The sequence below is a fragment of the Lagopus muta genome, chromosome 3, assembly GCF_023343835.1.
Source record: "Lagopus muta isolate bLagMut1 chromosome 3, bLagMut1 primary, whole genome shotgun sequence".
Taxonomy (NCBI): Eukaryota; Metazoa; Chordata; class Aves; order Galliformes; family Phasianidae; genus Lagopus; species Lagopus muta.
Window position 1 is genome coordinate 35,262,133 of NC_064435.1, and position 72,089 is coordinate 35,334,221.

General features: G+C 38.9%; 1 long non-coding RNA gene across 2 annotated transcripts; it reads right to left on the bottom strand.

Moving 5' to 3' along the window:
* Nucleotides 1–4,944: 4,944 nt before the first annotated feature.
* Nucleotides 4,945–54,625, bottom strand: LOC125690448 (uncharacterized). Of its 2 annotated transcripts, XR_007375680.1 has the most exons (4): nucleotides 54,223–54,625; nucleotides 54,034–54,112; nucleotides 51,808–51,904; nucleotides 50,530–50,584 (listed from the first exon to the last, which is right to left on the bottom strand). It is a non-coding gene; the product is annotated as an uncharacterized LOC125690448 (long non-coding RNA). The 2 variants fall into 2 exon arrangements; XR_007375681.1 differs by lacking the exons at nucleotides 50,530–50,584; nucleotides 51,808–51,904 and adding an exon at nucleotides 4,945–5,027.
* Nucleotides 54,626–72,089: the final 17,464 nt, after the last annotated feature.

Consider the following 72,089-nt stretch of genomic DNA (forward strand, 5'->3'; position numbering starts at 1 on the left):
TAACAGCATTTTTGTGTTAAATAGTGTTTTGTTCACTAAAGACAAGAAAAAGACAACCTATCAGAGACACTAATGATTTTTTTCTATTACCTTTGATGACTCGACTATGAACAACACTCTTCTTTGCTATATTTCTGTAAGCCTGCCCTTTATTCGTATTTCCAGCTCTCTCCCTCATAAAAGACCTCACATTCCAGCTTTCTTACGAGGAATGCATACTGTCTAACTGCTTTAGCTGTTTGTACAGCTCCCATTAGCAAGGTTTGACCAAAAGATACTGAATTCCTTTGCCAATTCCCAAAACTATCCAGTGCCAGTTACTTTCTGTATTTTGTACTTTCTGTATTTTGTACTTTCTGATTCTGTAAAGTCTTTAGTCAAGTTTATGGCAAATAAATTGGATTCTTTTTCTTAAGAAAGCAGTGGGATAAATTAAGGCTATCAGTATGAGACTACTTATGTCACGTTTCTAGAACATCAGTTTGTCACTTGAAACGTGATACTGGCCTTTCTTTATTTTATGCTACCAAGGAGACTTAAGTAAAGTCTGCAGTGCTTAATCTTCCAGCTTTCTGTTTGGGAAAATACCAGCAAAAAGACAAATAGGGTTCAGTCAGGCTGCAGATACAAGAGGCTCAAGCACCCAGGTGAGCCATGCCATTCCATCTGCACTCTGCTCTGCGTGCCAGGCTGTTTGGCAGGAAGAGGGAATGGACAGGACCCTGCTGTCCAAGCATTGCAGAAGACATGAATCTTGTCAATTCTGAATTGGGTTCTCTGCCAGTAATCAAGCAAGCAGCCAGCAGACTGCTGCACAGCACACAGCAATGTGCATAACAGTATTTCTGTGCCCCACTGCCCTCCCCTGGATGGCACTTGTTAAGGTATTTCTTTGGGTTCCTTTGCTCTAGGTACTGCAGGGACCATAACCAACTAACAAGGTTGGCTGCGTTTGCAGTGGATGAAAGACAAAACATTGTTTTCTTACAGCATAGTTTAGAACAGCTTTAGTGCGTGACTCCAGAGGAATCTCCCTTCTTCTTTCTTTTTATAGGAACTCTAGGATGATTTCACATGAGTTCAAGTTCTTCGTATTTCTGTTTATTTAATGGCACCAAACTCTAGCATCAATTTTTTTCTCAAAGGTTTAACCAGTTATAAGAAATTTTATCACTTTATTACTGAGTGTACTTTACTCAGGACTGCAGTCGTAATCACAGCATAATCTTTTTGTCAACAGGAAAAACTCATCAAAGAAAGCATTTGCTACTACTAACTCAGTTAAAAACAACATATATATAGATATATTTTTCTGGACTAAGTTCATATTTTGCCACTAGTAAAGACACATCATAAGCTTTATTCTCAGAATAATTCCTTTAAGCATCCTGATTCCCTTTAGTGTTTTCTTCTCTCCTGATTTTCTTCTATTCCTTCTGCTCTATTACCAGTTTTGTTCCATTCTTTACCCCATCCGTAGCAATTTCTTCAAGACAAGATATGAATCAATAATTAGAGCCTTTCAGAATGATAGGAAAATACATTTAAAGGAAAAAAGAAAGATAAAATACTTTACTGATGTCATTTACAGATTATATTCAGCCAGTTTCATCAACTTGTAATCAATGATCCACAGGCATGAGACTTTTCACATAAATTTATCTAAATCGAGAGAAAAATCAAAAAACCTGAACGGTAACACATTTACAGTCTCCATAGAAGCCTGACTGGAGAAACTACAAACAAGGATCTATCCTCTGGGGGTCTCCATGAAGGACCATAAAAAGCTTAGTTTGCTTATACAGTTCTCCTCTCAGATGAATTTAGCTGGTTCCTGGTGATTTTCAGGGCTGCTGTTGAGATGATTGGTGAGCAGGCAACTCAGGCCTTGGTAACTCCGGAGCCGTTTCAGAAAGCTGTTCCCTGGAAGCTCAGTAACAGCAGCTGCTTCTGATGCTTTCACCTCATGCCTTGTCCTTGCTGCCTCCACATTGGATTCTGTGTCTGCTTTGTACATGAAGCATCTTCATCAAAGTCATTTATGAGAGTCACCAGACTGATGCAGAGGAGTTTACCAGGTTACTGTTTGTTAGCTGAGCAACTGTAATCAACGTGGGCATACTGATAGCTCATTCCAGGTGTAAAAGTGATGTGGCTTTCAATTTAAAGTTAATTGAAAGAGATTAATGCTAAGTCATATTTTCTCGCAATTGGAGCAGGCCTAGAATGGAAAATTACCATAGCTGAGTTGATAGTCAGCAATTTAGTAAACCCTAGTAATTTCATTTTGTTCTCCACTCTACCTGGCCCAGTGACTTCACCCAGCAGCTACTTTCTGCTGGACCAAATTGCAGATTCTCCCTGCAATGAGAAAATGTTTATTGAGAAAAGCTGGTCTGCACAACTGGTTTACACAACTGCAGTTTGCTCCTACTCAGCTCCAGAATGGCACAACCTTTCAAAAACAAGACAGAATTCCAGTTTCTGACACCAACGTCTTCCCACATACCTACATAGCTCGAAGAAGACAGTTTAAACAGTGTCAGAAAGTGTTAAACAAAGCAGAGTTCGGATACCACTCCCAGACATGTCAAAAATGTATTTTGAGATTTTGAGCACTTTTTCTTTCTTTCCAGCAGAATTGGTGACATGATTCAGAGCATGAACATTTCTGGAATAGATTCATTTGCTATCTTTTGGTTGGACTCTGAGGCTATGCTATTATGATGCTGCAATGTGAGCAATCATTTAATTCTCAGGCTTTTGTCCTGTACTTACATGGAACATCAAAGCAAACTTAATGTCATTTTAAAGATCATAATCTAAACTAGAAGATTTAAAATGATGCCCAAGTCAACCTCATATTCCAAGAAGATAGAGAGAAAGTGTGATTTAATCAGCTGGCAGATTTTTAAAATATTTGTTGAGCACTTTTATTTTTACTAATCAAATTTACCAGTAGCAGGGGAATTAAAGTAAAAGCTGTCTGCAGAGATATATATCTTGTTTATCCACATTTTCATGAAAAAGGACACTGACAGCAGACTTCAAATATTTTGTAAATTCAAAAGAATATGAAAGAAGTCAAAATAAAAAAGTCCCTACTGTCGTTACACTCTTACTTAGGTAGCACCCTCATTGTAAGGGCCAAATGGGCTCATTGGCACATGGCCATCGCTGAACTCCTCCCAAAGGAGAGGGCATCCTGACTCAGGAAGCAATTCAGAGAGGAAGTCAGGCTTGTTTATGCCTCTCTTGTCTTCCTCTGAGAGAAGCTGTGGTGCACCATTAGGGCCATCAGCAGGGGATGGATTGCATGCTTTCTTTTCACCAACAGCAGACAGATGTGGCTCTTTTGTTCAGCCACTTTCTGCAGGCTGTCATTTTTCCTGGGGAGCGTGACCATTTGCAGTAGCCTGACACAAAGGTCACACAAGGAAATAGAACCATGCATTTGAATTTTGTATTTAATTGGGTCTCATTAGGAACTGCAGAGATTTTTTTTTTTTTTTTCGCCTTTTAAGTTTGGACCAGTGAAATCATCCCAAGTGAAGTTAGATACACAAAACCTGGATCTGATGGTCAAGAACAGGCAGCGGGGAAGCCTTCAGCTCAACTGCAGTTAGAAAAATCATGCTTGAGACTGATTGGAAAGACTGCTGCTTCGCAGCTCCTGGCTGCCCTTCTAGTCCTGGGATGAACACTCGAGGAAACACAGACTTTTTAACGCATCTTTAAAATCCATAAGCTCACATTCAGATAAAGCAGCAGGCAGTCGAGATTGACAAGCATGTTTTTAAATAGGAAGTAAATGCAGGCCTCAAAGAGCCTGCAATATTTTTTAATTAATAAGGAATCACTAGGAGCCAATTAAATCATGGTCATTCCAAATAGAAAAGATAGCACTGCTCTTTTTCTTTTGCTGCTACACAGGAGGTTCTTAAATTTGGCAATTTCTTGAAATAGAAGTGCTCTGCACCTTCTCAAATTACTTTTATTTGCAGTCATAATTAAGTGACAGTTAAGAAGCAAAGAAAACTTTTTTAACATTTAAGTTTTAGTTATTAAAAAAAAAATTTTTTTTTGGTGGTTTTAAAGAGCTGGAGGTTCATATTAAAATAACTAGGAGCAGACAAATCTGTCCTGGCTGTCCATAAGAAACTAAGATACATTTCTGCTTGCTTTTAATAGCAGTTAAATATGTCCAGGTCCAATTCTTTGTGTTTTCACATGGAGTCAAATAGGGGAAAAAAGCTTCAAACTTTGTAACTTTGTAGGAAATAGAAAACTTTAATTAAAAAATCAAATCTGTGTCTCACTGCTGCTCAGTGAATGAAAGAATTGGACTTAATGCAATGGCTCACCTACTCCACAGAGTCCAAAATACAGTGATTGATTTGGGTCTACCCCACTGAAGTGAAAACACTAACCAAAAGGAACCAAAAGATAAGAAATCTGACTTTTTTTTTTTTTTCCCCAAAAAAAGTCTATAAAAATTCTTTCCCCAAGGTGGCTTGTAGCTAAATCACAGCCCTACCAGGGGCATCTTCAGACTACTGATGTCAAGTAAACTTCTATACCTGCTATGATTTCTAAATTCAGGTATTCAAAGTACCCAGATATCCTGAACTGCTAACCCACCTCAAAATGTCATCAGTGGGACAGAAAGTTGTTACATTTTACTTAAATATGCGTAGTAAATGTCATAACTACCTTGCTCCTTGATTGCACAGAAAGACAGGGAATAACAGCTTTGGAGAACTTGTAGTCTAAGCTGATCCTAACCCCTTATACCTTAAGAAAGGTCGCTTTTGCATCTCCCTAAGGACCTATGTCTTTATTGCAAATGTTACTCAGTTCAATAATTCAAGCCTATTAAGACAATTAACTCCAAATCCTAATTACCTTTATTTTTTGAAGAGAGTGCTATGATTTTGACCTACGTTTGGATATATTCATTTCTCCCTCTTGCTCTCTATTGTCTCTAAATGTGCATAACCACAACAGTGCTGCCCAGCTTCTGATGTCTACAAAATAGAGGCATTTCATTATTTCACCATTGCAGGTCTTTTGTCAAAACCCAAAGACTCACATACTAATGTAGCCAAGTAATGTCTCCTAATCCAAATACGACATTTAATGAGTTGACTCAAACATCACTACTCGCCCTGTAACTTCTAGTTTGTCTACCCAATCACATTGTTACCCCAAGAGTTTCTATCTCCCCCACAGCTGCAGATCTTTACTCTGCTTCTGGAGTTAAGCTGGCAGCTGAGACATTGTTATTCTGTATTTGTCACAATCTGTCATAAAAGAATTGTTAAGTATAGTAAATACTACAAGAATTGGGCTCTGTAAGGGCTCAGGGAGTTAACAGTGCAAAATATGTTTTGCTCACTAGACATAAATATGTAGTCTGGTTTATTGACATAAAATAACTTGATACCTTTCTCATATCATGTTCAGAAGACAGGCAGTTTAGGAAAAAAAATCTGTGTAACTCCTGGTTGCATAGCTCTGTTCCAGTATATCAGTATGCTTGAAACAGCAAGCTATTATACATTCTATCAGTCAAATCAGTTCCCCACCCTCCCTAGACAGAAGCAAGCCTTACCTGAATCCCTAAATAGGAGAGCTATCACTCATACTACCTTCAAATAAACAAATTCAACCAATTCATTTTAATTACCTTACAGTCATCAGCTGTGCATATCAATACTGAAGTTAGGCTTTTCTTTGACTCAGGAGTTGTGCTTTAGGCCCGCTCCCATTATTCAAGGGAACGATTACAACAGACACTGCCTCCATCCTCATCTTTCAACCTTAGAAATTTGGAGCTACTGTTCTTTCCTCTACAATTTTCTCATTATATTCTTCCATGTTCTGTGTTGTGAAAAGCAATGTCTTTTAAAATTCAATTAAAATTTTACAAAAATGGCAGGAATATCACAGAATCACAGAATGGCCAGGGTTGGAAAGGACCTCAAGGACCATGAATCTCCAAATCCCCTGCCACAGGCAGGGCCACCAACCTCCACGTTTAATGCTTTTGTTTTTAATGTTTAACCAGGCTGCTCAGGGCCCCATCCAACCTGGCCTTGAACACCTCTAGGGACAGGGCATCCACAACCTCTCTGGGCAGCCTGTTCCAGTACCTCACCACTCTCTGGGTAAAGAATTTCCCCCTGATGTCCGACCTAAATCTTCCCTCCCTCAACTTAAAACCACTTCCCCTCGTCCTGCTGTTACCAACCCTTTCAAAGAGTTGATTCCCCTCCTGTTTGTAGTCTCCCTTTAGGTACTGAAAGACTGCAGTGAGGTCACCCCACAGCCTTCTTTTCTCCAGGCTGAACAAGCCCAGCTCCCTCAGCCTGTCTTCATAAGGGAGACTGATCATCCCTTATGATCATTCATAAGGGAGACCCTGATCATCTTTGTGCCTCTCCTCTGGACCCTCTCCAACAGCTCCCTGTCTTTTTTGTACTGGGGGCTCCAGACCTGGACACAGTACTCCAGATGGGGCCTCACAAGAGCAGAGTAGAGATATCAGACTACTTTCCCAGGCTCTTGTTAACATACTGCTGGATTCACCACTCCTCCTGGCAGCCAAAACCTGTGTTGCCAGGTTTGTGTCTTTCCCTGTAAGTCAAGGAGCTTTCTTTTTAAAATGTGTCACAAGGGAGTTCTGCCTATCTTTCAGCATTTTTAAAAGTCATGAACTACACTGCACTAGCAGAAAGTGACTAGAGAGACTAAAACAGAAGTCTAATCTACAACCTTGTGCATTAGAAAGAGATCTACAAAAAATGAGGAGTTGAATCTTCCACACTAATGTTGCTTACTAAGAAAGCCACTAGAGATGGCTGATGACTATTAGAGGTCTGCTAATTTCAGAAGTACTCAGTGAGGCTGCTCATGGCTTTAATTGCCTTCTTTATTTATTTATTTTTGTTACTTTATCCTCTTCATGTACATTACTAAACAGCTTTGGCCTACACTTTTTTATTTCGCTAGTCTTCTTATGAAGTGGATGTACTACATGATTATAACTTTCTTTTCTTGTGCCTTAATCTCCTGGGACATAATGATCATCATGCATGTAGGCATGGTGGAAAGCTGACTCAAATGCTGTTTCCTTTCTATTTCTCATTTCTTTTCCCTCAGGAAGCTCTAGTAACTTCCCACTATTTCTTTTCTTCACTTAGATTTCTTCTTGCGAGGAAAAACAACAGTATCAAGGAGCAAATACATTGTGAACCAGCTATTTACTGCAAATGTCCCATTTCTTTGCTCCGTGAGTATGAGAAGCAGTAGAGCGAAAAGGGAACTATGCCAACTTGAGTAATTAATATTCACAATAATTGCCTTTAAAATAAAAAGTAGCAAAGGATGCTGACTGCAGAATTTGTTAGAAGATGGCTGCCAACCTGGCAATGGAGAAAGTGACTCTCATTCTCCTGGCTTCACATTTTCAGCCCCAAAAGTGAGGTAGTTAATCTGTATGTCCTTCTCCCTTGTAGACTTTCACTTTGGGATCTGGCCTTTACTTCAGTCATTTAAAGATGGACAATTAGTCATTTTACTGCCCCAAAAATATAGAATCATAGAATCACCAAAGTTGAAAAAGACCTCCAAGACCATCCAGTCCAACTGTCCAGCTACCATCAATATTTCCCACTAAACTATGTCCCTCTATACAACATCTCAACATTTCCAGGACACTCCCAGGGATGGTGACTTCACCACCTCCCTGGGTCAGCAAGCACGTTCCAGTGCGTGACCACTCTTTTAGAGAGGAAGTATTTCCTAATGTCCAATCTGAATCTCCGCTGGTGCAACTTGAGGCCATTCTCTCTAGTCTTATCTCTAGTTACATGGGAGAAGACACAGACGCCCACCTCACTACAACCTCCCTTCAAGGAGCTGTGGTGAGCAATAAGGTCTCCCCTGAGTCTCCTCTTCTGCAGACTTAACAACCCTAGCTCCTTCAGTTGCTCCTCGTAAGACTTGTGCTCCAGACCCCTCACCAGCTTTGTTGCCCTCCTCTGAACACACTCCAGGACCTCAACATCTTTCTTGTAGTTAGACACCCAAAACTGAAAAAGTACTCAAGGTACTAGCCTCACCAGTGCTGAGTACAGAGGGATGATTACTTCCTTGCTCCTGCTGACAACTATTTCTGATACAAGCCAGGATGCCATTGACACACTGCTGGCTCATGTTCAGCTGAGTATTGACCAATACCTCCAAGTCCATTTCCTCTATGGTCCTCTAGTCACTATGCCCCAAGCCTGTAGCATTTCCTGGGGGTTGCTGTGGCCAAACTGCAAAACCCGACACTTGGTCTTATTCAACCTCATCACACTGGCTTCAGCCTAGCAATTCCGCCTGTTCAGATCCCTCTGTAGGGCCTTCCTACTCCCTAGGCAGATTGACACTTCCTTCCAGCTTGGTGTCATCTGCAAACTTACTGAGGGTACACTCAATGCCCTCATCCAGGTCATCAATAAAGATATTGAACAGAACAGGCCCCGATATGGACCCCTGGAGAACACCATTCATGACTGGTCACCAGCTGGATTTAACTTCATTCACCACTACTCTCCAGGCCCTCCAGTCAGTTCTTTACCCAGCAAAAAATTTATCTGTCCAAGACAGAGGCTGCCAGCTTCTGCAAGAGAGTACTGTGGGAGACAGTGTCAAAGCCTTTGCTGAAGTCTAGGTAGACTGTGTCAACAGCCTTCCCCTCCAGGTAGGTCACTTGATCATAGAAGGAGATCAGGATGGCCAAGCAGGACCTGCCTTTCATGAACCCATGCAGCCTGAGCCTGATCCCCAAGTGTGAGGTGTGGAGTCAACCACCTTACTCCAGACAACCTTGCAGGGGGATGTCCCACCACATTCTCACTCACCTCTCCCTTAAGTTACAGAGCCTCAAACCTCTTATGTAGGGACACCTGGAGAACCAAGGTAGGTCAGGATGGGGGTTGCCTGTGACGCCAAGCTGGGACCTGTTTCCACTCCTTTCAAATCGTCTCCCTCTAGCTGGTATCACCTTTGTGTCTTTCCTGCAAATTTAGTGGGGAATTGCTCCATCAATCTATCTCCTGCTCATACTGTCTGATACTCCTTAATCTCTCCAGCTCCTCCTTGAGCTTCACCACCATATTGAGCAGATCATCCACCTGCTCATGCCTCACAAAAGTGGAATCCCTGCCACCCTTCGCCAGTGGCAACATGCTCAGGCACTTGCTGCAGCCAGAGACTTGAACAGCCGTATGTGGGCACTCTGTCTGAGTCACCACATCCTTCCTTGCCAGTGCTTTCTCCCTGGTGGAGACCATGGTCCCATGACAACAGAATGCCATTGCCACACAGAGAACAATGGCATCTGGCAGCTGCTCCCTGATAGGGCTATCCTTCAACCAGCCGAGGCCATCCCTGCTTCAGTGTGGAATGCATCTCCAGAGCTGAGTACCTTGCCAAAAAGTAAGGTATCAATGAGATTTGAAAAATTTGGGTAAAAAGACCTTGGGCATTCTTAATTGTTAGCTTTGTTTTGTTTTGCTTAAGCTCCACTAACATTAGAATTTTGCATCTAAGAATTCCACGTCTTTCCACTGGCAAAAGCAAATATTCTTTCCGACTCAATTTTTATTCCTAGCCTGTAATAGGCTTGGCTATATGAATTCTACAACAGTCTGCCTGCAGTTCTGCACTGCTTCAGTGCTAATGAAGGAAGGAAGCTTCATTGCATTTCACAACCAATAGTTTCAATAATTTTAATGCACAGTAAAATAAGGCAACAATTTCCCACTCTTATTTTTCTATTATTTTTCTATTATTTTAATCTAATTCTTAGGAAAATAAAAGCCATGTGTGATAGGGAATATCTCCATTGTAAGGCTTAGCAGTGAAGAAGTTAACAATGTTGATCTGTATGCTGCTATATTTAAGTTTCAATGTTAACATCCCTCTGAAACAAATAGGTCTGATTACTCTTTTTTGAACTAATTTTTCATGTTCTGCAGACTGAGGTGTTGTCTACATTAAGAACCTTTGCACCATTATAACTACCCTAACTTTAGTTACATCAATCCCACTCCCTGATGTAGATGAATTGTACCTAACCACATTGTTTTATGGCTGTGCAGGCTGCTCATGGTAAGCATTGTCAACAAAGAACAATGGAGTTTCTTGATGCAAAGTTTCCCAAATGGGGAAAAATATTATATGGCTTTTCATTCTCTTTGCATTTTAAAGATTGCATTTTGAACAACAAAGAGTTAAAATGTTTTTGAAAGAAAGAAAAATAAATCAAAAACTAAAACTCTCTGCTCGACTGAGGCAGCCCCAGCCCAAACCTTTGAGGAGTGTTTCTGCTTCAAGGACCCTCTGTTTAATAGGTGTGGGCGTATGGTCAAAGGCTGAATATACCAACTTTCAAAATAGCCTGCTGATATCTCCACAGGTACAAATGACTGCCCTTCACACCACCAGCATAGTGCAAAAGGGGGTTATATTCCCCTGAGTAGGAGCAGATATTTTCTGTTGGCACACTACCCAACACAGGAGGGTCAGATACCACAATATAAATATTTAATCTTAATAACTAGGGAGGAAATATCAAGGGGATATGTTAACATGATGCTCTCTAAAGCTTATTGCATATAAGCAATATCTTTGCCTTTATTTTTTTCAGTAGATAGAAGAATAGAAGCCAGAATTTCTAAATGTAGAATCAAAAGTTGACAAAGTCTGAATTTCTGTGCCCATTGGGATTGCAACTGAGAAGTCCAGATTTTCAGCTTAAGACATAACACGTGGAGATTTTGCCTGTGTGAGGAGTCGGACAATAAGAAAGGGGCTGGTGGTGGGAGAAGTGGGGTTTTGCATCCCTTCCTCTCCCTCCCCTCTCTGGAACACATGTTTCTACTATGAGTAAAAATAAATAAATCCCCAGTTGTCTTGCTGTGCCCAATTAGTATTCCATCCACAAGCTGTCCCATCAGGGAAGAATGCCGCCCTCACACACGTGTTCAGGATAGTACTGATGGATCTGAGGGCCTCTCCAAACACAGTGACCATCTGCTGGGCAAAACATAGGGGTCTGACAAGCAGGAGCCATTCAGCCCTGTTGTTGGGCCACATTATTACATATTTGACAAGGGTAATGAGAGGCTGTCATTAACCTTACATGACAGTCTCCACAATGACACGCACTAAAGCAAGAACAAAGAGCAGAACTCAGTAAAAAGGCACCTACTTCTCATTTAACCCCGGAATTGTCAGACACCATTATTGCTAATGGAGGCTGGCGGTCCTGGGGTTAATTTCCATCTCTGTGTTCTGCTTGTTCTCTTTTTGAAATGTACTCTTCGTATGGTTAAGGAAGCAGTTTTATCAATGCTATTGGGAAGGCAATGCATTATTTATCATAACACACTGAGATGTAAGAACAGAGAGGGTCTCCTGGAGGAATGAACAAACAGACATATTTCATGAACCCTTCTGATGGTCTGAAAAAAAAACATTTCTGAGCTCAGTCTCTGATATTTAAGGTTATCATTGTCTAAGTGTGACATTTCTCTCATCTGCACTTCCTGCCAGATTTCTGTCAAGCTTAAAATCACAAGACTGTTTTCCTAGTGACCTTGTCACAGTCACCTGGCTTTATACCCACAGGGAAATCCCATTGAGAAACTTAATCGGTCTCATGACTTTTACTTGAACAGCAGATGTAGGGTGAGACAGTATTTATAATTTCCGGAAATAAAAGGTCATCTGAATATAAAATCTCTGTCTCAGTTGTAATGATATGGGTTACAGTCCTCTGCAAGTAGTGGAGATCTTGTAACAGAGCTGTGTGCCACATCAACGAGCTGAGGAGCGCATTTATTTCCACGGTGACCTCCAGACTGAACCTTGGATGGGGGGCTCAGGGAATGAATGCAAGCACTTGTTCAGATGCTTTGGCATATTTGGAACAAATGATAGAAGTTGAAGTGAAGATTACGTCTCACTGCAGGAGACTCGGAGCTGGTACAGCTGGGCGTGAGCACGCAGGAGTCACAAGGTTTGGGAACAGCTCGAGCCAATGAGAAAATAGGACATCAGGTGGTGGGTAGCCGCAGAATGAGGATGCTGGGAGCTGTTGGGGGGAGGGGACGCCATCTCTGTGGAGAAGCTCTCTATAAATAGCATACAAAAAGCAAAGCACTTTCTTTCCACACAAAGAAGTGAGTGCAGCAGCACGAATGCATCCTTCCAGAGATGCGAGCTGAGAGGCTGGGAATGAGGCTGGGCAAAAGATTAATGCTTCTATGGAGAAGGTGGAAGGTGAAAGTCACAGTAACAAGACAAACTATTCCAGAAGTTATTGCAAGCAAGACTGCCTTTTTCTTTTTCTCCTGGCAATATATTAGCAGTCATCAGATGTTCACAGTCATGTTTGTTACTTTTAAAGGTAAAATATATCACACAAGCAAGTTTCAGGGTATGGATTGCTAGTGCAAATTTATCATGATGGCCTTTGCAGAGTCAGTTGCCAATGCCACATGCTGTCTTCTTTGTTCTCTTACTAGAGAGTGCCCTCTTCTCGAGCTACCCACATGTAAATCATACTTGTTGCCACTGAATCAAGCATCATTCTTGTCTAGCTATCCAGAATTGGGTTTGCATCAACAGCTGCATTATCAAATCATTGTTTACAAATACTCTTGAGGAGCTACTGAATGGAAGGCAGACCACATGTGAAACTGAGTTCTTCTCTTAAATGACAAAATTGTTAGTTAAGCAGTTTTTCTGCTTTACCCAGCTTGGTTTCACACATGCTTCCTGCTACAGCTATGAGGATTTAATAAGTATTTTTCTTACTAGTAAGGATGGGCTTGTTAGGGAAATGAAGGTCAGGGGCAGCTTGAGATGTAGCTATCAGAGATGATGGAGTTCAAGATCTTGATTGAAAGAAGCAAACTAGAAAGTAGGATTGCTTCCCTGAACATCAGGAGAACCAACTTTGATCTCTTCCAGGACCTACTTGGAACTATCCCATGGGCTGGGGTGTTAGAAGGTAAAGGGGCCTGTGGGAGCTGGTCAGCACTTAAACAGCGCTTCTTCCAAGCTCAGGATCTGTGTGTCCCTTTGAGTAAGAAATCAGGAAAGGGTGTCAGGAGCATAAACTCAAAGGGAATAAGAAGGTCCATGAAATGTGGAAAAAATGTCTGACCACTTGGGAATAATACAGGAATGTTGTCAGAGCCTGCAGGGATATGACAAGGAAGGCTAAAGCCCGCCTGGGATTGAATCTGGCAAAGGAGATAAAGAATAAAAATAAGAAGGGCTTTTTTAAGTAGGTCAGCAGTAAAAGAAAGAATAGGGAAAATATGGGCCCCCTAAATGAGGAGGCTTTCCTGGTAATGGGGGATGCTGAGAAGACGTCGGAGTCGGTGACCCAAGGAGAAGACCCCAGGTGTTGGTGCTGGGTCCTGTCTTGTTCAACATCTTCACCAATGAACTTGATGAGGCAATAGAGTCCACCTTCAGCAAGTTTGCTAATGATATGAAGCTGGAAGGAATGGCTGACATGCCAGAAAGTGTGCTGCTATTCAGCGAGGCCTGGACAGGCTGGAGAGTTGGGCAGAGAGGAAATAGATGAGGTTTAATACAAGCAAGTGTAGAGTCTTGCACCCAGGGAGGAATAATTGCATGCACCAGTACAGGTTGGAGGACAACTGGCTGGAGTGGAGCTTTGCAGAGAGGAACCTGGGTGTCCTGGTGGATGGCAGGTTGGCCATGAGCCAGCAGTGTGTCCTCGTGGCCAAAAAGGCCAATGGCATCCTTGGGTACATTAAAAAGATCATGGCCAGCAGATCAAGGGAGGTGATCCTCCCCTTCTACTCTGCCCTGGTGAGGCCTCACCTGGAGTATCATGCCTAGTTCTGGGCTCCCTGGTACAAAGAAGACAGGGGTGTCCTGGAGAGAGTCCTGTGGTGGGCCACAAAGATGACAAAGGGCCTGGAGCACTTCTCATATGAGGAAATGCTGAGAGACTTGGGTCTATCCAGCCTCGAGAAAAGAATACTGAGGGAGGATCTTATTAATATCTATAAATATCTAAGGTGCAGGAGGCAAAGGGATGAGGCCAGACTCTTTTCAGTGATGCATGGCAATAGGACAAGGGGAAATGGCTACAAACTGAAGCATGGGAAGTTCCACACAAGTGTGTGTTAAGAACTTCTTCATGATAAGGGTGACAGAGCACTGAAACAGGCTGCCCAAAGAGATTGTGGAGTCTCCTTCTCTGGAGACATTCAAGACCTGCCTAGATGACTACCTGTGCTACCTGGCATAGAAGCTGGACTAGATGATTTCTAGAGGTCCCTTCTTCCAGCCCCCACAATTCTGTGATTCTGTGATTCTGTGAAAAGTAGTGGAAATATGAGGCTAACTCACAAGCTCTCCTCCTACAAAAGAACTTTTCTCTCAGTGCAGGATGCCATTCATTAATTTCCCCAGGAAGTGTTCTTTTCAAACTACTAAGGATAACTGAAGCATTTGTGCTGCAGTACTGTCAATATATGGATTCTGTACAGCTCTCTGTCTTCCCATACCTCTTTCCCTGCCTACAGCTCTTACCTCCTTCTACTCCTTTTTGTTGTTTTCTCCACCCTTAGTCTGAAAAATTATTGGCTTTAGCTCAAGACAGAGTCATAGGGAAATCTAGCTTCATCATTTGAATCTTAATAGATTGGTATGATTGCTAATAATGGTTGTAAAATGATACGTTTCAGTACACGGCAATGGCAATCTTAACAAGTATGCTTGCTTCTTTCTAGCACTTATAACAATGGGAATGAAGCCAAATTACCCTTAGTTAGGATTTTCTAGGCTATCTAAATCTGGTGGAGATGCTTGACTGCTTCAGTCAGACTGTCCATTGCCTATCAACAATGGGCTATGGCAGCCATTTGAAAGACAGTAATTTATTTCTAAATTTTCTGAATATTTTATGTGCTAGCCTTGAAGGATAAAATGATTTATGAATATAGAAGGATCACCAATCCTAAAGAAATCTTCAAATATAGAATATGCATGATATTCCAGTGACTTTTAATTCTGTGGAGAATTTGGAGAGTCTGTGTTATCAAGATCCCTCAGGACAACAAAAAAAAATTGATATGACTTTCCTTAAAGGGAATTTTAAGAGTGTTCTTTAACTCTAATTAGTGAATCTACTTGGGAATTCTCAGAAACAGCATTCTGTACTCATAAAGGAAGAATACCTAATAGTTTTTCATACAAAACAAAGTTGATTTCCTCTTTTAATTGCACGATTCAGGCTTAACTAAAGGATCAGATCTGATGGCTCTGTATTAACATGCAGTGAGTTCCCTCAACACGTCTGATCTTTAATCTGTTATGAATAGGACATCACATTTACCTGTAACATCTATTTCCAATACAAATTCATACTTTATTTATGGTCACTATGTTTATGAGGTTATATAAACCAATTATATTTTCATTTAATACTACATTTATGTTAAGAAATTAAATGCTCATACTGTTAATTGCTAGAACTCTATTTCATTTTCTTATTTTCTGAGGCTGATTAGTGGCTGTTTTGCTCGAGTGTTATGTCATAAATCCTACTTTCCATGACTTTTTAAGAGATACATACTGGTTAAGATTCTTGCTGTGTTACTATATTAAATAAAGATCATGATTGTGTAAATGATAACACTGTACCATACTGCAGTCTCTTAATACACTGTAAAAGCTAAAATCAACTTGATGTAGAGATAGTGAAATAATATACAGCACTGAATTCCGCAGTGTATAAACAAATGAACAGAATACAATTCTGTTGCATTTTGCATAACTTTCATAAGTAGAAATTGAGTTTACCACTTGCCCAAGTGATCTTTATATATCCAGTCTTGGTGTGACATGAAGTATGCTGCATATGCAGTAAATATAAAGAATTATAGTACATGTGCAGTAAATATAAAGAATTATAGTACATGTGTCCTGCTGGCTTCAAAGAAAGGAAAAACAAGGTGAAAAGAAGATAAAAGAGAAAGCAGTTATCAATATAAATAAAAACTTCTGCCATCCCAGAAAAAAAGAGAAGGATCCATATTCTTTGGAACATGGGACCGTACAAAATGATTCATACGTTTTAATCAGTAGGAGAGATTTCATTCTACATGCTTAGCATATATTGGCAAGTTATGCAAGTATAATGTTCTGCCTTTAGTTTAGCCTCAAACAGTGTGATGTGAATCAGATTAAACTACATTTAATCAGATTTCTGATGAATTATGAATGGACCTATGAAGAGATTGGGCCATTAAGCAACAGATGAGACATAACTGCCCCAGATGCTTCACCTAGGGTAAACTCAAGTGACTGTATTACAACTTCCTAAAAGCTGGAAGACTTAACAACCTAAATTAGTTGATACCTTAGGAGAAGAGGAGACTCCAGGGCAGAAAACCTCACTGTTAAGACAGAAATTACAGATTTGTACCAAAGACATCTAAAATACAATTTTTTCATCTTCAGCAGATAAAATACAATCATAATCTGAATAACTAGATTTCAAATAAATTACTCAAAGTGTATTTTATGCAAAACCAAAACAGGTCCAGCACAGCATTTTGTAGTTTTCCCTGTGATTATCAAATATTCACCAAAGTGTAAGTCTTTAAAGCTCTTCTGTTTTCTGCTTTCTGTTTCAGTTTTGCATTCTCCATACTATCCATCCAGCTAGTTTTGTTATTTAACTGCCTGTATTCCAAATTAAAAAAATAAGAGGAGCAGGCAGATGCTTAATTTAGAGATTGACTCTCTGAGGAAATAGTGGACAGCATTGAATTAGACATTATTTCAATATAAAATCATGAAAAATGTCATCCATTCTTGGCCAAGGGTTTGAAGACAAGACAGGAAAGAAGCACAGGGATCCTGCTAAGCACTATTAAAAGATCAGTCAAATACTTCTGACAGTGAAATCATATGATTTTCACTATCAACATGTGGCAGCATTGTGGATTTTCAAAGTCACAGGTAAAATGATTTACTGACACAGGAAATTCTGACCTACCGCTGTTGTGAACAATGACTGCCATGTGGAAAAAGTGATCTCACTGTCCTACTGTCAGAGCATTATTTCATCGAAGTATAGTGCAAGCAGTTCAGAAGTTAAGCTGTATTTCTGCCGTATCTCTCAGGACTCTCAAAGGACTATTAGTTTTTTATAGCAAGTAGCTGCTGGCAGCATTGCCATTGCATCCAGTTTCTCAATCAACTTTGCTGGAGGGAAGACAGCCCTACACAGAACTTAAGTACACAAAGTAAGGCAAAATTTTGTTATAGTCCTATATGTAAAATTCCAAGTCTTATATAGCATATATACAGATATTACAGAACTTCCTGAATTCAAGGTTGTGAAGACAGAAAAGCCCCAGCAATTGACTGCAGAGAAGCTCTTCCTATCACTTTTTGAATAACATTTGCCAGTAGTGGTCGTTTGCTCTGGAGGATGAACTTAGTGGAGTTTTCTCTTATGAATTTTGTCACTGCTATTGTTCTGGTACCCACAGAATTTCTGAAAGCAGCCTATCCTGCCATCCACTCTCCCTGAGTGTCATCACTGGTAAACTGTAGTGACTAGGACAAGAGGTAATTGTTTTAAATTGTGCTAGGGGAGGTTCAGCTTGGATATTTGGAAAATTTTCTTATCAGAAAGAGTGGTAATGCCTTGAAACTGGCTGCTCAGTGAGGTGGCAGGGTCACACCCCCTGGATGTGTTCAAGAAATGTGTTGATATTGCACTGACAGACAAAGGTTATTGGGCACATAGTGGGGATGGGTTGATGGTTGGACTAGATGATCTTAGTGGTCTTTTTTAACCTAAATGATTCTATAATTCTACAACTTATTTCCTTTCCTACACAGAGATCTGTAACAGTATGGTCCTTGTTCCAAACACCCATCCATGTGATGTTTGGAACAGCTTTCACAGTCTCTCTCAGCATGGTCACAGCCTGCACTTACCATTCTGATTCTCACTACAGCTCCTTCTATCCACATTTTCTTACCATGCAGCAGGTGGAGGCAACTTTCCATTTTGGTGGCATCTTAGTAGGGGAGGCTGATACTCTCAACTCATTTCATTGCTGAAGTTGAGAGTAACAAACAACTTCTTGTGAGAAGCTATGTCCCAGCCAGGCAGCAGCCCATAAGGTTGCCAATGCTTCCCACTCTGTGTCAAGAGCCCTGTTTGGTGCAGAAATAGCAGCAGCAGCACTAGCACACCTCAAATCCTCCTGCTTTAGCAAGAAAATCAGCAGCCTGCTTTACTGAACTCTGAGAACATTTCATCGGAAACATTCTTCAATTTTGTCTGCTGGAGTCAATGTTTTGGAGCACTGTGATCTTTTAGTTACCAAAAGGAATTGTCCCTACTATAACTGGAGTATTCAGCTGGAAACTGTATCACAAAAACACTCAAAAATCAGACGTATAAAGTTTCAGTAAAATATTCTATGAATTTCTACATCATACATACAAACAACATGTGTTCCACCATCAGAGATCATAACTGGGCTGCAGGATCTTGCCCCAGGGTAATGCTGAACTAGATTGCTTATTCTGCCCTGCCTGAGTTTTTGTCCTTTCTATAAACAACAAAGTGCTCTAGGGAGTCATTCGTATGCCAGTAAGTGCTGGAACTTCCAAGGGCAAGCAAGCATAACTTTGTGCTTACACTTCTGAAGCAGGTCACTGTCCTCTGAAGCAGGTCTCCAGGCACAGAGGGTTCTCAGACTGTTCTGTGATGTCTGTAATTCATGAAATGAAGAGAAATAAAACATGCCACACCCTTTCTAAGAATCACCATCAAATTATTTCAGTGGCTGAAGTGGAAGATTACAGTATCACACTAAACCACAGAATTTGAGTAAGGCACCTCAGGATATCATCAAGTCCAACCCCTCTTCTACAGCAGGTTTCCATTCCTGCTTCTTTTTTTTTAACTCATTCTGTTCAGAGATCTCATTTATTCCCTGGACCCCCAGTCATACTACATTTTCATAGGTAAAGTAGCATTATCTTATTGATGCTATTTACATATACTCCTATTCTGGGCCATTTCTTGAGATGTTCACATGGCCAATATAAGCAGGGACGCATGCTAGCAGTTGAGTAAATTTCTGGTTTTGTTTGTGAAGGACTCCTCTCCAACATGATTTAAATCTGGAAGAAAGAAATACCTATGTTGCATTTCCTGTCCAGTTACACAGAGAAAGAAAACTGTGCATCCTGGAACACAGGTATGAGCTGTTAAAACTATTCTCTTAAATGCAATGTCTGTTTGCACTTAGAAACTGTGAGTTATCAGCAGTTCTGTTGCTTTGAATGAAAGAGCTTGTGTGCTATGTCTGCACTGTCACTGCATTTGGAAAGACTGTCACAATCAGGCAAATTAATTCTGATTTCATCCCTAAAATAAATTATGGGATCATAAAGGACCATCATAATGTTCAGGAATTTCTTTTGACCCAGGCTTCCTACAACAGCCTTCTCAGTCCTTTATCTTTCCTTCCTTTTTCATCTTGCCAGAAAAAATTATTTGGAGCATGAGTGTTCAAGATATAAGAACACAGACAACAAAAAGAGAATTTTGGTACAACTGAGTGTATACTTTGGAATTTCTCTCCAGAAAGACTTTGCTTCACTGTGCCATCGTTCACAGGAGATCTGTATATTTGACATTGATATTTGCTGCTTCAGGTCTGCCTCAGTGCATTCCTCCAAAGCATCAATAGTCTGCAGATCTGAATGAGTCAGGAAGTTGGTGCGCTCCTACTCCAACTACTCTTTACATGGGCTCAAAATAGTACCTATTTTCAGAGTGCACCAAATTTGCACAATTAATTGGATTCAGTACAGCAAAGAGTTACAGCTGTTGTTTTATTTTAAAGGAGGTGGTAGAAAGGGATAACGCCTACCTTTCTGAGGAGTCCTGTGGTTAGATATTAGTGGTTAGAATGATGACTTTGCACTCCTGTACAAGTGGACAGGAACAGACACCCCTAACTTTCTCACATTTTCCTGAACTTTACACCACTGAAAGTAGGGAGAGCATTTCCCACACTCACCGTATTTAAGCTCTGCTATCATTCAGCAGAGAATGCAAAACCCACTGTGCAAGATAAGCTAGTTGAGCTCTACTTTGGCTTTCTATGATGGAGCGATGGTATCCCTGGACAAAGGCAGGGCAAGTCATGTCAACTACCTGGACCTATGCAAGGCCTTTGACATGACCTCGTGATATCATCAAGTCCAATGACATGGTCTCACAGCATATCCTTATCTCTAAATTGGAGATATATGGATTTGAAGGCTGGACTATTTGGTGAATTAAGAATTGGTTGGATGGCTGCAGAGGGAGGATTGGGGTCAACTGGTGGATGGGAAGTTGGACATAAGCCAGCAATGTGACCAGCAGGTTGAGGGAAGTGATCCTACCCCATACTTTGCGCTATGAAGCTTCACCTGGAGTACTGCATCCAGATGTGGAGTCCTTGGTACAGGAGAAGCACAGACCTGCTAGAGCACTTTCAAAGGAGGGCCACACAAATGATCCAAGGGATGGAACAGCTCTCTTACAAGGACAGGCTGATGATACAGCTGGGGTCGTTCAGACTGGAGAAAAGAAGGATCTGGGGTGACATGGTAACATGGCATTCAAGGCTAGGTTGGATGGAGCCCTAGGCAGCCTGATCTGGTGGATGGCAACCCTGCTCATGGCAGGGGTTTGTAACTAGTTGATCTCTAAGGTTCCCTTCAATCCAAAGCATTCTATGGTTTTATGGTTCTACTATATTCATATATTTGGTTTTACTCCAAACTTGCTTCTGGGATTGCAGGTAGAAACTTTTATTTATGGTAAGAGACAATGGCAATCTTTCATTTTATAGCAGCTAAACAAATTCTTAGCCCACACAGAAATGTCCACTACCTCTACTCTTACCTCTTATTGTATGTTTGTATGATTCTGCCAGTAAAGCACTGGGAAAAAAAAAAAAAAAAAAAAAAGATGGTTGTAATCAGATCATTGGCTAAAACAACTGATCAATAACAACTGCATATGCTGCAAAGAGCCTTTAATGGCTCTTAATCCCCATTAGACTGAGCTGGAGGAAGTTGGAGGAGAAACTGCATCACATTTCAACCATTTATAGCAGCATACTGGTACTTGAGCAGCTTTCAGGGAATGGGAGCACTTGTTCTGAGGTGCTCTGGGACAACCATCAGTAGGATAGGAAACTATTGCATCATTATTATCCAGGAAATGCTTTGGGGACCCTCCAGAGAATTGACTCCAAGGCTTATAATTTTTTAACAAGTCTATGTTGGGTCAACCAGCAGAATAGAAGCGTAAGAAGCTGTCTACCACTGGTAACTAAACATGATTTGGGACATATTTGACTCAGTTTATGAAATCAAAAAAGTCCAGTTTTAATCATGTATACCACTACTACATGTACTACCTTTAGGAGCATCTCCTTCCAAACACAACTCATCTTCCTGACATGTTTCAGTGAGGTCATGCAATGACAAAAGTTTCTATATATACTTGCTTTGTTTCTGCACTAAACTAAGTAAAATATGTACATCAATCTTACTGGTGGCTTATACTGTGTTCTTCTATCTCACATTTAACTCCTCTGGTATGAAACAACTCTACGTGCGTGTCTCTTCAGCCTATACATTTTGTATAGCAAAGACAAAATTCAAAATAAAAACCTATATAAAATACATAGCATCCAATCCATAGATACTACGTGTTACCACAGGGTTCAATACATAATCTTAGTGAATCCAATATTAAGTTTACCTAAGTTTATCTTATTCTTGCACTGTACTGACATTCAGTAAATCTTATTTCACTGATAGGATCTAGAGCTTAACTAATGTCTATTTTTAACAAGGAAATTGCAGCAGCAAGTGGAGTACAGGAATATCTGTGGGTCTTTTGAGGAATGGGGAAGTCTAGTGTTAAATGACATAGTTTGTAGAATTTTGTGGAAACTTCAAAAAGGGAAGCAGGAGAGCATTTTGAAGCAGCAGAGTGATGTATTCTTGGCAGAAGCAGTTTGAGGTTGTGATAGAAACAGCTGCAACTTCCTCAATGCAATTGCTCTTCTGTCTTTTAACAGCACTGTCTTAGCTAAGAGTTAACAGTGCTGCAGGTATACAAAGTATTGCTTAAAAACAGTATTACTGAAAGAGCAGCCAACTTTCTTCTTCTCAGAGGTCTGACTTTTGCTGATCATCAATGCCTGCAAGAGTGCAGGAGTCAGAGGCAGCACTGCATCAATCAGCTCAGCTGGCAGTAAAGACAGGAAAATACTGTTGATCAAGATTGCTTTAACTCACTATCATCTAGCCTCAAGAGGCTCTACCGCTTTCTGGTGAATCAATTTTGCAGCTGGAAGGATACTTCCCCCTCACAGTTCTAATCAACTCAGCAATATAACCAGAAACCTATCAACTTTGAGAGAAGAATACCTAGGATTTTTTTTAAGAATTTGTTCTCCTTGTTTCTTCAGCTTGTAGAAAACAGCATAATAGTTTCAGTCTTTAGTATTAAGGGTATTAGCATGATCTCTTTGTGAAACTTGGTCATCATGTCACTTTTTTTCAGAGCACATACACAAAGCAGTTTCTTTTTCAAAATAGGACTCCAGACTCCAGGACACTATCCTGTTCTCCTGCAGTTTTCAGTGAAGGAGCCTATCGAACTATGTTAAGCCAAGGGAAATATTTTTAGTAGACAGTGGCTCTAACCGAGGTAAGGAGCATCCAAAGTTTTCCTTCAATAAATAACTAGATTTCTTTGCATTCAGCATGCAAATTCAGAAACTGGGGTTCTCAGTTGGTCGTAGAGCAGTTTTTTTTTTCTTCAGTAAAACAGAATATGGAGTTTTGTTGAACTGAATATTTTTCCAAAGGCTTTTGTGTGTCATTTCAGTTTCTGAGGGCTAGATAATGATTGCAATAATATGAATAGATTACAGAAAAGTATCAGACACTGGAACCAATGAGGTTATCCCATGGTGCTATTTTTGAGCTGCATCTGTATCTGCCTCGTGAAGTCTTCTGCCTTCCTAAAACAATATGCAATTGGTATTCAACACACATGCTTTCTACTGGCAAACTAGAGTAAAGCACTGCAGCATTCTTGAAGAAAGCTGATTTTTAATGTTTTTCGATTTTGCATCTTCAAAATGACATCTGCTTTGTGAGAGACTTAGAAATCTGAAAGGATGTTTGCAGAGGAGAGTGAAATGGTATCTCTGATCCTTCTTTATTCTATCCCCTTCAAAATAAGCACTTGCACATGCCTTCCTGCAAAAAATGTGTAAAATGCCATCTCACTTTCTGACAGTTTTTATATAACAATCTGTTTTGTAGAAATATTTTGAAAAGTTTATTTCCAAGTTGTGTTTCTATTAGACTAATCAAAATAGTTAAGCATTTTAATAAGCATACCTGAATAAGGACACACATCTGTCAGAAAATACCATTGATCCATAGTATTATCTACAGTTTTTTACAGTAATTGAATCTAGCTGATACAGTAATTCTGCCAAGATAAAACAGATTTGTCTTTTTAGATAAATTGCATATTCCCAATTATTTGAATTCCTCTGCTACTTAGATACAAGGAACAAAATACCAGCCATGTTTCCTATTCAGCTGTCTGTAGAAGAACAGGCTTTATTTATTTTAAATGATATCCTCTGATATGTTTGTATATAGATAATGACTGGATTTTTTTAATTATGTAAGAATGCATGAAGACAAGAACTTCAGTTTTCTCTCTCAACTTGACCTCCTCAGGGTATGATATGACTGTCAAGGCTGGGCTGTTGGATACCTGGGTAACCCATACAGATTAGTGCAGTAGAGAAGAGCTCCTTGCCTCAGGTGGGGGTATACATGGCATCAGAGATGAAGAGAGCTGTCCTCTGAACCTTATCCAAGTCTTCAGACCTATCAATGTGATATGGCCAGTGACAGTGACACACAAGCCATGTGGAAACACATGCAGAGGCATGAGGAGCAACAGTGGGGAGTAGAAGTTCATTTGCCAGCCTGATATTTAGCCCATGATGTTTTGCAGAGGCTTGAATCTCAGACACTGTTGAGAGACTCTTGAGGTTTATCTGCTCTTCTATGTGGCACCTATGGCACAATCGAGGCGATTCAAATGTCTGGATTATTTTATGACTCTGAGAGGAGAGTCAAGTTTATGGGTGTCCAGTGTTGCATCCTTGACCTCAGTGGTGAGCACAAAAGGCTCAGGAGTGGATTAATTCTGCTCATCCATAAGTGGTGATAAGTTCTCAATAGAGGTGTTCAAGAAGTCACAAAGGGGGTGCAGTTTTCTGGATCTTAAACTCACAAACAAGGAAGAACTTGTTGGGGATGTGAAGGTCAGAGACAGACCTGATTGTAGCTGTGGGATTCAGGATCTTGAGAGGCGGGAATAAAACAAAAAAAACATGGTCACAACTCCACAATTCAGGAAAGCAGATGTTGGCCTTTTCATGGCCATTCTATTTGAAACAACTTCATGGGATACAGCCCCACAGGAAAGAGGGATCCAGGAAAGGTTGCTGATATTTAAGAATTACCTTTTCCAAGTTCAGGGAAGATATGCCTCAGTATTAGAAGACAAGAGTAGCCTACAGGAGTTCCAGGGCTCTGAGACAGGTGAAGAGTCCAGAGCAAGGAAGACTCCTCTGTGGGGGGGGGATCAGGTTAGGAAACACTTAACCAAACTGAACTAGAACATAGGCCTTGATGGAATCCACTCACAAATACAGAGGAAGTTGAAGGATATCATTGAAAGGCCAGTCTCAATGGGTTTTTGGAAGATAGCAATTGGTTTCATGTGGACTGGAAGAAAGCTGGTGTCACCTCATCTTCAAGAAGAACTGGACAGAGCATCAAAAGAACTACAGAAAAGTAAGCGTTGCTTTGATCCCTGCTGAAATGATGGCATAAAGAACTCCATAAATCATTTCCACATATGTTAAGGGCAAGAAGGATACTATCAGGTGTTAGCATGGATTTATGAAAAGGAGAGGAGATGGCTGTCTTGATGGATCATGGTAAAGCAGTATCTGGAGTTTTTTTTTTACTTTAGTAAGTCTTTCCACATTGCCATGATATCCTCTTTGAATAACAGATGAAGTATGGACTAGATAAGTGAATGGAAAACTTGCTGAACTACCAGGCTTAGTAGGTTGTAATCAGTAAAGTTCAGCAACTAATTGTGAATTACAGGGGATGATACAGGATTCAGTCTCATGATATCAGTGTTCACTTGTATGAAGAAAAATGATACAGAACTTGGATAAGTGGTTGATTTACCAGAGGGCTGTGCTGCCATGCAGAAGAACCTGGATAGGCTGAATAAATCGTAGAATCACAGAATCATAGAATGGCCTGGGTTGAAAAGGACCACAATGATAATCTAGTTTCAACCCCCCTGCTATGTGCAGGGTCACCAGCCACCAGTCCAGGCTGCCCAGAGCCACATCCAGCCTGGCCTTGAATGCCATCAAGGATGGGGCATCTACAACCACCTTAGGCAACCTGTTCCAGTGTGTCAGCACCCTCTGAGTGAAAAACTTCCTCCTAATATCTAACCTAAACTTTCCCTGTCTTAGTTTAAAACTAGTCCCCTTTATCCTATCACTATCCACCCTCATAAACAGTCAAATGGACAGAAAACCTCATGAAACTCAAAAAGGATAAGTGCTAAGTTCTGCATCTGGAGAGGAATAGTCTCAGGTACCTGTACACACTGAGGACCAACCATCTACAGAGCAGATCTTTGAAAAAAGACCTTGGTGTCCTGGTGGACCGCAAACTGACCAAGAGCCAGCAAGGCAGCCGTACAGGAAAGGCAGCCAACCGCATTGTGTGCTACAGTAGGCTAAACATTGCCAGCAGGTGAAAAGAGGTGATCCTTCTCCTTTGCACAGCAGTGGTGAGATACCAGGCATTCTCAACCAAGGTCTGGGCTCATCAGCTCAAGAGAGATGTGGACATTCTAGAGAGAATCCAATGAAGGATCACAAAGATGAATAAGGGACTGGAGTATCTGACATACAAGGAGAAGTTGACAGAACTAAGATTGTTCAGTGTGAAGGAAAGAAATTTCAGAAGGGCAGATCTTGTGTATGAATGCCTAAATATGTATAAATACCTAATGAGAAAGTAAAGATGGTGAAGTCAAACTCTTCTTAGTATTACCCAATGAAAAGGTAAGAAGCAATGGGCACAAAATGCAGCAAACTTTTCTACTGCAGGAATGGTCAAACAGTGAAACGTTGCCCAGAGAAGCGAAGTCTCCATCCTTGGAGGCATCCTGAAGCCAGCCAGAAAATATCCTAAGCAGCCTGCTAACTTTGCTTTGAACAAGAAATTTGGACGAGAAAAGTCACGTCTCATTCCACTTTGTGGGTTGCGAGTGAGGTGAATATTTGGAATCCCACTGAATGGGGCACTCCCTGCCCTCCAGGGGTTGATGGAGAAATGGAGTTGGACCATGACCCAGGGGAGCAATACAAGACTATTTACTATGTACTTCCTATAGACGTTGTTTCTTTATCAACCACTTTATAGCAAATTTAGGCAATGATACTTGAAAAGAAAGTAATAAAAGAAGATCAAGAAGAAAGAGGAGAAAGCAACGGGGAAAGAGTGATTTAGAAGTAGAGATACTTCACCATTCCTGAATCTAGTGTTGCCTTGAGTCTGGGGTCTTGATCAGTGGGTGGTGGGATGACAAAGCTGAATGTATGTGTTCATTGTTATATAGTCTAGTTGGTCTGAGACCGCCCTAAAGATGTCACCCTACTTGTATTTTCCAGAGTTTGCCAAGGAGAGTCTCTGTTGTGCATTCCATCCTCCCTTTTCTGATGTCATCATTCATGAGGAGCCATGAGAGAATGTAAAGATAAACAGTCTATAACTCTACCTTTGCAGAGTGATGCTCTATCGATCACACAGCTTGCAACTGGAATCACTGAGGCTCCATTCTTTCATATTCAGACAGTTCTTAAAGCTAGTTTCTTGAATCAACAGGTTGTTTGTACAGACATTAAGGCTCCATTCTGCTTGGTTGTTTGAGTCAACAAGTTTGTTGTAAGGCTCAGACAGCCCCCACAATTATCTTCTAACCTCCTTGATAGCATGATTTTATAATTCATTTGTGAGGGGGGTCAGTAATAATTTTTTGCCTTCTGTAATGAATTGTCACAAGAACTCGAGTTGTACCACATCTAAACTGGCAGACCCAGTTCTGGACACAACTTTGGCACTGGTTTGGATCAAGGATTCCCCCTGCACCTTCGCCTTGTTTACTACTGGAAGGGAGCCACACTACACCACTACCGAAGAAAATTATCCTATGTGCGTTAATTATCTCATTTTTCTTCAATATCTGTGATTTTTTATGGGATCTTGGTTCTGTTCACAGTCCAATATAATTATCTCAGAATCACAGAATCACAGAAACACCAAGGTTGGAAAAGACCTAAAAGATCATCCAGTCCAACCATTCACCTATCTCCGATAGTTCTCACTAAGCCATATCCCTCAACACAAAATCTAGAGGGGCAGAAAGAGATGATCTCCTTGTACTTCTAGTTCCTCCAATAGACGAATCAACAAGGCTAGGACTCTAAAATGAGTTCACTACAGACAGGAGAGCACCAGACTGAAGTACGTACAGCAACCAGAAATCTGACAAGCTGTTGTATTTTGTAGCAGATGCAGCTTTAACAGGGTATATGGCTCCATTCCTAGACATAATGAATTGCAAACTCACACTGGGAATGCTGTTTTTGTTCAGAAACTGTCTCCTCAGTTAATATACAATATGTGCACTGGATAAATGTGTGCTTCTGTTCCCATAATGCAGTGAGAGATCACAGAAAGGAGCTGTCACACATTGCTGGACAGATACTGATTATTTTGGATGTTTATATCATTGCTGTCCCTCCCTCTTCTGAGCAATATAGTTAAAAAGCTAATGCTTAGAGATCAAATTAAAGGATGGCTCTTCTATTTCAAGAAGTGCAGTATCAGGCTGTACTGTGCACTGTTTAAGGAGATGGATATTTTCTGCTTCCTGTTCAAGGCAGTGAGATGTACAGTCTTTACAAAAGGCTAGATATTAAAATTTATATGTGCACAAATATGCATATGAGCTCTTGAACAGATCAGATGCATCTCTTCTGTTTACACCAGAAAGGGACTTCCAGGATGGATTATATGGCATCAAGAGAACGTATAGGTCGAAGATTATTCCTTCAGGACAACTCAAAGACATGAACTGAAGAACAGGTACCAGACAGCTAGCTGGCTAAGGCAAATTCACTAACTAAATAAGAACATGATATTAGGGCAAATAAGCAGCACTCCCAGACAGATATCTAAGCGTGTACATAATTCCTCTGTCAACTTCATCTTACAGCATTAACATATGAATGACAAGTCTCATGAACATCAAAGCCATTATGTTCAAAGTGGATTAAGTTTCTAATATGAAGCACAGTGGAAAATGAAAGAAGGATTGCTATTTGAAACAATGCTGATGGGAACAGTACCTGAGACATTACATATATATACTTACTGGAAGCAGCATCAAAGAGGTACAAAAATACCAGAATAGCAAATTAAGGACATTTACTTCAGTTTGGGCATACAAGAAGCTCACATGCTGAGCAGCAATGCCCACTGCATGGAAAACTTGTCACCAGCTGCAGCCTCCATCTTAATGAATAGGAATATTGTTTGAGGCACTGGCAGTAAAGGCAGATGAGTGTGATCATAAACTTGTTTTCAGTGTTGCCATTAGTGTTCAGATATTGAATTTTTTATTAGCTTTTGCAAGCGAATAATGAGGAAAGACAGAATTAGTCTTGCAGTCTTTGACATAAGATGACATATTTCTGTTACCACAACAAACTGCAGAATTATGTGCATGTTTAAGGTGCTCCAAGGATCAAAGTGCATGCAGATTTCTTGTTAGAAGAGCATTTTAAAATCAGCTCCTTGAGGAAATTCTTTCTACTGTTGCCTTTACTTCAACTGTATTTCACATCTAACTCTCCCATTTGGCACATTTTGGGGTTCACTGTTGGATTCTGAATCTTACTGAGTGGCCTACTCAGTTAAGATGAGATTGAAGGAAGAGGAAGAAGCAAGAAGGTCTACATTCAAATTAATGGTCTAAGATTAACAAACAAACAAACAAACAAAAAACTAAAACAAATTACCAGCACCACTACTAAAGTGTCAAATATCAAAAGTGAAGACCTCAAAATCATGGAATCAAATATGTCAGTAGGTAACCTCCAACCTACGCATACATATATACCTTTTGAGTATGTATTTAATAGTATGATATTACATGGTAAATACAGAGTATCATGTTTATTTGCAGTACTTCTGTCTCACACAACTTACACAAAATACCATGTCTTAAGGTTGAATCAAAATTACGTGGATGCTTATGCGTAGGAATTCTGTGCTCAGCTAATTGCTGAGAGAAGGACATACCAGGATGCAAATTCCCAGAACAGTCTGACTTTATGATTATGTCCCTTGACTACTGTAGTGAGACTTGATTTTTTCTCTGTCTAGACACAGAATTTCTCTGTGATGCTGATCATATCATTTAAGCAAACTCTTTCTCTGTGATCGCTGCTGTCTCATTTTGAGTGTTCAATCCGAATGAACTTGAGTACTGAAGTCTCATAATTGCAAAAGTTTGATATGAACAGTGGTCTGAACAAATAAAAGGCAATAGAATGCCCAGAAAATCTAGGCTCTAGTCTTGAAAATTAGCTTCAAAAATGAGCTGATATAGAACTGCTTTGGCTTTACTCTTAGAGTCTCTGCTTCTAGTTTGTAAAATTGAGATATCATTCTGTTACTTTGCTGGTGCATTGAATAAATAAATATTATATATATTATATATAATATTTTAGTCTATACAAAGAAGACACAGAGATTAAAATCAGAGAAAAGACCCATGAGGAATGAATTCATACCTTTGGATGTTAAGCATTAAATCTGGGACCACTCACCAGAAGAGTGATGATGAAACACTATTGTAGATAATGCAGAGTAAAGAGTTTATCATAACACATATACATAGTTCACAGATAAAAGACAGTGATATATTTTAACTATGATACTTTCTGGATATTGAGGCTAGCCATTTTTTTCAGGTAAAATTTTCTGTTTTTTTTTTTTGTTGTTGTTGTTTGTTTTTTTTTAGAGATCTGTATAAATTTGATGATTTCTGAAGTTTCTATACAGACAGCTAGGAGCAAGTTGTATCTATTCCTACACTTGGATGAGGAATTGACTCTAAGGCATATGAATCCATTTAGAATGTATAAAAACGTTCTAAAGAATTCTGACAATTCTATATTATATTATATATCTTTTGCAGTAAATGTTGTTTCCAAATTGTCCAGGATAAGGGGATATTCAGAGTAAGAATGCCTTAAGATTCTGCAACATCATCTACAGAAAATCTGACCTCAGTTCTCTTCTCCTGTTTTTCATATCCTATATTATGAATAAATGCAAGTAACAATAAAGGCATTTGAAATCCTAAGTACAACTATTATACAGCTTGGAATGTTGTGTTCTTGGGAACGCAAAGTATCCAGATGATACAACACTCATTGTTTTTGCTCTACTTGCTACTCTCTGAAGTCAATCTCAGGTGCCTTTTTTTTCAGTTTAAAGTAGATTGCACTAACATTTATTCTTGATAGGAACTCTTCACTTTTGGGATCCTTGGCCACTTCTGAATTGTTTTCAGGGGAATTATGTGTTCTTATAAACATGAAGAGGGAATCAGGAGGTGATTGAATGGTCTGAAATGCATGACTTCAGAAAACATGCAAACTTCTCCTTTTTGTACAACTACCTGTACTCAATCTGTCTGCAAAACTGCTGTGTCGTTGCCCTTTTAGTTAAAAGCAAGTGTATTTGAAAGTACATAGCTAAACTGGAAAACTGGATTTTGGAAATGGTATAATGATAGCACATCAACAAACTCAATAAAGTGACGGGCAATGGGCATTGTCTTAATGCGCTAAGATCTAAGACATTATACAGAATATATAATACCCCAGCCTCACATGAGTCCATTCAGTACAGCTTTTCCTATGATTGATTCTTAGGTAACAACACAGCAAACTAGAGGAAGGTTTCAAAAATGTACTATAAATAAATAAATTGTAAACAAGACAGTTTTCTTTCTCCAACTCAAATGTAACTCATCTTAAAAGGGTGAAAAATCTATTTCAGAATTTCTTATGGTCTTTGACATTAGACCAAAATGTACTTGATTAAGAAAAATAAAATAAAACAATGTTCTTGATTTGTGTTTTGTTTTTCTCTTCTGTGGATTCACATATACGTTTACAACCAACTAGTCTCTTTACAGAGATTTTCACTTGATGTCCTGCTTCCTCTCCTGAAGCTGAGGCATATACAGTACCTGTTTCATTAGTGTCACCTGGCTTTTCATTAGACAAGGACAGTGAGATTCTGCAGCATTCAAGGAACAGACCAATAAAGATGTATTACTGTCACTTTACTCAATAAGAGCAGATGGATCATAATAGCACGTCTGATACCAGTATGTTTGTACAGTCATTTTTTCTTATCAGACAGTTAATGAAATGGATTTCTATCGTAGCATCTTTAAAATATAATACTTTCACAACTGCCTTCAAAGACGTATTTTGAACCAAATATGTTATCTATCAAAATATTCATTAAAATTAGGTGCAGGCCTACAGGAAGAGACAGATTAAATCACTGAGGCATCTGGACCTCTTATTCCTCTAATGCTACCTCATTATATCGTAGTCTGCTATTGCAGAAATTTAATTTTCTGATGCCATGGAATTGTTGAGGATTTTCCAGTTTCCAGCATTTTCACTCTACCTAATTGTAAACTTCAAGATCATTTTGTATTTGATACTCTTAGGTTCCAAGATTGGATAGGAAACCAATACACTGTAAATGAGGAAGCACTTAACGAGAAAAATGTGATTGTGTTGTATTGACTACAGTACTAGAAAAGAGATAAATAAATAACATTTTCACCTGAGATGTCCTCAACTTCTCACTGACACATTTATTAAGTAAGTCTAGTCAGAGAAAACTGCTTTATTGCCTCAGTATTGAGCAAAGAGGGAGTCTGAATAGGTTAACTACAGTCATGTGTCTAATACCATCTCCGAGCAGTCACTGGTCCCACGGTTATAGCAACAAAGTAGACCCTACTTACCTATAAGCCTGATAGCTGGACTTTAAATTCCAGAAGACTGACATAAAAGAGAGAAATGAGCAGTCTCATTAAGATATATTCTAATGTGTCTTCTTCATGCATTTCATGTGTTGTTCCCTGGGTCACTCTTCCCTTACAAGGAAATACATCAGAATAACATTTTTTCATGACACCCTGTTAATTCTTTTCAGCTGAGGGATGCAGCTGAAAGACTTCAGATTTTCCAGGAACACATGCACAAAGATATATCATCTACCAGATTTTTGTGGTGGAAAATCTCATCTAACAATGTGGCAACAACGCCTTGTTGGAAAAGTTTTATGTTTTGGATAGCAATACTGAATAGCTCTTATTTGTGGGACACAAAAACAAAACACTTCCTAAATCACACAGACCCAGACTCAAAGATCACAAACTGGGGTAAAAAAAAATAAGGAGCATATATCCTAAATAAACAGAAAGTATTCCAACATTCCTGTCTTTTCCCACACTGATCACAGAATGCACTTAACAGTCAAAAACAGTACTAGATCATTCTGGGCCAGTTTGTCCTGCTGTTCTGTAGTTTGGAAACAGTTTCTGTGTGATAGAGTCTTGAAAAGAATTTCCCTTTCAGATTTAGGGCCAAAATAACTATAATTAAGCAATTTAAAAACAAGCAAACAATGAACAACGAAACGGATATAAACAACTGCATTGAGTTCTTAGTCATAGGGTCTGGATTTTGGGTGGCTCTGTGTGGAGCCAGGAGTTGGACTTAATGATCTTTGTGAGTCCCTTCCAAATCAGAATATTCTATGACTGTATCATGCTATGAAGAGCGTATCCAAATTACATGCAGCTTCATCATGTACCAATTTATTTATGCAATTGTTAAGGCTAAAATTTAAAATTTTAAGACAGCTGTGAGATAGCATCAATATTCATATGCAAAATTTGGATAAGACTTCATTTTCTAGTATACATCAGCTTTTAATTCTTTAATGAGTGAATGAAAAGACTTGCAGTAGTGTTCTAAATTACAATAGAATTTACACTGCACTGGTGCCCACTTCATGGTTGGAATGCACAGGATAATCATGTGTAAAAGTAAAATCTCCTTCTTAATTATCATATAGTTCAATAACCTAATTTCAGCAAATGTGTAAATAACACTTAAAACACAAATTCCATTTTTAATCACTGAAAGCCGCCATTTCTTGAAAAGGTTTTTTGAGTAATTACTTTGAATTCTCATTAGTAATGTGGATTTATAGAAAAATCAAAACTGTATTAATTACACCATATTCTCATTATGTATTAATAACTCAGAAACCAAACATTTTGTGCCTTGCAGAGTGAGGTGTAATATTTATATGCTGCTTTGCAGCAGCAACCAACATGTCACTTACCTCTAATGCACCTACTTTAAAGTATTGACTTGGTAGTCCTGAGAGACATGAGCTCAAATCCCAGCTGGGAGTGAAGATACACTGCTTTGAGTCTCCAGACCAGCATCTTGTTGTTTTTTTTCTTCTCTTAAGGGACCAATTTATGTCAGTGGGTGCAGTTCTTGTTTTCAGATATCAGTTCCCAGATGCAACAAGTGCATCCCATAGTTATTTTAAGAAGCTTATAGAATTCCCTTTCCGTGCTGAGAGAGAGCTGAAAAAATGCAGCATCTCAAGATCAATTATACATAGTCCTATCAACACAGGCATACACAATTCTCTCATGCAACTATGAGCTGGGGTAATATCTCATTCTCAGAGACACAGTAATATTGCTTCTTGTGTTGCACACAGTGTATTTGACTGAATGGAAAGCCTGGTCACTTTAGCAGCTGGTGGATTCCAGAAGTTGAATTAGTGTTTCTAGGTATGAGTTCAATGCAAAATGATTGGTTGCAGCTTCATTACAGAAGTTCTTGTCAGATACATGCTTAAATCAGGTGTCAGACTTATGACATTACTTGGTCAGTGCTGTTTTCTTCAACTTAACCGAGTTTATTACTCTTTCATCTGGCTGCTGCACAGTCCCAATGATTTATTTTGAAGGGTGGTAAAGACAACCAGAGTTGCCAGCTAGATGCTGAAGATCATTAGTTTCAATATGAATCTTAACTACACCGATCCATATTTCCAAGGACTGTTGTAGGTGCCCCAGCCCCAGGCCTTTGAGAGTCGCATTCCTCAGAGGGACCTTTGAGAGATGCTTTTCCTTGAGCACTCACGTGCCGTGGGTAAATCCATAGAGCGCAAAATAGTACTTCTTACTTGTGGTTTGCCACATAAGCACCCTATCACACAAGAGGAAGGGCACCCTCTGAACCACGGAATTCCCTGTTATATACTTCCCGTGCCTGCAGGTGCTGTCACATGTCCAGCTCAGTGTACCCTGTCAAGTCCCAGAGTGACAACGCTGGAATAGCTGAGAATTTTTCTGATGGACCTGATACCACAGGAACCTTGGGTGTCCCATTAGCCCCATTAATACGTGGCGCCTGGCAGGCCCCACTCAGTTGAGAATTTCAGCCCTCTCTCTTACAAAGTCCCAGCTCGACAGCGCAGTAGGGAATGATGCTCCTATAAAGAGAGTTAATTTCTCCCTCTCATGAAGGAAATGGCTGTTCTTCATGCCTTTTGGCTGCTCTTGGTCTGTTTTTAGCTTTTCTAAGTTCCTTTTCTTGACTTCACCATCCTCGTAAGTGTTTGCAGCTCAAGCTGTGTCATCTGAATATGTCATTAGTCAGTGAATAGCCTAGAGAGGAACAGTCAGCTGGGGAGGATTTGGGGCTATATAATACTGATCTCTGCCCTCTGTAGATTATGAGCAGTTTTCTAAGTGTCTCTAATTTTAATCTCCCAAGCTGTGGCTTGTACAAAAATATATTCAATAGCCTCCTCTCTAGTGTAATATCTTTATATTAAGGATTTTTTCTCTTTCACCTCAGGAAGTCATCTTTGTGGCAGACCATCTCATTTAAAATGTAGTTTAACAACAGTGGCATTTTTCTGAGGAAAATTGGAAGTACCACAGGTGATAGATTCAGCTTTTGCCTCCGTCTGCTTACAAGTGTTGGAGACAGAAAAAATCATTTTGAAACACATTGCTGAAAGTTCAGATCTTTTCTGTTAGTGAAAGTAAGTAATTTACTTCTGTCTGTAAGTAATAATTATCTATATAGAAACCATAGTGATGGAGAAAGACAGCCCAGCAGGGTAAAAGGAGAATAAGTCCTAAGATTTTCTGAAAGCATTGAAGGGGATCAGTAAGCAATCTGCCTCTATCTCCTTCCTTCCATTGCACATACAGGATGGGCACATAATATGGAAAATAAAATAAAATAAAATAAAATAAAATAAAATAAAATAAAATAAAATAAAATAAAATAAAATAAAATAAAAATGAAAGCAGGTACGAAAAAATCACAGTACAGATTACTCTTTTGTGATTTGATGGTTAGAAATGGGGTCCAGCTTGCAAGAAGCAGGAGAAGGATAAAAAAAAGCCATGCTAGTCTGGGTTTAATCCTGATCTCGGAAGAGCCAGAGCTTCTCTGAAGTTATGCAGGCAAAAAATCTGGTCCATATAACAGTGGATGTGGATAAGTCAGAACACAGGTTAAGAGATACAGATCAGGTGTTCCTGCCTAGACCCTGACTGAACTTTGTCCTTATTTGTTCCATTATGTGCCTCCCACCCAGGAACCACAAAGTGACAGGGCTGTGGCTGCTGACCTACAGCTGTAGGCAGAGGAAGCCCTGGTGACCATGGGACTGTTTTCTGCTCCCTGCTCTGTTGTGTGCTAGGACAGATTACCATTGCTTAACTTCAAAAAGCACCATGGGTGGTTTCCAGGGAGCTTAATTTAAGTAAGTGGCCACAAAAACCCTCCCTTCTTTCCTTTAATTCTCTGCATTATTTTGGATATTCAGTCACATGCTCCTCCCAAGCAAGGCAGATTTTAGTTTCGGGAGAGGCTGGGAAAACAGCAGTGTAACAGTGCTTCTCCACTATATAGACCATCTAATATAACTCCCAGTGCTTCCTCCCAAGAGCATTCTTTTTTTATTTTCATTCCTCATTGCACCCTGGGCAACTTTCCTTTTGTAGACATTCCTACATTTTAATGGATCTTTAAACTCATCTTTATTTACCCATCCTTAGACTCAGTACTTTCTGTTCAGGGCCTTACCCAAAATTTTTTTCACACCACCAGGCCTCCCTCCCAAAATTGCTTCTGATCAGCAGTACAGCTTCATCTACAGTCAGTGCCCTGAGCACTGTGCCTCCCTTATCAGCCGTTTCAGGCAGGAGGGAAAACATACCCTATCCGCCTATGATATCCTCTTTATTTCCTTGTTGCAGCCCTTTTCATTTCTCCCTGGCTGTTCTCTGACAGCTGCAGCCCAGGCTCCAATCTGCTGCAGGTGGCTCTTTTTGCCCTTCAGGCTTTCTTCACCATTGTGATGCATTAATGAAGTAGAGCTCCCTGTCAGACTTCATCAGCAGTCTTGTGAAGGCAGAATGAAATCACTTCTATTGACCCACTGGCATATTTATAGGCTCCTTCTTTTTTGCTGAGTATGGCAGTTATCACCTTTCCATCCCCATGTTGTGTTTATTCAGCAGAAAGCTAAATCACATCTGTGCACAAGTGGAACATTAATCAGTAAATGTAAGCCTCTCATAAAGACTGCTGAACCTATCTAATTACCAGAGCTGGGACAGCTCACAACACCTACCCCTCAGAGGGGTTCACAATGCCATCAATCCACAGCCCTCCAAACAGAGCCTAGCAAGCTCAGACTTTTTCAGCTTTCCTTTTACTACACTCTGCCTGGAATGCAACATTTTAAGGTTTTCCTGGGCTTATTCCTGGCACCTCTCTTTTATTCTGCATCCACAGCAAACCCAACAGGGAGCATTCATTTTTAATTTTTAAACTTTCTATCTGTTCTATTTCTTCTTATTCTTCTTATCCAATGAATATAATAGAATAGTTTTAGTTGAAAGGGACCTACATAATATAATATGTATTTATGATAATAATTGCTTCCAACATAATCCGTTCCCACACACATCTGTATCTGCCCACCCTCCTCAAGAAATTTTCATCATTTGTCCACCAGTTATGAAAATCAATCACCCTTCTTGACCTTAGCATTGGACTTCATCACAGTCATAATTGTATGAGCGCTGCTCCAAAAGTAATGCCTCCTGTTTTATTATGTTGGCTCATGATGTCATTGGTGGATGGCAGATCTTGGTGGTATGGGAGAAGAGGTTGAACCTTCCCATCACAGAATCACAGAATCACAGAATGGCCAGGGCTGGGAGGTACTTCAAGGATCATGAATCTCCAACTCCCCTGCCACAGGCAGGGCCACCAACCTCCCCATTTAATACTTGACCAGGTTGCCCAGGGCCCCATCCAATCTGGCCTTGAACACCTCTAGGGACGGGGCATCCATAACCTCTCTGGTCAGCCTGTTCCAGCACCTCACCACTCTCTGGGTAAATCTTAATTCACCTAAATCTTCCCTCCCTCAACTTAAAACCATTTCCCCTTTTCCTGCAGTTATCAACCTTTTCAAAGAGCTGATACCAATATCAGTTACACTTCGTTGCAATGCAACAGATGGCAGGAGAGGGGCAAAAAGGCATCTGACATAGAAGCGTGTATGAAGCAAATATATGCCATTGAAATCCTCTATGCGGAAAAAAATTGTACTCACTGATGTTCATGGGCACTTGCTGAATGTTTGTGGGGACCAAACAATGGATGTCAACACAGTGAGGCAATGGGTGGTGACTTGCAGCAGTAGTGACAGCAACGTGAAAGACAAAGCATGTTCCTGATAGTCATGTTTATGAGCATGGCCTGCAGGTTTTTGTTTGTCACTGGTGAAAATGCATAGCTTATGGTGGTGACTATGGTGAAAAATTTTTTTACAGCTGAGAATTTGCTCTATCAAATAGTGTTGTTGTGCTCTTTGTATCTGTTGTAATTTCCATGGAAATAATAAGGAGGCATTATTTTTAGAGCGACCTACATAATAAAATAGAGTATACTATTACATCAGTACGGTAGCACTTTCAATAATGATGCATAAGTAGCAAAAGGTTTTGATAAACTTTATGAAAAGCAGTTAACTCAAATCTATGATGGAAAAGAGGTGATGTTGGGCAAGATTGTACCATTTCCAACTCATATCATTCTATGATTCTATGATTTTATTTCTTAATGAGATTACAGATTTGGCCCCTCAAGCTACCCGTATGGATAGATATAATTTAGCTTCTGAAAGATTTACGGCTTTTTTGCTTGTTCTTCCTTCAGTCCAATGAAATTAGTAGTTTTTCTTCTGAGTTTCAGTTACACAGTTTATTTTCTGAAAGACTGCTCAGCTCCATCTAGAATACATCAGATGGATTAAAAACTGGTAAATCTATAAATCTTAACAGAGGGAGGCATCATCTTCTGGGGATATTTTTAGGCACTAATCTTTTATTAGTCCAGTGCTATTTTTAACAGTCAGGAGGAAAAAATTGCAGGTAGATTTTACCAATGAGGTAACCTATATAATTTACATATGACAAATCAATTCCAGTGAGAAAATAGCTAATTTTAGCAGCATGCATTTTAGTAAAATTTAATCTATGAATCAGGATTATACATTGTGTTTATGAGAGAGAAAAGTAGTTCAGATTTGGGGTCAAGAATCAATGTGATGCTATGTGTCTACTAAAGGAAGTAAATTTGGCCCTTGACTGAGTGATCAAGGGAATATCGGACAGAAACTAAATGTTTAAGCCACAGTGAAGTCATTAAAAAAATGGTAATGGCTTCTAAGTTCATCACATGAGAAGTTGAGAGAGCTCCAAGAATTAATTCAGTAACTAGAAAGCCTGATTACTATATGAATCCAAAGAAACTCCATTTAGAGTATCCCAGTATATTTCAGGAGGAAATGTGATCAATTAATTACTTAAATAGGATATAAATTTTAGACGTTAGTAAAACTGTTTAGCTAAATGGACAAAAATACATGCACAGCCAGAGCTTGGTCACTTCTGCCAAGCAGATTCTTTGTTGGAATAAAATCTGAGACAATATTAAAAACAAAGGGAAACAGCTATTGAGACAAGCTACTCAGGTTTGCATTGTTTTCTCTGTAACATATATAAACTAAGATAAAACCTCTAAAAATAGATGCATATTTCAATCAAAATTTGCTGCACCTGATAGATTTGTTTGTTACCATTTTAGAAGATTAAAATATGCAAGCAGGTAAACTTGTGTCATTTTTGGGTAAAGTTTTCATGTTCAAAAGAGGTATATCTTCATGTCCAATAATAGTCCTCATTCAAACTCTCAAAATGTTACTGACGACAAAATGGATAATTACATTTTTAGGGGTTTTACTAAGCTGTTGAAGGAAACTATTAGACCCAGGAGGAGATGCCCGAGAAATTCCTATTCACATCACTGGAATACAGGTTAATAGGTATTAGTTGCAAAGATCATGTAAACCACACACAGGAATTCAAGAAATTCCAATCTAGATTACTGAAATAACTTCTCATTGGACGTGCAACCTCCTTTAGCTTACCTGACAGAGGTTTTATGGAAACTGGTGATTAGAGATCTATAATATTCTGTTTAGTGACTTTATGTAGTTAGGCGAACTTTTGTCTCTTTCGTTCTGAAGGAAGGCAGGAGCTCTAACCCTTATGAATTCTTTCTGATTAATGTGTTGATTTAATCATACAATCATTATTGGTTACCTTTTCTAGGCAACATCATTAAACTATTGTTAGAAAATAGTAGGTAACTACATCCCATCAAAACAAACAAACACGGAAATAATAATCATGGTTGGTAATTTAACACTGATAGATCCTTAGATTTCCTTACCATTAATGTTTATTCAGCAGATCTAATGTTGTTTTTCCACAGGTCCAAAGAGTGGACTTGGCCTTGAATGACACTATTTCAAGTGATTTTCTAGCTTCATCTCTGTTTGTAAAAAGCTTTGGCATTTCCTTATAAAAGTAAGCTAGAAATCCCAGATAAGCCTTTATTTATGACATCTGAAATCTTTCAAATACAATAGCCTTGTAAATACGAATTAACAATACTTTATTATCTTATTGTGAGGACTAAGATTATTCCAAGAAAAGCCAAATTAAACTAGAGAATCTTCCTCCGGGATCTGAGTATTTAAAAGAAGCTCATCATGAATGTGGAATTGATTACACTGTTTTGAAACAAAATGAAAGAATCAAACAATGCATTTCTTTTTCTGTTGGGAAAAGCAGTGTGTAAGCAGCTTGAGATCTCAGCATCATGTTCTCTGTGTATCAGATACTTTGCCTTCACCCAACAAAGAAGGTCTATTCAGCCAGGGAACTGATACAGCCTGAGATTATTTATGTTCCTTGTGCTATGAGATAAGAGATAGGAGATTATGTCTACAAGCATGTGTGTAAATGCAACTATAGAATAAGAATCATGGACATCTCTTCATCATCATCTAATAGCGACACAGTTACCACAAAGACACCAAACATCAATTTAGCCCTCAAGCAGTGAAGATATCAGGGAAGCAGAGAAGGCTAGAGCCATCCAAATGAGGACTACTTCTGTTAGGAATGCTCAGCTCTCCAGCTATAGCACAGTTTTGACGTTTGAAGTAATGCCTACTAAATGCTTTCAGAAGACCACCACAGAACTGCAAGACCAAGCATTATTATGTGGTCTTACAATTCCAAGCAAAAAAGACAAGGGAGAATGTGCACATTTAAGCTTGGGTAACTCTTTACCCTGCCACGTGCCATTCTTCAGCTTGCACTAGAAGCAATACATTCAGGTACTCAGTTCCCTTTTAAACTTGTGATTGAAGACAATTAGAGACTTGGAGTGTGTTTCCATGTCCTCATTTAACTATTTTATCTCCAGATTCTAAGATTTGATAGAAAGATTTGTCAGAAACAGCACTCTTGGTGAGGGATCAATACCTCTCAAGTTTAGACGGTCCATTTTATTTGGTCAACTTTACCTTTAGAAAAACACACATTCCTTTGTCAGTATCCTATGGAAGGAGTGGTAATTTCTTAAAGATCAAATACTGGCTGTTTTTTTGTCTTAAAAACAATCTCAAGTTTGTAATATTGACCTAAATGATCCCTACTTGGTTGCACAGACATCACTGAGTCACTTACAGACTGCATGAATAAAGACAGCCACTATGAAATTCATCACAACAGGAACTGAGAAATTTCACTCAAGAAAACAAATTTATAGTGTTACCTTGTGCCCCTTTAGAATGGAAAAATACTCTAGGAGTAGTCTGGGGAGCATATAAGACAGGTTTAGTCTCTGGACACCCCCCACAAACTAATTCTGAAGCAAGTAACCTCAAAAGTTAATCTTTGATTGCTGCAGAACACAAGAGAAAAAACGTTTAAGCTGAAGACAACAAAACTTCTACTTATGCCATGAAACAACCCAGGATAAAATAGGGATGAGCAAGGAGGTTCTTGAAGAGTATTATCCTCTCTGTGAGATATTGGTCTGCTATATGAGTTACCTTATACATATAGAAAAGTTTGTCTATGGTCACTGGGACAACCTCATCTCAAATTATCTAGAAAAAGAGATATTTTAGATCTTTCCAAGCCTCCAGTCATAACACTGCTATTCTGAACTTACATACTGTTCATGACAGACTCTTCAAGTCTGATATTTTGACTGTTTTTCCTGATATCTTGACTGTTACACATCTGTATGCAAAGTCACAATCCTGCTGACGTAGTGAGGGTTATTGCCATACCTTGCATTTTGACAAAATGGTAGAAAGAGTAGGGATGAAAGGGATGGGAATAAGTATGAGAAAAAAGGAAAATAACAAAAATCGACAAATGCTTTTCTCAGCATTATGTCAAACATGTTTACAGAACTGCACAATTAATAAAAAAATCTGCATTAGAGTCCCTAATTACTATTCTACACAGGGTGGAATACTTCTTCATTATCCCTTTTTGAATTGATTGTGTACATCAAACAGTCAAGATATAAATAAAATATGCCTGCATGCATAATACCCTCACATTAAAGCTGAAGGCAATTAACCTATGATTTTTCATTAATTAAATTAAAATAGCCCTCTGAAAATGTCTCAAATCAAAACAAGTTCTTTGCAGAGTATTTTTTTTCTTTCCATGTTGCAAGGAGACTACTTGTAAAATTGTTGGTCCAATAAAATTACAGTAAACCTCCTGAATTTTATCAAAGTCTACCAATTTTCAGCTGTGACTACAGTGTTCTAAGTTCTACACTTAATTACAATACTAGCTTTATTATTGCATCTTTAAAATAGTATCTAGAGATGCTTTCCCACTATTTAGCATATTATTTTTATTCAATTTATTACTAATTATGGTGATGTTCTTCATAGAAATGCAGTGGGTATTGATCTGTTCAGAAACTTGGCCTCAAGTTGTACCAAGGGAGATTCAGGTTGGACATTAGGAAAAATTACGCACTGGAATGGGCTGCCCAGGGAGGTGGTAGAGATGCCATCCCTGAAGGTGTTTGGGGAATGTTTAGATGTTGCACTGAGGGACATGGTTTAGTGGGAAAATATTGGTGATAGGTGTACAGTTGGACTGGATGATCTTGGAGGTCTTTTCCAGCCTTAGTGATTCTACGATTCTATGATTCTATGATTCCATGAAAAAAGATTGGACCCTAGGAGCAAGCCATATTTTTGGCGCAAATTTATATACATAACAACAAAGATGGATAGTGCAAGGATTTAATAGAGTTTTATGGTTATCTCCAGTTAGCAGAACTGATGCTGCATTACGTTAAGAGTAAGTCTGCTTGCTACTCTATACACAAATATATTTCTTGTTAATCACTCTATTCAGATAAATGGGACTGTTCTAATGACACCTTCTGATAGTTATTTGCTTTGTCGATTTTAAGGATACACAATCATAAAACAGGAAATATGTATTAGAGCTAAGAATACTTAGTGGATGATCAAAAACACGTACAATGTGATATTACTGCTTCTAAGATATGATTGTTTGCTTTCCTTGGTTTTACATAATAGCTACCCTTATGGCCAGTCAAGGTCTCAGATCTGGATGAAAAACTTAAAAGTATGGTTTTGTTGGGGATTTTGTGTTTGTTTGTTTCTTTGCTTTTATATAGGTTCATTTTGAAACCTGATGATTCAGAATTAATATAGTTCCGGTTACTTACAAACCTTCGATAGTAAAAAGACACAAAATAAACTACTTGTTTGTTGCCTCTAAGAAATAAACCTTCTTACTGTAGAAATGTTTGATTAAAGTTTCACTCCTGAAAAGGGAATTAAGGTTTTCAAGTACAGAAGACATGAAACAGTAGTGGTAGATTCTTCTCTATTGGTCACACATGCCAGAGTGATAGCAGGAGGACAAGGCTTTGCTCCATCTCCAAAGCGTTGCTGATAGCCCTGGGACCACATTCACAGAAGAGGAGAGATAGTTTATTGTAGGGCAAGGAGAGGTTTTTTCATGCCTTTAGCATCCAAAGAAAATGCAGCATGGATTTTAGAAGGTACAACCAAACAGCTGCAGTAAGTCTCATGGGAGTAGCAATGACAGAAAGAGAAGAGCATTGCTTGCTCACAAGAAGTATAGGAAGTTGAATATTGGAATATGAATGGATAAGGACAGATATTTTGTCATTTCTATATTGTCAGACATCGCAATTTGAAATCTCTTGCCACAGGCAAAAAAATTGCCTTGGTTCTTGTTCCTTTGTAGGGGTAATATTAACCTTCCTCATGTGCTGTGAGAATAACTGCATTGAAGATTGAATAGAATTGATTGAAGATGACAATGAGTTATTAAATGAGACCAATAGATACATCTGTTGTGTCACAACTTCAGATCAGACAAGTTCAGATTCTCTCCTCCATTTTTTTTATAGATTATATAAGCCTCAAGACTTTGGATTTCTGCTAAGGAGAATTCCAAACTTCTGATAACCACAAAGCCTTTTGCACTATTTTTCCTTCTTCTTCCATACTGCTATTGGAAAGTAATTCCCAGCCGTTGCTTTTTCTTGAGATCTCTGGTGTAATTCCATTCACACACTGATAACTCAATAGTTCAGTTATTACTAACACATGCTTTTTTGTTCAAATATTCATCATGTGCTTGCCTGTTCTCCAAAAGGAATTAATTTTAGATGTCTAAGACCACTGAATCTTGGTCAATCTAGAGAAAAAAAGAGGTGAAATAAGTCAGGCATATCTTTTCTAACAAAAATACAGAAAATCATCACATTTTAACTTTTTGTGATTTGGCAATTTAATGGGAAATAATAATCGTAAATTTCACAATGAACTGTAGTTTCACCTACCTATTTTCCCTCAGATGGTCTAACTGATTAACAGTCTAATTAAACTCACAATAAATTTTCTTAACCTGTTTTTAGCTTTGAAGATAACCACTTCAATTTCAGTCCTGAAAGAGAGCTTATGGGCCTAAAATCTTTTCTTGCTCTATTACAGATCCTATTTCTCACACAAATCTTGCCTTGCATTTATTTCTGCATATGAGCACAATTGGTATATGGTTGAATATTCAAAACTACTTTCCTCTCAGAGCAAAAAATAAATACAAACTCTCACTGAAGTCACAGCAGAGGACATGGAAAATTAATTATACTACCCACATATCAAAAAAGAAGCCATCTCATATTTATTTTTAAGCTCAAATTCCTGCACCTTTAAAAAAAAAAAAAAAACAATGGCTTTAGGAAATGTAGTATTAGTAGTTAGACAGAAGACTCAAGTACTGATTTCTCTTAGACATAAGGAAGAAGTTTTTTACAATAAGAGTAGTGAGGCACAGGCTGCCCGTAGAGGTGGTGGATAGCCAGTCCTTAGTCAGGTTGGATGGGGCTCTGAGCAACCTGATCTAGCTGTCTGTTCATTGCAGTGAAGTTAGACTAGGTGACCTCTAAAGGTCTTTCCAATTCAAAATATTCTGTGATTTTACGACAGCACAATTAGTGACTGACCACCAACCAATGCTTGAACATTTGCTGAGCTGTGACATCTCCATAGCCAATTCCCCCAGTTTTATGCTTTTGCATGATACCACATGGTATGGAATATCCTTCTGACCAGTTTAAGTTGTCTGTCTTGCTTCAGTCCCCTCCCAGCTCCTTGTGCACCCTCAACCCCTTGCTGATATGGCAGCACAAGAAGCTGAAATTTCTTTGGGTCTTTGCAGCTACTGCTTGACAACAGCTGAAACATCTCTGTGCTATTGATGCTGTTTTTCTCCTAAGTCCAAAACATGGCCTCATACCAGACACTATGAAAAAAATTAACCCCATTCCATAATAAAAGAGGAGTCTGGCAGTGCCCTTTATTTACTACAGAACAGGAAAACTAGTTCCATATCTCTATTCTTCTGTCAAAATGCATGTATGGATAATAGCACATCGCATTGGAGATGCAACCGGTTTTGAAAAATAAACAATAAAAACATGGAGACTGCAGGTTACTGTATATATTTTTACAGCCAGCTGGAGTCACTTTATAGGCTGAGCTACATCCCCATACCTGTGCTATAAAAATCATTTTGCCTGGAAAATAAGCACAGTGAACAAAGGAATGGGATTCATTGCATTTCTGACGGATCTGTGATATTTTGTGATTCTAAGCTCTGGAAGTTATTTTTTAACCTATACAGGAAAAATTCAATTATGGTCAGAATGGAATGTAATTACATTTTATCCTTAAATAAAAACAATATCAATGACACAAATAAAATAGAATAAAGTATGCCACTTATATCCAACTTATATCCAGGACATTGACTAGGTCAGCATTTCTCTTCCAAAGTTACCTGGATTTTATACGTGGCTTCTTGTAACACTTTCTGCCTGTCATCTGTTGTGTTTTTTTTTTTATTCTCTTCAACAACTGTTTTCACAAAAGGTAACTAATCAAGAAATTGTAGTTGAACCAAGTTTCTGATGTGTACACCAGTGTCTTAGATACCATAGGTGCTAATAAAAGAGAGTGTCACATGTTAATACAGAAATTGAGATTTTTTCCTTTACTCCATGCATGTGAAGCATTTTATGGTTTTATGCAGCATTAACTAAAAATAACAAAAAAATATGATTTCTCTACTCTTCTCCCTTCCTCTCCAAGAAGAAATAACTTGTGAAAAGATATCAAAAAAGCAAAAAACAAAAAAAACCATGGTTGGCAAACTCAGATCTTTCTGGCTGCAAAATACTCCATCACCAAAGTCTCAGGGGATATGCATGAGTACAAGAATTGAAATTGCAAACATTTGTGGTGTCACAGGCTATCACCTGGCTTCCTATGATTATCACCTAAACAGACAAACAAAAGAGAAAAAACTATTATCAAATTCAGAAGGAAGGAGAGTGGGAGCACTCTGCCTGATGCTTTGGCTTAACAGAGAACCATCACAGCCAGCTTCATCCAGAAAAGCTCCAGTGTGCAAGACAGCCAGGATAAGCAGACATATCACATGTCAGGGAATTAGCCCAGGATTTTCTCTTTTATGTCATGCTTAGGATATTTCAGGATGAATGAAACATTTTACCAAGTTTAAGAGTTATGGATAGCTATGCTGGTTTTCAAACATTATTTCTGTCATTTCCACTGCCTGGAAATAAAGAGGGAATATAGACAAAGTATTCTGACTGCACAGAGCTTCCTCAGGCAGGAGTCTGAAGGTTTTCCATAAAACTCTTACTGTCTTCTGCAAGGCCAAGAGAAGAATACAACTTAACCATAATTCATTTCACAGCAATGGGGGAAAGCAAGAACACAAATATAGTAATATTTTTTAAAATTGCAAATGGATCTAAAAATGACATGAAACAATGTGCTGAAGCATCATGAATGCATACTCAAGAGCTGTTCAGATCAGAAACTGACCACTGTGTCCTAGAGAACTCTGCACAATTCCAGCTCAGCGACATATTACTGCTTGACTGAACTATTATTTGCGTAAAACTTCCATTTTGTAAGTGCTGGACTATTTTACTAATAAAAATACCCAACAACAACAAATAATGGATCGCTGGTATTTCTTTGTGGTATCTGCTTTACCAAGATAAAGAAAAGAAAAGGCAGGGGGGTTGGAACTACATGATCCTTGGGGTCCCTTCCAACCCGGGTGATTCTGTGATTCTGTGATTCTGTGAAAGTTACAGAAGTCTTCTAGTATGAATGGCCTGAATAAGAGTTCTTGTCATTTTCCTATCTGTCAGGAGATTAGAAAAGAAACAATCATTTAAATTAGTTTAAATTTCCTAAATAAAGAAAAAAAGTAGATAAAATTCCAACAAACTATACATTTAGAATGTACTTGAAATCACTGCACTATATACTTCTATTATTCAAGGCAAACAGAAGATATAGGCTTACAAATTACAAATTCAACCCATGTAATGAAACAGATACAGCACAGCATGGTGTGTCTTTTCTTAAAATAAGGATTGTGACAGAATACAAAACCGCTAAATAAGCTTAATTCTTGTCTCACATTCTAGGGATGAATCCACAGTCTGAGCTCTACGAGTATGAGCACTGGCTTTTAAGACTTGTGCTACTTCCAATCTATTCCAGCTCCTGTTAGAGCACAGTCAGATAATGCTGAAGGTATTTACAGTTATGTGGGAGAAGTTCAATCTCCAAACTCCCATGAGCCATGTTGGGGAGTTTCAGGGCTTCACTCTTGTGGTCCAGAAAGGCACAAGCAATAACTTTATCTTCATATAGTACCCTCTCCTCAGTGATAAAGAAGCACAGAGTCTTCCAAGGAAGAGAACTAAAGGATTTCCTTAGCAGTTGAAGGGTCCTTGGGCAGGAATATCTCCTCTGGCCCTATATTCTAGCAAATTTGTTCTGGGTGTTGTTGCTGAGTGAGAAAGAACAAAAAAACATGGGGGGTTTCTGTTTTTATCTAGGGCTCTTTGAAGCTAAAATTTCAGAAAATATTATTTATCTGCAAAGGTGTATAGGGGTCCCTCCCCTATTGAAAAGGACCTTGAGGTGTTCTCATTTATCGTCTTTTGAAGTCTGCACAAGTTATATAGAGTTTGTGCTAACTTTCTGTGTGAAGAGAAGGAAAGAATTACTTTCTGCAAGGGACTCCACCAAGGCATCAACAGCCAGCCAAATAGAGCAAGGTGAGTGGAAATTCATATGCTTCAGGTTAAGTGAAAGACAAAGGCTTCCAGAGACCGCAGTTTCCTCTAAGGTAAGGCAGAGCATGGCAATAACCAAAATGGTACATGAATGCGAGCTATATGGATGGTGGATGCAATGTGGAAAGTTCAGAGGTGCAAAATAGAGCTAAAAAGTAATTCAAGACTGAAGCCATAGCTATCATCCCTCTATTGGCTTTGCTCTTCCTAAGCTTGATGGTAATGCATGGGAAAGAGATGATGTGAAATCTTCTACAAGTGACAGGGAAAGCAAATCTTTAATGTGAAAAAGAGAGTATAAATGGATGGTGCTGAGAGAGGGTGGGAAGGTCAAAGTGCTGTGACAAGATTACATTTGCAGAAGGACTACAAAAGGAAATAGGAGGGCCAAGATGCCAGCTGCAGTACTCAAAACAAAAAGATTTTACAGCACTTAAGGTGCAAAGGTCTGGGTGTGAGTATGATTCGTGATCACTTAAAGATATTCTGCAGAAGAAATCTGTTCAACGCGGCTATAAGGTTGGACTAGACACACTTGGATTCCGATCCAACTCAGGACTATGAAATGAGAAGAACTTCAGTATCTTCCACAGTAACAAGTGAAGGAAGGAGAGTACCTGTAATTTCACGGGATCAGTGTAATTGTTCTTACAATTTTATGCATGAAAAATTCCTATTTTCTCCACAAAATGTTGGCACTTACTATGCAAATGGAAACCTGTTGACCTACTGACCAAAATTTCCTGCTACTGATTAAACAAAATTTCCCTGAGAGCAAGATACCATTTTCTGAGTTGGTCTATAACAAATGCCTCCAGGATATTTCATATCCATGTTTCTACAGCAACAACTAAATGCAGCATATGACTTCTGGTTGTTCCTGTGTTGCAAATAATAAAAGCAAGTGACGTATGTCTAATTGTACACTATTGCATGTGTTAAGGTCTTTCAAGAGGAAAAGAAACAAAACAAAATACCAAAAACAAATTATATTAGAACTGAAGGCCTTGTCTGTTCATACACAAACTACCTTAGTTGAAGAATTCCCTCACCACAGAGGGAAAGTGTTAGGCTTCAGGTGAGAGCAGTCTATGGGTTTTACATCTATACTGCACTGCAGCCAAAGCTTATGCCTGAGAGTAATGACCAGTGCAAAGTAGCAAGTGACAGTGACAGATAAAATGCTATTGCAGAGTAAAATATCCAGATATCTGAAGATAGTGTTTTAGATGTAAACAGGAAATAAAGTGATTTTAGCCTGTGTTTAAAGTGCTTGGTTAATGAAATAAAAGGATTTCTCACTAACCTCTCAGACTCCATCCAAAAATTGAGAGTTCAGCAGTATTAAATCAATCAATCACACATGCACACTTCCTTAGCGCTGTTCCATTTAGTTCTTTATGACAAGGTCATACATAAGCTGTCTAAATTTCTTGGACTCAGTTGACAATAATTACTTTACTCCTGGCTACTGTCCTTTCAAATTTGTCCCTAAGCTGGCATGTTCTCTTCATCAAGCCTTTTATGACCGTCTGTGGAAATGCATGAAAGTATTTTCCAGAGACGGATATAATGCAGAAGCAAGAGTTAGTGTGCTAAGGTGCTAAGTAACTTTAAAAAAAAAAGAAAAAGAGAGAGAGAGAAAGGCCCAAGAATGTGTGCATTGAGTGCTGTGACATCAGGTCTAGTTCAGTCTGGAAAAGCAGATTTTCAGGTGACAGGCAGATATGGTAAAGTGCACAGCCAAGGCCACAGGCCCTTCATGGCAGAACGCATATACTACAGGGAACTGGGAAGAAAGTATTGCTGCTTCTCTTTCCAGTGTTCAATTTACTACATGGATAAGACTCACTCAACACTATCCATCATGTCTCTTCTATCTTCTGTATCTCTCAGTGTTCATTCTTCTGGGTGGAAAAAAGAAACAACACGGGGTTTTCATATTGTAAACAATTTTGAAAATATTTACAATATTTAAAGGTATTCTGTGACTCAACACATTGAATATACAACTCAATTTTTTCAGCTACAACTCTTCTTTCTACAGTTCTGTTTTGTTTGTTGTTGTTTTTTTTATTATTATTATTAAATTTACCTCTCCTTCAGATGCATTTAATTAAAACATTATGCTTTCCTGACAGATCTTCAGCAAGATGGGAAATTCAGAATGAAGCCCATGTAAGGCACTCACTTCAGTGTTTGAAAAGTATGCTCAACTAAGCAATGAACTGTTAAATTTCTACAAAATAGTTGGACATATTTAGCAGCTTCTTTTGTTTGAAAAAACTCACTGAAAGACTCAAAGCTTTGCAGATTTACATGTTAATAAACATTAATCTGCAAATGGTTCATGGAGACATCTTGCAGCCTATGAGCTCAGACTGTTGTTCCTGCTGCCTGCTTGATGTTAGCACCATCCCTCTCAGCCATGGTAGTCACCTGGCTGGGTTTCTGCTTGCTCACAGAATGACTCCTAAAGAGCTTCCAAAGGCCATGATATTTTAATTCAAACACTCTTGTTAACCCCCATATCATGTCTGCTTCTCATAAACAACCTTCTGAATGCAGATCTACTCAGCAAATATTGATGGAGGCAGAGAAGGCAGTTTTTGAAGAATTTGCTAAGTCAAAAAATCAGTAAGAATCAACTCATTATTTTGTGTACCACAATTTCAATGCTTCCCAGACAGATATCTGCAAAAAAATCTATATATACAGAGAAGAAATTCCTCAATATCTCCATATCAGGATCCTCTAAGAACATCTCAAGATAAACAGTCAAGAATTGAGATGTTCAGCCTCCTTAGGCATTTTTTAAAATTCTCATTCATTGTGGGTCTCTGTTTTCCTAACAAAGCCAGAGTGCTTTTCCGTCAGACTTGTTCTCTTGGCTTATAAGATTTTCATAACATAATATTTTGGGGTATCATCTTTCAGTTATAATTAAATTCAGATAACTTGTAATATGCTTTTTCCTTGGGGACAGCAAATTTACAGTAAAAAGAAAAAGAAAAAGAGAAGGAGAAAGAGGACTGTGAATATTAAATGACAGGGTGAACACTCAAATTACCATAGATTTAACATTTACATTTTTCAAGGTCATGTGTCAAATACAAATGAAATAATGAACCTTTGTTACTCCGTGGTATCCCATGCCAGACAGTTTATGCATCAGCATCAATACAATGGCTTTGATGAACTGCACTCCCGCGCCCTGCTGCTCTAACCTGGAAGTTAAAAAGCCAGCAATTAAGTTTCCAAAAAAGAGCAAGAAAACCGGGAAAAACTGTGTCTGTGAGCTGCCAGGATTCTTAATTGCAGAATTGTTACTTAGCACAGAACTAAATAAAATATGCAGAAGAAAGGTAAATGGACTAGAGCAAGGATGTTAATGAAAAGGTTGAGTAGGCGGCAGTGATAAGTTTCACATTTGACCCTTGAGGCACATCAGGGAAACAGCAAGGTGGGAGCATGGGAGAAAAAGAAAGTTCTGAAGGAACTGTAATTTACACTCCCATGATGGAGAGTACAGGAAAAACATGCATGTAGGCTACTCCTTCAGAAGACATAGGGCTATGTGAAAACACTCTTCCCAACTTGGATTATTTATTTTATTCTAAGCTATATCACTATAGTGCCTTCCAGAAAGGTAAATTATAGTTAAATATATGCTGCAAAGGAGGTTTGTATTATCCAGGTTAGGGTTTTGTATCATTAGAGAACCATTTTCACTTGGAACATGCATCTTTTCCTTTTTTTTTTTTTTGCTCTTCTTTCAGCATGGCATAAAACAAAGCTATAGGTAATTTTTCTGTTCCTTGTGCTTTACTGGGAAATACACATTACTGGAAATGTAATGAGTGACTCTGGATTTGCTTGTGTTGCAGTCGTATTGTGAAACCACTCATTTCAGGAAACGTTTAAAATTTTCAGCTACTTCACAGAATGGCTGTTTCATTCGGTCATTCTGTAAAATAGGAATAAGTTTCACAACTTTAACAAAGTTACTGAAACTAGTAGGGAGACACCATACCTGATATCTTGTTGCTTGGATTAACTTAAAAAGACAGCATGCAAGATTACTTTGATTCCTTAGTTATTACTAAAGCCAAATGGACTTCCACACTTATTTCTGAAATCTTCATGCAATATACTCCATTTGCCACTACCGCAAAGATATCTTCCTAACTGAGATGACCATGACATCCATTCCTAACTGAGATGACCAGCTCCATGTGAGCTACGAGATATGGTTTAGTAGCTTGTGGTACTAATAGGAATGGGAGGGTGGTTGGACTAGATGATCTTGCAGGTCGTTTCCAACCTTGCAATTCTGTGATTCTGTGATTCTATGACATTAGCTACTATATCTGCCTTGCTTTTCAGTGTATTCATCCACCTGATTTCACAGATGACTGTGTTGTGTGGGAAATCTGCTCAGATTGGACAGTGGGATGATAACCTAGAAGCCAAGGTCAGTTAACGCAACGGTATCAGTGGCTGGAGAATTTTGTGGGTCTGGGTGAATCTTTTCTGACAGGCTTAAGATACGAGAACAGGTTTAAGATTCACTTAAGCCAAAGTGCCAGTTTGGTCACCTACATCATTGTCATGAGGGCCAGTGCATCTTCTAGATATGTTTCTGCAGCAGAGTCAACAGAAAGACTGCTGAGCACTGAGAGCAGATTATGCATGCTATGGAGGCTGTTAATGATCCCTGGTGGGAGAGAGCTTGAGATACACCCACATTTGGGAATGGTACCCAACAGAGCTGTATGGGGTGAGAATTTTATTCCAGATTGTTGGATGGTATTTTTGAGAATGGGACTAAACAAACCCCTACAGGTCCGTTCCATGAATTATTGTCTACCATGCATGTTTGAAACATACGTTTAATATCACTTTTGGAAGAGCCCTAGCCTTGTGGGTATCTTGCTTTTCAATGCATCAAACTAAACAGAGGACGCAGAGCCTCCAGTACTTGGGTGATTTTAGTAGTGAGTTCAGTTCTATCATTCCACAGCACAACAGTAGCATCAAATAGGAGAAAACTGATGAAAAACTGAAAGGCCACTTCTGGCATTTCATCTGAGGTAAGGTCTCAGGAAACATAAATTTTGGGCAAGTAGTCTTGGTACACCATTATCCCCTTGAGACTAAGCTTGAATATCAGTGTGGTCAGCTTGCCTTTCTCACAAATGAGTGTATTGAGGTGTCTGTCTTTTTCTCAGGTGCTGAAGACAGAAAGATTTTGTTATGTTTGTATATTTAGACAGTAAGCAATAAGCATTTATGAGATGATCACAACAACCATGGACTGTAGCAATATGTAAATGTTATCATCTTCAACACTCACATAGAATATGGGAGATGCTTCTTTAGTCCAACATTTCTTGATTAGAAATATTGTCACGACAGTGTAGAATTTCATATCTCTGAGGAACAGAGGAAGTACAAAAGAATTAACTAGCAATTCCAGAACAAAGAAATAGATGAATAATAATAACAGCAGGAAGCAAAAAAAATAGTGATCTTTAAAACTTACCTGGCAAGCAGGTAGTACTCTATCTGGGCATTGATTTGGGATCTCGGCTTGCATTTTAGATCTCAGCAGTAGTTGCACAGCATTATTCCTTAAGTATCAGGTAGTTGGGAACTTCCTATACTTTTTGTAAAGTTCTTTCCTGAAGCTACTTTCAAAATTCAGAGCCTTCTTCAGCAGTGACTGCAGAAAAAAAGCAAAGGATCCTTCTCCAGCAACTCCTTTTTCACAATATGCCTGTTACCGAATGAAACAGTCAAATAGTGTAGCAGAATATCCAGCACGTCAGTCATTTCATAAAACGCATGAAACTTTTAGTCATTTTGCCAAATCAGTGAGTGAAGGAGTCATTTTAAAAAATGACTGAAAATTTCAGTCATTCCATGAAATGACTGGTTTTGTGATACCTCTAACATATCATGCACTAAAGGAAAGGCTTAGGGAGAAATTTCAAAGCAGATAATGTTCTTCACACCCCCTCTTGTGGTTATAAGAAATAACGCCATAAAATACTATGTTCTACCGAGATCTTTTGTTTAAAGACTGCAGAGATTGTTCAAGAATGAAGTAAGGATATTTGGGAGCTCTTGCTTTGCAGGAGATTATATTCTGATGCTTTGTATTCTTCCTTGAAAAATCTCAGGCAGAGAAGTTAATTTACTCTCATTAGTAACAGCCCATGGTGTTTGAACTGGATGCCTCTGCAGAAATCCAAGACAAATAATTTGCCAAAAAAGGACTGTGATGATGGATTCACTAGCAATTTTGTGTTAGCTGTGATTATGTAGTACAAATGTATATGTCATATAGCTAAATGTAATCTTCAGTTTGCTTTGAAAACCATCCTAAAATTTTCTAGTCTTCAAGTACAGCTGAAACAAAATGAAAGTCCAGAGAATGCTTTTCTTAGCAAATGCCTAGCACAGAAGGAGCTTTAACAAATCATAGAATCATAGCATGGTTTGGGTTTGAAGGAACCTTTAAGATCCCCTTTAACCCTCTGCTATAAGCAGGGACACCTCCCTCTAGACCAGGTTGCTCACTGCCCCATCCTTGAATGCTTCCATGGAGGGGGCATTCACGACCTCACTGGGCAGCCTGCTCCAGTGTTTCACCACTCTCACAGTAAAGAATTTCTTCCTACTATCTAGTCTAAATCTACCCTCTTCCAGTTTTAAACCATTTCCCTTCATCCTGTCACTACCTGTCCTTATAAAAAGGCCCTTCCCAGCTTTTCTGTAGGTCCCTTTCAAGTACTGGAAGACAGCTATAAGTTGTCCTTGAAGCCTTCTCTTTTCCAAGAGCTCCATCTCTCTCTGTTTGCCTTCACAGGGGAGGTGTCCAGCCCTCTAATCATCTTTGTGGACCTCCTCTGGATCTGCTCCAACAGCTCCATGCCTTTCTTGTGCTGGGGGCCCCAGAACTGGATGCATTACTCCAGGTGGGGCCTCATGAAAGCAGAGTAGAAGGGCAGCATCACCTCCCTCAACCTGCAGGTCACATTTCTGTTGATACAATCCAGGATACAGTTAGATTTCTGGGCTAAAATCTCACATTGCCAGCTCATGTTAAACCTTTCATCAACCAGAACCCCCAAATCCTTCTCCCCAGGGCTATTTTCAAGCCAAACGCTGATCAGTAGCTATCTAAATCCTAGCAACTTTGGACAAAAAATCTGCCTATAAGGTAAAGATCATATGTTTCCTAAGAAGAAACAAATAATTGATCCACTGATAAGATTTGAAATTCACTGAAATGATGAATTAACAGAGTAACATCAGTCCAATCATAAGAAGAGATCAGGATAAGGAGGAAGGTGATCATGATTTACTGTAAAAATTATTGCTTAATTTCAAAATGCTTTAAAATTCTGAGGTAAATTACAGTAGAAATTTTGATCAAATACATACACCTCTGGATCTACCTTCCTGTAGAAGGAAATCAGCACTTTGTCTTTGGGAAACTGACTATTAAAGGCCTGCTTACAAAAATTGTATCATACCTCAAGTCCCTATCAAACGGGTAATGCCAGAAGGAAAATGAAGTCCATCGTAAATATTACTTGTTTTGGATGATACGTAGAACAATATCAGCCCCAGCATTCTCTGAAGGTCTTCAGCATGGAAGACTTTGGACATCATCCAGCTCCATGGTAACTCATCTTGTCAACATTCTCCTCTTCTCAGATAACCCATAGCTCCTCTTTTTTTTTCATTTTGTTTAAGGGATTTCTTTTAAATGAATGTTTTCTCTAATCTGAATAAACTACTTTCCTTTAGACTAACTGGAGCTACATTTTTGTGAAGAGAAGAAATGTGATATTGAGAGTCAGTGAACATTCAGTTTTTAAAACAGTGATCTGAAACAACATTACAGAAGATGCCCATTTTATTTTATGTTATTTTCTGGCATGCTGAATAACTACAGGGATCAGCTACAAAAATACTTCATATACAGGAATCTGATCTAATGCCAAAGAGCATGAGGGAACTTCATAATTTAATGAAGTTTTGTATTAGTTTTAAACACTTTAAACAGAAAATCATTTAAAAACATAACCTGAAAAACATTACTTTATAAACAGAAAAAAAAAATTGGTTGTGATTTCCTTGGATTTATTTTCTGTATGTCCAAAAGCCTGACTGTTATTAAGTTCATTATATTTCATTTAAGGAATAAGGGAAATAATTTGCTAAGTCTTGATATATAAATTGTAAAAACTAAACTGAAATAATTTTTAATATGAAAAATTAGAGGAACTTTTCAAGGAAACGTTAAACAATTTTATTTTGGAAATGCAGTAATAAGATCAGTTAGCTAATATTATTTTTCATCCAAAATAAAATTATCACACCCAACAACATTTATACCATGAATAAGGAAGAAGGGATGAGTACAATGAGGGCAAATCAGTACTGGCCCGAAGATCCCCAGCAGGGTTGACCAAGTCAACTTCATCAGTTTTCAACAGCAACATGACTTCTCCAGTCTTCTCCCTAAGAGACCTAGGGCAGATGTTGACTCAGGGAGGAACTAAACACCATACTGGAGATGGTGCTGGGTGGAGTGGAATGGTCTCTAACTCCCTGTCCTCAACCCTGGCACGATCCCCAAAGCCCCATGTAGCCTCTGCTTTCCTCTATGGCTGGGAGAATTTTTGGCCTCAAAATAGGTTGTGTGAGTCCTTCAGGTGCTGACATGTCTCATGCTTTGACAGTAGCATATGTTTCAGGATTTCCCAGTGATCCCCACAAACATTCACAGAAGCTGCTATAATCCTGAATAAAACATCACACAGCATTTTGTGTTTCCATCCCAGCAGTTTTAATTAAGTCAGCCAGTTCATACTACACATTTATCAACATTAAAACCAGCATTATTTGCTGAAGTGAATGTAGACATGCAGAGCAGTAAGGTATTAGTAATTACTCATAAAATGCACTGTCCATATATACTGCTACACTATTGATTTCCAATATTTAATATTCCACAGTGACCAGCACAGAGCTAGCTACACTAATGAAAATACAAATATATTACTCTTCATCCCTCAGCCAACATTTGAGGCATTTATTTTTATTTAACTAATAGAAGATTGCTGAAGAAAAGCTCTATCCCTCATCCAGAAGACTGGGAGAAGAGATGCTGCTCCTCTACTCTGCACTGGTGAGACCTCACCTGGAGTACTGCATCGAGATGTGGAGTCTTCAGTACAGGAGAGACACAGACCTGTTGGAGCACATCCAGAGGAAGGTCACACAAATGATCCAAGGGATGAAACACTTCTCCTATTAGAACAGGCTGAAGAAGCTGAGGCTGTTCAGCCTGGAGAAGAAAAGGCTCTGAGGTGACCTGAAAGCAGTCTTCCAATATATAAAGAGCAGCTATAAGAAGGAAGGGAAAAGAGTTTGTTGTGATAAGACACAAGGTACTAATTTCAAACTAGAAGAGGAGATATTTCACAGAATCACAGAATCAAAGAATCATAGGGGTTGGAAGGGACCTCCAGAGATCATTGAGTCCAACCCCCTGCCAAAGCAGGTTCCCTACACCAAGTCACACAAGTAGGTGTCCGAGTGGGTCTTGAATATCTCCAGAGAAGGAGACTCCACCACCTCCCTGGGCAGCCTGTTCCAGTGCTCCGTCACCCTCACTGTAAAGAAGTTCTTGCGCATGTTTGTGCGGAACTTCCTATGCTGCAGTTTCTGGCCGTTTCCCCTTGTCCTGTCTCCACACACTGCTGAAAAGAGTCCGGCCTCACCACTCTGCCCTCCACACCTCAGATATTTCTAAATCTGGATCAGGTCCCCTCTCAGTTTTCTTTTCTCAAGGCTGAACAGACCCAGTTCACTCAGCCTTTCCTCATAGGAGAGATGCTCCAGGCCCTTCACCATCTTCGTGGCCCTCCATTGGACTCTTTCCAAGAGATCCCTGTCTTTTTTGTACTGGGGAGCCCAGAACTGGACGCAGTACTCCAGATAAGGCCCTACCAGGGCAGAGTAGAGGGGGAGGATCACCTCCCTCGACCTGCTGGCCACGCTCTTTTTAATGCACCTAAGGATGCCATTGGCCCTCTTGGCCATGAGGGCACACTGCTGGCTCATGGCCAACCTGTCGTCCGCCAGGACACCCAGGTCGCTCTCCACAGAGCTCCCCTCCAGCAGCTCATCCCCCAACCTGCACCAGTACCTGCAATTATTCCTCCCTAGATGCAAGACTCTACACTTGCTTTTGTTAAACCTCATCTGGTTTCTTAAACCTCATTCTGCTAAACCTCATTCTGGTTTCTGGTTTCTTATTTAGATTGAGCATAAGGAAAAAGCCTTTTACCTTAAGGATAGTGAAGTGCTGTAGAATAGGACACTGAAGGTCAGGCTGCTTTGTACTCTGAGCTGATATAGCTGCAGGTGTCCCTGTTTGTTGCAGGGGACTTGGTCTAGGTGACTTCTAAGGGTCCCTTTCAACTCAAAAAAATCTGATTCTATGATTCTAATAAATTTTCAAAGACTACTATACTTTACAGATATATAAGAGAAAACAAACCTTTCTAAACACAATCTGTCTATTTTATTTAACTGTTACTTTCAAAACCTGCTGTATTTTGCAGCTGTTATATATTTTGGGGTTTTCACTATGAGCTTGCAAAGTTTGTTCTCTTCTTGTAGTGGTGTTATACTCAGACATTGTCATATTATCCACTTTCTGCAACAGAAGTGTACTGGTTTGGCATTCCTTTAATTTTTCTGTTGCTCACATCATGAAAATGTTTTTTTCCTAGGTCAAATTCATTTTCTTTCTCAAGAGTATATAGTAGGCAGACTTCTAAACAACTTGACCTTTCTATGTGTGTGTTTCTTGAAATAGTTTCCTAGGAAAATAAGTGTTCTGCAATGATTCTAGCTCAACATTCACCAAATCTCCCTTGTTCTTATAGTCAAGGTTTGCTATTATGTGATTGGACTTCAGGAAGGCTAACTTTGAAGTGCATATAATTTTGGTTGTTCTCACCGACACTGACTTTTCCTGGAAATTCTACCACTGATTTCTGTGCAAGCAGTTTCTGGTAAAGACTGAATGCATTTGAAAGCCTCCTTCAACTCAGATGCTTTTCAAGTGGTCTCTGTGCCCAGAAGGAGACATGCTGTAAGATCAAGTCCCGTTACCAACTGTTCGCTTGATTCCAGACTCCAACAGTGATAGTATTTAAATACTTGACCACAAAAACTACAGTATGGAGTAGATTATAGACAGCAGGAAAGATGCAATTTTTTAGATCCAAATGTGAATGTGAGGTGAATTGTTGACTCACAAGAATGTACAATGCATACTTTTCTTAACCTTTCATAGCAGTTGAGAACAGGCGGTGGAAAGATATTTCATCAGAACAGATTGAGGAAGCTAAGTTTTCCAAACTTCAGATCTTCTAGAAAGCACATAAAATTGACATTATTTGTCTGTCTTATCCACTTGCCAGGTAAGAGCAACTTGGCATTATTTCTATAACTTACAAAAATGTTCAGTCTACTCATCATTTCTATTTCTTTTCTTTTAAATTTTGTTTCTATCATTTACGCTGCTTTAAGATGTGATGTTTTAAGGACAATACTTCCTCTGAAAATGATGCTTCAAGGTGCAAAGCAGTTCTTGAAGATCAGTTCTTTTCAAAGCTCTGATGTTATTCCCAGTTGCACCACCCTTCTGTCCTTTCTGACGCACTTTCGGCAGCAGACAATACATAGTCTGCAAAACACTAGGAAATTAATCATCATGAACGAGGTTTGTCTATCCATCTGAAAAATATTGAAGAGATCTTGGTTTGGCAAAAGTAACCTTTTTCATCAAAGAAGAGGTGAAGGTGTCTTAAGGGATCTATTTTAAACCCTATGTTTTAAATCTCCATTAAAATTAATGAGAATTACTTTGTTCTTACCTTTGACAATCTGGGAATCCGGTGTTTTTAGCATGAAAACAGTTGAGCCTCAAGTAACAAGTCACCTCTCAGTGCTGCAAAATGAAGACCAGAGGTTTTACAATCTTCACAGTCTTCTCTCCAGGCAAAGTTCAGGTGCTACCAGATGTGAGTCAATTAAAGCAATGAGAAAAAGCTGATGATGTGGCTTCTTGGCTAAATTTCAAGTGAGAAGATATGTTGTTTTGGATTGTGCAAAAAATGGTCAGGTTATTTGTGGGAAATGAAAAATATTGAAAAAAAAGGTGAAAATCTTTTCACACATTCATTTTTTTTCTTTTTAAATTTCTCTGTATTTTTGGTCAAACAAATTCAACAAGCTTATCAAAAACTTATGAAGAGTTTTAGAAAACCTGCACTTACATTTGCAGCAAACAAATCACTCAAGCAAAAGATTTTCATCACCTTTGGGAACAATACACATCATTTTTTTCCACATAGCTTTCCTGAACACTAGTAAGCCATTAGCCATATTTGCTGCTTCTTGCATTCAATTACCAAACACAGTGTGCTTGCCAGACAAGATTTTCCACATGAAAGTGTTCAACACACTTTTTTTTTTTTTTTTTACCCTATTCCAACAACTGGGTTTATTTTATCCAAATAAGGGGCACCATCCATGATCATTTGGCTTGACACCAAAAACTTGAAGAACCCAAGTTCTTCATTTATCTTAGATGAGATGAGTAATTGTCTAGTCTGGGTATCCAAATTACAGCACTCAGGCTGTTTCTCAAGAGTGCTGGAACTTGGTTTCTTACTCTATTTTTAATTTCAAAACAATACCCATATTGTATAATTGTGCTGTCTTCTTCAGAGCAATCGCTTCAATAGCAGATGCACTCCAGCAATGACAGATACTTTAAAAAACAATAGGAAGGGTATTTTAATTAATTAATGCACTGGTAGAAGCAGTTTTGGATGCAGAACCTATGGGGGAAGGTTATGAATATTTTGTCTAAATGCTTCTTCTGTTTCCCAACAATTCTGTAAATATTTTAATAGCGTAGCAAAAATGATGCATCCCTGATGGAAAGTTAAGAGACAGGCAATGGAAAAAAAAAAGTGATTTCAACCTTTGTACTATTTCCTCCCTAAAATAGGAGATGTAGCCTGGGGCCAGGCAACTTCAACCTTGTTAACAGAGCCATGAGCATCCTCCTAGGAATGACAAGAATTCATTGCAGGCTCACCAGAGCCCTGTAATGGATTCAGCATTAGGCTTCAAATGGAAGTGTTGAACTCGCATGGGCCTGCAAAAGGCCTGGGTTGCAAAACAGGCAAGAACAAAAGCTCTGTGCACAAGCTCCTTTCCTGGTTTTTTTTGTTTTTTTTTTTTTTCTGAAGTGTTCCTTTTTTGCAGGGCAACCACCTATTTCAGTATTCACTGGCTTCCTAATTCTATTTAAATGTGATAGATGATTTTGGAGGAAGATAAGATACATGACAAGGTCGAAAATATAGCTAGCAAAAAGTGATAGCATGTTGCTGCTCTCATTATTTTTTCTTCTCTTTTCTATTTTTTAGCTTTCAATTTCCAATGTGAAGGAACTGATTTCCATTCTACACTCTATGCTTTGTTGAAATCCAGAGAGTAGGACCCCTGTGTATCTTTTTAGGATATCTGAGATTTTTGGAAGACAACAGAATATTCTCTATTAACCTGCAGTATGTCAATGGCAAAAAGCCTTATTGTATTTCTCCTCTTTTCATTTTCAATCTGCTCTTGCTGGAAGGGATAATCTCCTTAGTCTCTGCTGGATAGGATGGGACCGTGAGAGTTCCCGTGTCATTTCTTGTCCTGCAGGTTACTGTGATCTTCCCACTGACATTGTGCTGTGTCGTGCTGATAGGGTCACGGAAACTCCCCAAATCCCCTTTTTCACCTGGTATGACGCAGAACTAAATTGTCCCATTTACACAAATCTGTCTGAGGACAGCCCTCCTCCCAGCCTGGCTCTATCTGCAGCATTTGCTTTCCCTTCTTTTGCAAGAAACTTAGGGAATTTTCTCTGGGAGCAAGTCACAAATCATGGATGCCGTCAATACGGGACTCCAAAATCCTTCCTTCTATGCCCCTAGGGTATTAAAAGATGTTTGAGAGGCTGCTGGTCAGCTCCCTCCCAAGGTTACTTGAAGACCTTTCCTTTTCAGATGGCAGTAACCAGCTATGGACCACAAGGCTGGGCAAAGAGAAGGCTGCATATTGGCTGAAGTGTTCCTGAAGGACACCCTTAAACTCACCCAAAACACAGACAAAAGTCTAGCACCAAATCCTACTGAGTTTAAATTAAGCAACGTGAATGTCAGATTCCATTGGATCTGTACAAAGACAAAAATACTGCACTTTGAGAGACATTGGAAAAGTAATTCCAGGAGAAATCAATGTAAACTTTCTGACCCCTTTTTTTTTTTCCTTTCCTCCCTTACTAGCTCTCCCCTCCATCCTCAAAGGAAGTTAAAGATGTTTTTATAGTGTGGATGATAGAGACGGCTGATCTGCATAATGAAGCTGAAAACAGCCTGCTTGTGCTAAAGCTCCTCCTCTTCATGCCACATGCCAGAAGAGATTTGCTATGAAACAGAAAGGGAGCTGCAATGCAGCATTTTCCTCTGGAACTTTGCAGCTGTATTACAGTTCCAAGCACACCACAAAAAGACTTGTGTTTACAGTATTTAAATCCAATTTGAATGGTAGCTGTTAAAAGTAGGCAGATGAATCACACCTCCACTTGCACTTCGGTGCTCACCCACCCTAAGGCTATTATGCTTGACTGAATTACTTCATGTTCTCTTTCAATTAATTTTCCTATTGTTTTATGGCACTGCATGCCTCTGATAATTGCAAGTCCTTAACACTCAACTATTTAAAAACAAGATGCCTGGGTGAAAAATCAGAGTCATAAGGAACTCAAAATATTTAAGAACAAAATCAGTATGCAGGGACAATAAGGGCAGTTAATCTCAGAAGGAGGAGATACTTTGAAGGAAAGCTTTGTGTTAAAATCATTGTCTCTCGTTTTGTACAGTGCTGTTTCTTAAGGATGATCATGATTCTTCTGCTTCCCAAACAGTACAATGTCATCAGAAGGTCAGTTGGGATGGCAGTATCTCTCTTCCAGAAGTCAAAGCTGGCAAGCATTTGCTAACTCCCAGCCCAGGCAGTGAAGTAACTGTCTTTTCTCCTTCTATTCCGTATTGCTTTAACATTATCCAAGTTCAGCAAGGCAGGACATTATGAGGTCATTTTCAATATGCTATCCTGCATCCCAAGCCTCAGTGCAGTGTTCCAATTTACTCATGAATCTAAATTCCAAATAACCTGGAAAAAGTTAATGCCTTGATCCTGTTCCCCCTCCCAGCCTCTCCACAGATGTATTAGTTTAATGCACCAGATTTCCATTACTGCTTCAAAACATACCGCAGTCATAAGTGAGAAGAATAACAGTGCTCTTAGTTTAGATCCCCACAGAAATACTCATCAAACCAGTCAGCATAATTATCAGACTCTGGTAAAGAAAAATCCTGGATGAAAAATAGATCAGTGACAAAGATAGAATTCAGCTGATGAAAAACTCTGACAGAGCTCCGGGGAAAACTATCCCAATATTCTCTTGCTTCAGATGCACGAAGATAGTTCCATGTAAAAGTATATTTGCATGACGTTAGCAAACAGAAATCTCAAGCTGGATTTTTTCCCCTCTGTTTAAAAAACATCCTCCTATATTCTGGATTTAACCACTAATTTCAATAAAGCCAGGATAAAACTCTCACTGACAGCAATGCAGCTATTTCTCCCTGAGCATAACAAATCCTTAACTTCCCACATGTATCCACACTAACAAAACAAAAGAGCATATCCACATATATCCTATAACATCATGTACCATTCGCATCTTCAAACATGATGGCTGCAAACATGCTTTGCACAGAACATTCTCTACATATTTAAAGCTAGAGCACACAGCATCAGAGCAATTGCAAAAGGTGATGGCTATCACACATTATAGGATCGTATCTCCCCTTCTTCATTCTCTTATCATTTCATTAAGGAAGACAGTTTCAAGATGGATCCTTATTTGAATGACCATCCTCTGATTTCCTGTGTCTTCTGCTGTGATCAACTCAAGACTGATCAGCTCTTGATTTGCATGCACTGTGAATGTGAAACTGTGAATGTGAAGCCACAGTGCAAATAGGGGTAGATTTCCCATTAGCAGTATACACACATCCCAGAATAGCAGGCTCTTTCCCTTAAAGTACCTATACATTGCTGTATTGCTAATATCACGCAGCAGTGAGTTATTTATGACCCAGTCAAATCCTCTTACTCTAGAGCGTGACAAACCCTGCTGCTTTACCTGAACTAACCTCTGATGGAAGAAAATTAATCAGTCTGTTGTCATAAAGACTCTACAAATGTCCAGTACATGGGATCTTTCAGGATACTTTAATCTTCCACTTAGCTGAGTCTGTACTGTGTAATCCCTAACCCGCTGACTGCTGAGAGGGTTTAGCCAGAGAAAGACCACTCTTTTTGTGCCTCTATCCTTCCCTAAGAATCTGTTCTCACCCACTGCTACAGACAGAATACTGGACTGGAAAGACCCACGGCCTGCCCTCTGTCTTGCAGTTATAATCACTATTAAAATTCATTGTACAGTCTTCATACCAGAAATCATGGCTAATGTCTTCCAGTCCATGCTGAGGAGAGAAGGCACAGCAAGAAACCCTCTGCCCCAATAGGCCCTTCCTCCCTCTTCCCCTGCATACACACCACCAACTCTCTTCCTTCAGTAACTGAAGGAAGCTCACAGGAGCCCAGGAATCCTCCTTCAGCCCTTAGGTGACACTACAGTTGGGGCAGGGAATAAATCAAGTGGAGAGACTCTTCAGTTTGGGGGAGCCAGACTGACCCAGTTGAATTAATACAGTGCTGCTTAAATGCAGAGGAACTTTCATTATCACAACACTATTTGTGATGTCAAACTATCCAACAAATGTTTTCTGCAACCCTAATTCAGCCACCTGATTTTTTATGATCTCTGCCTATGAATGCTGCTTTCAGCACACTGGGAATTCTCTTTTACTGAAGTCATTAGCACCTAAGTGTTAGCCTTGTAAACAAGGATACATTGTTCATTCTCACAAAAAAAAATGTTGGAGGGAAAACCCCATAGTACTTAATTACCTAAAAAACACGCATTTCAAATTGCCTGTGAGCATTAGTATTAGCCAAACAATTATTTAAAACCCAAATAAATGGCTCAATTCATGAACCCTGGAATAAATATCAGCACTTCACACATTTACCACCTTGCATCATGCACTTCATTGTTCCACATGAAACAGCAGAGATCCTTTAGTTCTATAGAGATATGCAGGGAAACATTACCAGCTTGAGATAACTGTAATGCCAGTGATGCATCATCATTTGTGGAAGATGAAAAATCATGTACAAAAATCCTTATGTTTCATCATGTTGGAACTAAATAAGTTGTTCTGCTTTGCTGGTAGTGCAGCTGCCTCAACAGAAAATTCAACAACGTGTGCATCAGTGAACTCTGATCCTGCTGGATGCTGTGTTTATAACACTGCACAGTGCTGGTTTTCGTTACAGAGAGATTGCATAGATCCAGTGATGGACAGGGAATGCAACCAACATAAAGAAACTTTCTTCTCCATCTGTTTCACTAATCTGGAACCTGTAGGGTACATGGAATAGTGAAAAATGCCAGAAAAGTAAGGACAAGTACAACCAAAAATGCTGTATTTCTTATTTAGCATGATCACAAAAAATAACAGCAGAGATTATTGCATGCTCAAATGCTAGTCCATCTTTATTCCTTTATGTTGTTGCAATTAAACTGTAGATTGCTGTTTAATTTCCTTAAGTGGGACAGTATTTCATAGAAAATGTACGTTCTTCTAATTCCCCAAACTCCTCTTTGAAACGTCAGTGTTAATAAAACAGTATTAAATTAACCCTGCTGTAGTAATTACTCAACCTTAGTCCTAAGCTGGAAACGGTAATCAGGGAAGATCTTTTTCCCCTTATAAATGATAGCACCTACTTTTAATGTCTGCATTGTTGATTGCATTTAGGTTTTGGTAGGCTACACTTTGATCAAGAATGGGAAAGATAGAGAATGCAAGGAGAGAACAGCATGTTCTGATCAAACAGCAGACAAGTTCAAATGTCTTCATTCTGTCCACAGAAAGTTCTGCCAATGAAAATATATAAAAGCAAAATTTAATCAGGCTGATATAATCTCATATAATACAGGTACCAAGTCCAGCTTTACAATTTAAGGAAGTGGCTTTCTCTTATTAAGTGGTCAACTGCCTCGAAAAAGACTGACATTATCAGAAAAACTCTTTAACATGAAACAAGGGAAAGATGTTCATCTTTCTGAAATGTAAACAAATAACAATAACTAAACTTAGGAAAATATTTTATAATGGCAACACAGCATCAGTGGAACCCAGTGCTTTGACAGGACAATGATACTTTTCTGACAATCTGAGTTTCTTTGTTTCCTTATGCATTTCTAATGCTCAGCTAAATCAAATAAGACACCACTATAGAAGCCTTAAAATTCTATTCTTCATTAATCTGTATTAGGGTACAGATCTGCCAGACTTTTAACTCTTCATGAAGAAGGAATAAAGATATACCTTGAGCAGTACTGCTCCATCACATAGCTGGAACAGCAAGTTTTTCTGCACCACCCAGGCCAAATAATAATAATAAAATTTCACGCTTCTAATCCTTCAACAGTCACAAATTTCAGGATGTAAAAATAACACACTTGAGATGCATTAAATGCTCATTAAAATTAATGAGAATGATGTGATTCTTGCAAAAAAGTACAGCATTGTCTTGTGAAGGAACTGTTTAGTCTCACAAGTGAGCTGAGAGTGTTAAGAAGTCTGGTGGTACCAGATAAAACACATGACAAAGCCATATAGAAGGATTCATGCGGCCACCTGGAAGAGAAAAATCACATTTCTGTCAGCTCTGCTTTAGCAGAGATTTTATTACTGTTTCCACATATATTGAGAGAAGTTTTCACAAACCCAGGGTTTGGGGATTTTATTTTTACTTTTCTCTTTCAAACAGGATCATCTCTCATTTATGTTTCATAGCCTGATTTTACCTCTTTGCCCTTGAAAGTGTGTATTCCCTGCCAGGCAAATGATGAGAAGTTAAAAAAAAAAAAAAAAAACACAAACAAAAACAGCATGCTACAGTTCTCATGTTTGGATATAGATACTGATAACTAACAATTCAGAACTGTATTTAAAACCTCCAGATCTAAGACCTGGTAATGACAAACACAGTAAATATTTTTTCAACTGGAAAAAAAAAAAAAAAAAAAGATAAAAATGTGTATTTGAGGACTCTATGTCTATTTAGTGATATCTAAAGGCCATGAATAGGAGTTGACTCAATATTGAAAATGCTGACTATGGTCAGAGTTCTTTGAAATGAATCATCTTCTTACCCCGCTACTGGCCCTCCCAGCACTTGCCTCACCTTTACAGACTGGGCATTGGTGAAGGTAAGGACTGCGGATGTTTCTCGCTGTGAGTTTGGAGGTCTGACACAAATGGCTGCATTTCTAGCAAGGCTCAAGGTACTAACTAATATAAAAAGTATTAATAAATGGACAAAGACTAATTCCATTCAAGCAAATCAGTGCTCACCCTGGTGAGGATTTACCATAAGGAGTCGTCTTGTAGTAAAATACAAACAATGTCAGTATGAGAAAGAGTCTGAGTGTTTCCTGTAGATCCTGAATGGCGGTAAAGCAATATGGAAACAGAATCAACTCCTCCTAAGCTGCGAGGCAGTAAAACCATTAACAATTATTATACAAAACATAAATGAACAATAATTAATAAGAAAAGAATAAGAAAAAATACAAAACAACACTAGAAATGTAACAAAAATACATTTTCTATTAAAATATTTAAGCATTACAGTGAGACAGCCTGTATGTTTTACCTAAGGCAGGTCTGCATTAATTGTAAAATCTCAGACTAGACTGCAGCCAAATTAATCCTCTCTCTCCTCTGAGTCACTAAAGCATCACTAGAGATTTACATCCTATAGTGGTGCCCTGGGACAGTCCCACCATTTACCTCATGTCAAATTACCTGATAGCAAGAAAGAATTGTCAAGCGTGGGATCCTCAAAAGAAATGCGCAACATTGAATTGATCAAGCACAAAGGAACTTCAGTAACAATCATTCAGAACATCAGAAAGACTGAGAAAAAAAAAAATGAAAGGAAAAAAAAAAAGCAACAGCAAGTAAGGCTTGTTCAAAGTCAAATGGAAAATTACTAGATCCAGCTTTTGTCTTGCTATGACACTATGCTTGATATTACATTTCAAAAGTTGAATAATCATTCATGTCCTGATTACAAGGTGTGTGATAAAAAAAAAAAGAAACAAATATAAATAAAACAATAATTATTACATTCCTTTTATGAAGAAAGAACGATATACAGTGTTTATTTTCAGTCTTTCCAAGATTTCAGCTTCCATTGTCTCATATTCAGTTATCTTAACCAAAGGCAAGAATTCAGCTACCTTAAAATGCTGCAGTAGAACATGCCAGCCAACTTTGTGTAGGGAAACAGGTCACAGAATGCAACCCCAGCCTACTAAATCTGCTTAATGCAGACACATTCCTTTTCCATTTTGAATCGGTACCAAGATTTTCAGGAGATATGGGATGTTCTGCTTCGAAATAAATGTCCTTGTGTCAGTAGTGCTGAGCTCCTGTTGTTTCATGAAAGTCATAAAAGATATGACTGAAATGGCTTTGTAGGACCAGGGCCAAACTACCTATATGGATATAAAACACAAAATCACATTATATAAAAAATGAAGACAGATGTATACAACTAAAAACCTTCTAAGAATAAAAAATATTCAACCTAAAATATGTCATTAGTATACAGCAACAAAGATTGCTCACTTTTTTTTCCAGAAGACTGTAAATTCCTGTGTACAGCATCTGTAATCTCACAGGCATTAAAGCATCACCACTATTAACAGTCACAATGCCTAGAAATTTTGGCCGCAGCTCTGCAATTGGAATTGACAAAAGTCAGCAGTCAGAGCAGAGGACCACCTAGTGCAACAGTACCTCTTGTCTGCTCACTGATCTCCTTCAGTGGCTTTGCATACCCTTTTCCTTGAATTATCTGAATTGCTGACTTAACTATGTGGCAAAACAGATGCTCTTGAAGAAATGGGTGCTGATACTTATCTATGTTAACACAGCATATGCAGTGGGTGACATTATTCTTAAAAGGCTATAAAGGATCCAGCCACTTACAGAAATTAAGTGACGTAGCCTGGCTCCTGTTCAAGCACTGAATACGAGGAGCCTATGGCCTTGCATTTTATATCTTTCCTGCTTAAGCAGTGGAGAAGCTCAGCAATGTTGGACTCGGTTCAGTAAAGTAATTTATATTTGCCTTTTTGGTGCCAATAGAAAAGAAATACCACAAACCCACCTCCGCTTCCAACATCTTATTAGGGCTACAAATAAAATGAAAGACAATCATCATAACCTAAGTGTTCCTATGGCTTGCAGACTTCATTTGTGACATCACTGATTCTTTAATGTGCATTGCTTTCTTGTTAATAAAAAATGTCTCCTTTGTGAGTTTCACTATGAATATGTTAGTACTACTGTGTAAATTCACATTGTACAAATTCTCTCTCAATCACTGAGAATGTGTATCTCTTACCAGGTGGTCCATGGGAGGCAAATTCCCCTCAGTGAAAAAGGCATTTCAGCTCCCAGACGGGTCATAATTGCATAGGATGTGATCTGCAGGGAACCTGTGCATCATCTCACTCTTGACAACAGGCTTTCTGACCATGATGTAATAGAAATATACCTCTGCAATATTTTCTGGTGGTACAACTAAAAAAACAGATGGCGATAGCCATTTGGGATATGTCTGCCTCTTCCTCTTTTTCTGAATTGCTCTCCATAGGAGTTAGGCTACAAAATCTGTGTCAGAGGAGCAGGTAAACACGAAGGCAAGAAAGGCACAGTGTAAGTATATATTAATATATCCTACTGGTGCTGAAAAACAAGTGACATTTTCTGAGCGTTGCCTATGGAGGATGCCTCTAGAGACCATTCCAGTGCTGCTGCACCAAATCTGGCATTTGCAAAATCGGAAGCAAGAAGTCATTCTCCTCCTGTCTTTCCTTCCCAGTCCCTGAGAGGATTCACGTGCAAATGAGAACAGGAGAGAGCAATTGCACAAGCTGAATACTCTCTCCCTTTATATTTTACCTGTTGACACACGGTATGCAGACTTCACTTAATTACCTTTCTTCATATGAGTACCTGTGTCTCTAAGAACTCCTAAACATAACAGCCTTGACTGGACTCTAATTTAGGATGTGCTGCTGCCGCGATATGACATTCAGAAAAGGAAAAGACTGCAGAAAGAGGGGGGAGGGGGGAAGGTGCATTCCTTGTAGTATTTCCTGGCTGTATTGGTATTATTAATAAGAATAATAATGGTAATCATAGTACAGGATACATTTCAACTATTTATTTAATCTGAATAGTCTGCTACAGTTCTCTCAAGCCTGCCAATATAAAATTCAAAGAGCCAGTTCAATTACTGAAGTATTTTGCATTAAATTAGAAGGAATGTCCTTCTGAAATAAATCATCTGTTACATATAACTAAAAGGCAAAGAAATATCTTACCATGTCTTTACAAAATCTTACAACCGAAATGTTAGGCCACAAATGGAGCCCCGTTAATAGGTTCTTTCTGTAGCAAATTTAAAGATAGCATAGCAACAACAACACTAGATGTTAAACTGTTTTAATGAAATCACAAATCCAAAGCATTTATGAAAAAAAAATGTTAGATATATAACATTTGTTAGTAAGTGAACTTACCTTTGTAACTTAGTAATGTAAGTGAACTTAACATTAGTTAGGTGAGTGAAAGTTCACCTAAAATTGAGCATCACCAAAATATCTGGTGTGGGATTGAAGTGTAGCTCATTGCTTTCCTCCCAAAAATTCTTATTGTTGCATGAGAGGAGAAGATCTGATATTTATTGACTCATGCTATAATATAATAAATATATAAAAAGCAACAATCAATATCTGCTTCACAGTGAGGAAGAGGTCCTTCAGTTCTATTTTATAGGAAGTAGAAATCTATATATCTTAACAGCACTAAAATCCTGATTCTAAAGGTTTTTGTCACTGATATTATCACTGATATTACCCTAGGTTTAGTATCCTTCTCAAAAAAGAAAAAAGGTTAAAAGGGTTTATTAAAGCTGTTAATTTTCATTCACAGGAATAAACGGGACCAATTATTTGGAATTTGGCCA